The sequence below is a fragment of the Carcharhinus amblyrhynchos genome, unplaced genomic scaffold (assembly GCF_965287045.1).
Source record: "Carcharhinus amblyrhynchos unplaced genomic scaffold, sCarAmb.v2.hapA scaffold_583, whole genome shotgun sequence".
Classification (NCBI taxonomy): Eukaryota; Metazoa; Chordata; class Chondrichthyes; order Carcharhiniformes; family Carcharhinidae; genus Carcharhinus; species Carcharhinus amblyrhynchos.
Genome location: NW_027650323.1, coordinates 356 through 72,025, shown reverse-complemented (window position 1 = coordinate 72,025; position 71,670 = coordinate 356). Strand labels below are relative to the sequence as shown.

Sequence of the window (71,670 nt, the reverse complement as noted above, 5' to 3'; positions counted from 1 at the left end):
CATGTCATCAGCAAATTTTGTTAGCCTACACAACCCCCTCCAGATCATCTAGGTAAATGGTAAACAGTTGAGGCCCCAGCAGCAATCCCTGCGGCACTCCAGTAGTCAGCAACTGCCAATCAGAATAGCACCCATTGATTCCAACTCTCTGCTTCCTAATAGACAACCAATCCTCTATCCACACTAACACCTTATCCCCAACTCCATGTATCTTAACCTTCTGTAGCAATCTTTTATGAGGCACCTTATCAAACGCCTTTTGGAAATCGAGAAACACCACATTCACCGGTTCCCCTCTGTCTACTGCACTAGTCACGTCCTCATGGAAATCCAATAAATTTGTCAAACGTGACTTCCCCTTAACAAATCCGTGCTGCGTCTGCTGGATCAAACCATTCTCACTATTTCTTCTTTGACAGATTCAAGCATTTTTCTGACTACAGACGTTAAGCTAACAGGTCTATAATTCCCTGCCTTTTGTTCACTATCTTTTTTAAACAGCGGCATAACATTAGCTGTTTTCCAATGTTCCACTACTTCCCTGGAATCCAGTGAATTTTGATAAATAATTAACTAGGGCATCTGCTATTACTTTCAGAACCCTGGGATGTGTTCCAGCCGGTCCCGGGGACGTGTGTCCCTTCAGTCCCGTTAGCCTATCAAGCACTACCTCTCCAGTGACAGTAATTGCATTAAGGACCTCATCTACCATCCTTCTATCTTTAATATTAAGCAAGCTATTTGTGTCATCCTCTGTGAAGACTGACACAAAAAACTTAAAAGGCAAAGTTGTACCCACCTTTACTACTCTCTGACAGCTTGATGTGCTTTAAGACTTTCAGTACCACCTGTGTAATATGTACACTCAAGTTCCCCAGTCTAGCAGTTGTATCCTTCAGGAACTGATGAGCTCGATCAGTAGTGCTGCTGGGCCACTCTTGGTGGTGGACATTGAAATCCCCCCATCCAGAGTACATTTTGTGTCCTTGCCACCCTCTGTTTCCTTCTAAGTATTGTTCAAGATGGAGGAATACTGATTTATCAGTCAAAGGAGTTGGTGACATGGTAACCAGCAAGAGATTTCTTTGCCCATATTTAACCTGAAGTCATGAGATTGAGTCTGGAGTTGTGGACTCCTTGGAAAACTCCCTCCTGACTACCACTGTGCCAGCTCTGCTGGATCTGTCCAGGATATGTGGGATAGGACATATTCCAGAATAGCGATGGTGATGTCTGTGACATCAGTAAACTATGATTCCATGAGAATGGCTGCTCAACTCGTATGAGACAGCTCTCCCAATTCTGGCATTAATCCCCAGATAGAAACTCTACAGTGCAGAAGGAGGCTGTTTGGCCCATTGAGTTTACATGACAACAATCCTACCTAGGCTGTATCCACATCCCCCTACATATTTACCCCACTAATCCCTCAAACCTTTTCATGCCAGGACATTAAGGGGCAATTTTGCGTAGCCAATCAACCTAACCTGCACATCTTTGGAGTGGGAGGAAACCAATGCGGAGAATGTGCAAACTCCACAGAGACAGTGACCCAAGCTGGTGCGGGGAGGCAGCAGTGCTAACTGCTGTGCCACCTGTTAAACGTTAGTAAGGAGACTGTGGGTTTGACTGGGCTGTTTGTTTTGCCAGTACTGGAGTTAATGCGAGACATTCATCTGGTTTCACTCCTTTTTATTAATTTCATAGTGATTGATGCAACTGAGTGGCTTTCTAGGCCATTTCAGAGGGCAATTGAGAGTCAACCACATTACTGTGGGTGTGCAGTCAGTAAGAAGTCTCACAACACCAGGTTAAAGTCCAACCATTTATTTGATAGTAAACCCACAAGCTTTTGGGGTTTGCCCCTTTGTCAGGTGAGACCAGAACTCTCCACTCAAACAGAGCATATAAAAGGCACCTGCAGTTTACAGATTACTGATTAGAATGTGAGTCTTTACAGCTAACCTGCTGTTCAAGTCTTAAAGATGCAGACAATGTGATGGAGATAGCTCTTACTGTTTGAGACCAGAACTCTCCACTCACCTGACAAAGGGGCAAACCTCGAAAGCTTGTGGGTTTACTATCAAATAAACTGGTTGGACTTTAACTTGGTGTTGGGAGACTTCTTACTGTGTTTACCCTAGTCTAATGTTGGCATCGCCACATCATGTGCAGTCAGGCCAGACCAGGTAAGGATGTCACATTTCTTTTTCTGAAGGGTATTAGTGAATCAGATGGGTTCTTACAACAACAGTTTCATGGACATCATTACACTCTTATTCCAGATTTTTTTTTTCTGGAATTCCACAAACCACCCACACTATTTCACAGCACCAGCTGGGATGTTCTAGTTTGTGCCATCATTAGGTGCAGTCATGCCTAGTAGCCAATAACAGAATTATGGTGCAGAAGGATGCCATTCAGTACAGGTGTTTGTGCTGGCTCTCCAAATGAACAACTCTGCTAGCTCCAAACTCTTGCTTCTAGTTTGTAACCCTGCGCCTTGTTTATCTTCAGATAACAATCAAATTCCCTTTCAAATGCTTCTATTGAAACTGCTACCAGCTTGCTCAGATCCCAAACACTCTGCAAATATTTTCCTCATCACCGCTGCTTTTATTTACTTTAAATCTGTACCTCTTTCACCAGAGGGAACTGTTCCTCTCTCTCTCCATGACCTTGAATACCTCTACCAAATGACTCTGCCTTTTCTCAAAGCAGATGTGATGTGTGCAGTTCTGGTCACCTCACTATAAGGAGGATGTGGAAACATTGGAGAGAGTGCAGAGGAGATTTACCAGGATGCTGCCTGGTTTGGAGGGTAGGTCTTACGACGAAAGGTTGAGGGAGCTGGGGCTTTTCTGTTTAGAGCGGAGGAGGATGAGGGGCGACTTAATAGAGGTTTATAAGATGATGAGAAGGATAGATAGAGGGGACGTGCAGAGACTATTTCCTTGGTTGGATGTAGCTGTTATTAGAGGGCATAACTATAAGGTTCATGATGGGAGATATAGGAGAGATGTCCGAGGTAGATTCTTTACTCAGAGAGTGATTGGGGTGTGGAATACACTGCCTGCTGTGATAGTGGAGTCAGACACTTTAGAAACATTCAAGTGGTTATTGGAAAGGCACACGGAGCACACCAGAATGATAGGGAATTGGACAGCTTGATCTTAGGATTGGACATAGCTCGACGCAACATTGAGGGCCGAAGGGCCTGTGCTGTACTGTTCTATGTTCTATGAATCGGCTCAGTGATAAATCCTTTAACCTGGTCAAGACTAAGCTGTCGAACAACTCTCAATGCAGAACTTGGATTAGTACCCCCTTTGAAGGTAAATTTATTCTACTTCGCGGAGAGAGCTACATAGCATACCACACCAGTACTGACCCTCTGACAGTGCAGCACTCCCTCAGCACTGACCCTCTGACAGTGCGGCACTCCCTCAGCACTGACCCTCTGACAGTGCGGCACTCCCTCAGCACTGACCCTCTGACAGTGCGGCACTCCCTCAGCACTGACCCTCTGACAGTGCGGCACTCCCTCAGCACTGACCCTCTGACAGTGCGGCACTCCCTCAGCACTGACCCTCTGACAGTACGGCGCTCCCTCAGCACTGACCCTCTGACAGTGCGGCACTCCTTCAGCACTGACCCTCTGACATTGCGGAGTGCCCTCAGCACTGACCCTCTGACAGTGTGGCACTCCCTCAGTACTGACCCTCTGACATTGCGGAGCTCCCTCAGCACTGACCCTCTGACAGTGCGGCACTCCCTCAGCACTGACCCTCTGACAGTGCGGCACTCCCTCAGCACTGACCCTCAGACAGGGCGGCACTCCCTCAGTACTGACCCTCTGACAGTGCGGCACTCCCTCAGTACTGACCCTCTGACAGTGCAGCACTTCCTCAGCACTGACCCTCCATCAGTGCGGCACTCCCTCAGCACTGACCCTCTGACAGTGCGGCACTCCCTCAGCACTGACCCTCTGACAGTGCGGCACTCCCTCAGTAATGACCCTCTGACAGTGCGGCGCTCCCTCATCACTGACCCTCTGACAGTACGGCACTCCCTCAGTACTGACCCTCTGACAGTGCGGCACTCCCTCAGTAATGACCCTCTGACAGTGCGGCACTCCCTCAGCACTGACCCTCTGACAGTGCGGCGCTCCCTCAGTAATGACCCTCTGACAGTGCGGCACTCCCTCAGTACTGACCCTCTGACAGTGCGGCACTCCCTCAGTACTGACCCTCTGACAGTGCGGCGCTCCCTCAGCACTGACCCTCTGACAGTGCGGCGCTCCCTCAGTACTGACCCTCTGACAGTGCGGCGCTCCCTCAGCACTGACCCTCTGACAGTGCGGCGCTCCCTCAGCACTGACCCTCTGACAGTGCGGCACTCCCTCAGCACTGACCCTCTGACAGTGCGGCGCTCCCTCAGCACTGACTCTCTGACAGTGCGGCACTCCCTCAGCACTGACCCTCTGACAGTGCGGCGCTCCCTCAGTACTGACCCTCTGACAGTGCGGCACTCCCTCAGTACTGACCCTCTGACAGTGCGGCACTCCCTCAGTACTGACCCTCTGACAGTGCGGCGCTCCCTCAGCACTGACCCTCTGACAGTGCGGCGCTCCCTCAGTACTGACCCTCTGACAGTGCGGCGCTCCCTCAGCACTGACCCTCTGACAGTGCGGCGCTCCCTCAGTACTGACCCTCTGACAGTGCAGCACTCCCTCAGCACTGACCCTCTGACAGTGCGGCGCTCCCTCAGCACTGACCCTCTGACAGTGCGGCACTCCCTCAGCACTGACCCTCCATCAGTGCGGCACTCCCTCAGCACTGACCCTCTGTTAGGTGTGTTCAGGAAGGTTTCCTGACACAGTACGTGGATAAGCCTACGAGAGGAGAGACTGTACTTGACCTGGCACTGGCTAATGAACCAGGACAGGTGTCGGATCTCTCGGTAGGAGAGCATCTCGGGGATGGAGATCATAATTCTATCTCCTTCACAATAACATTGGAAAGAGATAGGATCAGACAGGCTAGGAAGGTGTTTGTCTGGAGTAAGGGGAAATATGAAAACATCAGGCAGTTAATTGGACAAATAAACTGGAAGGAGGCGTTCTTGGAGAAAAGTACAGAAGGAAGGTGGCGGATATTCAAGGAATGTTTGACTGGAGCTCTGCATGACAACGTTCCGATGAGACAAGGGCATTTTGGTAGGTCGCGGGAACCGTGGTGCACGAAGGTTGTGGTGAACCTAGTCAGGAGGAAAGGGAAGGTGTATAAAAGGTTCAGAGAGCTAGGAGATGGTAAGGATCTAGAGGAGTATAAGGCTTGTAGAAAGGAGCTTAAAAAGGAAATTAGGAGAGCCAGAAGGGGACATGAGAAGGCCTTGGCGGGTAAGATTAAGGAGAATCCCAAGGCCTTCTACAAATATGTGAAAAGTAAAAGGATGAGAAGAGAAGGGATAGGACCTATAAAAGGTGAAGGGGGAAAAGTCTGTGTGGAACCGGATGAAATGGCAGAGGTGCTTAATGAGTACTTTGCCTCAGTATTCACGGTGATCTGGGAGGTTGTACTGCAGGTTTGCGGGAGGCTGTACTACAGGTTTGCGGCAGTCTGAAAAGATTGAGTATGTGGATGTTAAGGAAGAGGACGTTAGAACTTTTAAACTCTATCAAGATAGACAAGTCGCCGGGACCGGATGGGATGTACCCCAGGTTACTGTGGGAGGTGAGGGAAGTGATCGCAGAGCCCCTGGTGATGATCTTTGCATCGTCGATGGAGACGGGAGAGGTTCCGGAGGATTGGAGGATTGTGGATGTGGTTCCTATTTTCAAGAAAGGGAACAGGGATAGCCCGGGAAATTACCGACTGGTGAGTCTGACCTCAGTGGTTGGTAAGTTGATGGAGAGGCTTCTGAGGGACAAGATTTATGAGCATTTGGAGAAGTTTAGAATGATCAGAAATAGTCAACATGGTTTTGTCAAGGGCAGGTCGTGCCTTCTGAGCCTAGTTGAGTTCTTTGAGAATGTGACTGAACACATTGACGAAGGAAGAGCGGTAGACGTGGTTTACATGGACTTCAGCAAAGGTTCCCCATTTTCTTGAGAAGGTGAGAGGGCATGGGATCCAGGGGGCTTTGGCCTTGTGGATCCAGAACTGGCTTGCCTGCAGAAGGCAGAGAGTGGTTGTGGATGGGTCTTTTTCTGAATGAAGGTCAGTCACCAGTGGAGTGCCCCAGGGATCTGTTCTAGGACCCTTGCTGTTTGTCATTTTCATAAATGACCTGGATGAGGAAGTGGAGGGATGGGTTAGCAAGTTCGCAGACGATACGAAGGTCGGTGGTGTTGTGGATAGTCTGGAGGGATGTCAGAAGTTGCAGTGGGACATAGATAGGATGCAAGACTGGGCGGAGAAGTGGCAGATGGACTTCAACGTGGATAAATGTGTAGTGATCCATTTTGGCAGGACCAATGGGATGAAGGAGTACAATATCAAGGGTAGGAGTCTTAGCAGTGTTGAGGAGCAGAAGGATCTTGAGGTCCGGGTCCATTGGACTCTTAAATCAGCCTCGCAGGTGGAGGATGTGGTCAAGAAGGCGTATGGTGTACTGGCCTTCATTAATCGAGGGATTGAGTTTAGGAGTCGGGAGGTAATGCTGCAACTTTATAAGACCCTTGTCAGACCCCACTTGGAGTACTGTGCGCAGTTCTGGTTGCCTCACTACAGGAAGGATGTGGAAGCTATTGAGATGGTGCAGAGGAGATTTACAAGGATGTTGCCTGGATTGGGAGGCATGCCTTATGAAGATAGGTTGAGGGAGCTCGATCTTTTCTCCCTGGAGAGACGAAGGTTGAGAGGTGACCTGATGGAGGTTTATAAAATGTTGAGAGGAATTTCTAGTAAAGGAGAACAAGGCAATAATGGATATGAACCATAGTCAAGTGGAGACACCAGGGCCTGAGCAGGGGGACAGGGGGGTAACCATTAGGAAGGGGAAAAAGAAGAGAAGTCATGATCCAAAGGCTACCCCAGTGGCAGTGTCCCAAGACGTCAAGGGAAGGGTATCAAATGGGAGAGGTGACCTTCCAGAGGGAAGACAGGAGGACCAGAACGCCTTACAGGGAAGGAAGGGTATTAGAAGTGAGATAGTGGTGGGGGATGGGAGGGTCAAAGGAATAGATAGGCGGTTCTGTGGGCAAAAGCGAGACTCCAGGATGGTAGTCTGCCTCCCTGGAGCAGGGGTACAGGATGTTTCTGAGGGTAGAAGGGATATTGAAGGGTGAAGAGAACCAAGCTGATGTAATTGTGCATATAGGCGAGAAGGACGTAGGAAGGAAGAGCAGGGGGGAAATACATAGGCAGTTTAGGGAGTTGGGTGCCAGGCTGAAGAGCAGGGCCTCCAGGGTGGCAATCTCTGGGCTGCTGCCAGTGCCTAGGGACGGTGGGGCTGGGAATACTGAGATCCTTCAACTAAATGCGCGGCTGAAGGATTGGTGTAAGACGGAAGGTTTTACATTTGTGAGTCACTGGGCACAAGTCCTTGAAGGTGGCAGTACAGGTGGAGAAGGTGACAAATAAGGCCTATGGTATGCTTGGGGTATAAAATATAAAAGCTGGCATCTAATGTTGCAGTTGTACAGAACGTTGGTTCGCCCACATTTGGAGTACTGCGTCCAGTTCTGGTCGCCTTACTACCGGAGAGACGTGGAGACCCTGGAGAGAGTGCAGAGGAGGTTTATCAGGATGTTGCCTGGTATGGAAGGCCTGAGCTATGAGGAAAGATTGGGCACATTGGGGCTGTTCTCCTTAGAAAGGCAGAGGATGAGGGGAGATCTAATAGAGGTGTATAAGATTATGAAGGGTATAGATAAAGTGAACAGTGGTAAGCTTTTTCCTAGGTTGGATACAATAATTACGAGGGGCCACGGGCTTAGGGTGAGTGGGGCAAGGTATAACTCGGATGTTAGAGGGAGGTGGGGGCCTGGAATGCACTGCCAAGTAGGGTGGTGGAGGCAGGCATGCTGGGGTAGTTTAAGGCTTACTTTGACAGGCACATGAGCAGACTAGAGATGGAGGGAGACTTTTCTAAATAAAGATAAAGAGCTTTGGGACGTCCCTGGGAATCAATTGATTCCTATGGACCTTCCAACATATTTCATGGCTCACTTGTTTTATTTCTGCGCTTCTGGGGATTCTGTAAATGTCTAAGTTTTGCATGTTTATTGATGTCTTTTCTTTTACTTCACAGGAGATTCGGTCCACGTTGCTGTCTAACAAGGGGCATATACACGGTGGGTCGTGCGAGGGCCGCTCTTGGATGTTGCTTCGAGAGTTGCCCAGTGCTTCACATCGTCGTGTACACTTAAACTGGACCATCTGACAGGCAACACGACAGCTCAGTGACTATCACTGTTTGCTGTGCAGATACATGGATTTGGGCCGGTGTCTGCGGGAGTTTGCACATTCTCCCCATGATTGCGTGGGTTTTCTCCGGGTGCTCCGGTTTGCTCCCACATCCCAAAAGATGTGCTCTTAGGCTGATTGGTGTAGCAAATTGTCCCTAAATTAGTCTTCCCTCAATCTTCCCCAATAGGTCTAGACAAAGGTCATGAGTAGAGGAGGGCACTCATAATGTTAAAATGGCGGCGCAGGCTTGTTTCCCGTGCTGTGTTGTTCTTTGTTCTTTGTATAGATAGGGTGGATTCTTGGAGGCCAGTTCCTCAGGCTGAAATGGTCACTACAAGAGGACACAGGACTCCTTATACACCTGTGACTGTGCAGCCAAATTCCCCTCCAATTTAATTTTCAAGTTTGCTGCTGACACCACTGTATTGGGTCAGATCTCAAACAATGTCAAGACAGAGTACAGGAACAAAGAACAAAGAACAAAGAACAACACAGCACGGGAAACAGGCCCTTCGGCCCAACGAGCCCGCGCCGCCGTCCATTAGAATGAGATAGAGAATCTGGTGAACTGGTGCAGCAACAAGTAATCTCTCCCTCAATGTCAACAAGACAAAGGAGATTGTCATCGACTTCAGGAAGTGTAAAGGAGAACATGCCCCTGTCTACATCAACAGGGACGAAGTAAAAAGGGTCGAGAGCTTCAAATTTTTAGGTGTCCAGATCACCAACAACCTGTCCTGGTCCCCCCCATGCTGACACTATAGTTAAGAAAGCCCCACCAACGCCTCTACTTTCTCAGAAGATTGAGGAAATTTGGCATGTCAGCTTCGACTCTCACCAACTTTTACAGATGCTCCATAGAAAGCATTCTTTCTGGTTGTACCACAGCTTGGTCTGGGCTCCTGCTCTGCCCAAGACCACAAGGAACTACAAAAGGTCATGAATGTAGCCCAATCCATCACACAAACCAGCCTCCCATCCATTGACTCTGTCTACACTTCCCACTGCCTCGGGAAAGCAGCCAGTATAATTAAGGACCCCACACACCCCGGACATTCTCCCTTCCACCTTCTTCCATCGGGAAAAAGATACAAAAGTCTGAGGTCTCGTACCGACCGACTCAAGAACAGCTTCTTCCCTGCTGCTGTCAGACTTTTGAATGGACTTAACTTGCATTAAGTTGATCTTTCTCTACACCCTCGCTGTGACTGTAACACTACATTCTGCACTCTCCCAGTTTCCTTCTCTATGAACGATATGCTTTGTTGGGTAGCACTCACGAAACAATATTTTTCACTGTATACTAATACATGTGAGAATAATAAATCAAATCAAATCAGTGCCATGGAGCTTCCTGGGCATTAGCACGTTACCTCCTGGGCAGTGCCAGGGGCCCAGACTGCCACTGCCAATATGCTCATGCCCAGGGAGCAATTCCCCTGCCACCCAACCTTCTGGGGATTGTGCCCCTTCCACTCCTGTGAGGTCGGGCCACTAGTTCCTGTTAGTGATGAGCTACTGCAATCCCCTTTGGAGTGAAATAAACAAAGAACAAAACAGCCCAGGAAACAGGCCCTTCGGCCCAACGAGCCCGCACTGCTATTCTAACATTACCAGTCCCCTCTCCACCCATGACCCTTATCTATTGTTCATGGCATTCCACATTGAGGGGAACTAATTTAGGGACAATTTATTACCTCCAATCAGCCTAATAGCACATCTTTGGGGTGTGGGAGGAAACTGGAGAAAACTCACGCAAGCACGGGGAGAATGCGCAAACTCCCACAGACACTGGCCCAAATCCATGTGTCTGCACAGCAATCAGCGATAGTCACTGAGCTGTCGTCTTGCCCAGTATCTGGTCCAGTTTAAGCACACACTAACGACATGAAGCACTAGGCCAATCTCGAACAACCAAGAGCAGCCCCAGTACGACCCATCGCGTGTCTGCCCCTCGTTGGACAACAAGGCAGACCGACTTAAAACCTGTGAATGAAAAGAGAAAAACATTATTATCATACCATATCCATTTACATTCCCAGGGACGCCCCAATGCTAATGACCCTTATTTAAAACAATCTCCTATATCCACCCATCTCCAACCCACTCATGTGCCTGTCTAAGTTACTCTTAAATGACTCTAGCGTGTTTGCCTCCACCACCTTACTTCGCAGGGCATTCCATACCCCCACTACCCTCTATGTGAAAAACCTCCCTCTAATATCTGTGTTATACCTCTCCCCCCTCACCCTAAGCCCGTGGCCCCTCGTACAGTGTGTCTCTAACATAGGAAATAGCTTACCTCTGTTTACTCTATCTATATTTTAATGGGATTGGGGGTTATAGATAGGTCTATGGATTGGTAGGTGTTGATGTGATCGGCGCAACTCGTGGGCCGAAGGGCCTGTTTGTGCTGTAGTGTTCTATGTTCTATGTTCTATACCCTTTATAATCTTATATACCTCTATTAGATCCCCCCTCAGTCGGTGTCTTTCAAGGGAAAAGAGCCCCAATTTCTTCAATCTTTCCTCATACCCCAGTCCTTCCATATCAGGCAACATCCTGGTAAACCTCCTCTGCACTCTCTCCAGAGTCTCCAGGTCCTTCCGGTAGTAAGGCGACCAGAACTGGACGCAGTACTCCAAATGCAGCCTAACCAACGTTCTGTACAACTGCAACATTAGACTCCAGCTCTTATATTCTATACCCCTTCCTATAAAGGCTAACATACCATAGGCTTTCTTCACCACACTCTCCACTTGCACTGCCACCTTCAAAGACTTGTGCACTTGCACCCCCAGGTCTCGCTGCGATTCTATACTCCTTACGGGCTTACCCTTTATCATATAACTCCCCCCTACATTATTCCAGCCAAAATGCATCACCTCACATTTATAAAGAACGAAGAACAAAGAACAAAATCAGCCCGGGAAACAGGCCCTTTTATCCAACGAGCCCGCGCCGCCATCTCAATACCACCAGTCCCCCTCTCCACCCACGACCCCTGTCTAATGTTTTATGGCCATCCAGATTGAGGGAAACTAATTTAGGGACAATTTATTACTGCCAATCAGCCTAATAGCACATCTTTGGGGTGTGGGAGGAAACCGGAGCACCCGGAGAAAACCCACGCAAGCACGGGGGGAATGCGCAAACTCCCACAGACACCGGCCCAAATCCATGTGTCTGCAAAGCAATCAGTGATAGTCACTGAGCTGTCGTCTTGCCCAGTATCTGGTCCAGTTTAGGCACACACTAACGACATGAAGCACTAGGCCAATCTCGAACAACCAAGAGCAGCCCCAGTACGACCCATCGTGTGTATGCCCCTCATTGGACACAAGGCAGACCGACTTAAAACCTGTGAATGAAAGGAGAAAAACATTATTATCATACCATATCCATTTACATTACCCAATGCTAATGACCCTTATTTAAAACAATATTGAACTCCATTTGCCATGTATCTGCCCAATCAACCAGCCTATCGATATCCCGTTGTATTGCCAGACACTGCTCCTCACTGCCCACCAATCCAGCCATCTTAGTGTCATCTGCAAATTTGCTGATCACACCACTTACATCATTTATATACACTACAAAGAGAAGAGGTCCCAGTACTGAGCCCTGCAGCACACCACTAGTGACAGACCTCCAGCCAGAAAAGGACCCCTCCACTACTACTCTCTGACTCCTCTTTGCAAGCCAGTTCTCAACCCATCTAGATACCTGGCCATGTATCCCATGAGCTTTAATCTTCTCTACCAACCTACCATGAGGGACTTTGTCAAACGCCTTACTGAAATCCATATAGACGACATCAACGGCTCGTCCTTCGGTGACCATTTTTGTCACCTCCTCAATGAATTCTACCAGATTCGAAAGGCAAGACCTCCCCTTGACAAAGCCATGCTGCGTATCCTTAATCAGATCGCAATGCTCTAAGTGCTCATACATCCTATCCCTAAGAATCCTCTCCATTAACTTGCCTATCACTGACGTTAAACTCACCGGCCTATAGTTACCCGGGTTATCCCTCCTACCCTTTTTAAACAACGGTACCACGTTCGCTATCCTCCAGTCCTCTGGGACCTCACCTGTGTCCAAAGAGGAGACAAAGATTCGTGTCAGAGGCCCAGCAATCTCATCCCTCGCCTCTCTAAGCAGTCTAGGATAAATGCCATCGGGCCCCGGAGATTTATCGGTTTTAATGCTACCTAAAAACCCTAACACTTCTTCCCTCGTAATCGATAGATCTTTCAATTGGTCTACCGCTCCCTCAATGACCGTAATAGACATCAAGCCCCTCTCCTTCATGAATACTGATGCAAAGTATTCATTCAGGGTCTTCCCCATTCCCTCAGACTCTAAGCACAATTCCCCTCGTCTGTCCCTGAGAGGACCGATTTTACCCCTAGCCACCCTTTTGCTCCTAAGATAGGAGTAAAACACCTTTGGATTTTCCTTAATCCTACCTGCCAAAGCTATTTCTAACCCACCATTCCTTTGCAGCCGCTCGAACCTGCTCAGTGTATAATTTCACTGTCTTTTCTATGAGGATGTGTCTAGGGCAGTGGATAGAGGAGAGCCGGTGGATGTGGTCTTTCTGGATTTTCAGAAGGCGTTTGACAAGGTACCTCACAAGAGGTTATTGCAGAAGGTCAGGGGACATGGAGTTGGGGGTAGGGTGTTAGCGTGGATAGAGGATTGGTTGTCAAATAGGAGGCAGAGAGTGGGGGTCAATGGGTGCTATTCGGATTGGTGGTTGGTGACTAGTGGAGTGCCCCAGGGGTCGGTGCTGGGGCCTCAGCTATTTACCATTTATATAGATGATCTGGAGGAGGGAACCGAGTGCAGGGTGTCGAAATTTGCTGATGACACCAAGATTGGGGGAAAGGCAAATTGTGCGGAGGGTGTGGAGAGTCTGCAGAAGGATCTAGATAGGCTGGGCGAATGGGCCAGGAAATGGCAAATGGAATTTAATGTTGGCAAGTGTGAGGTGGTCCACTTTGGTAGGAAGAATGGTAGGAAGGACTATTACTTACGTGGCGAAAAACTGCAGCAGGCGACGGTGCAGAGGGACCTCGGGGTCCTTGTGCATGAGTCGCAAAAACCCAGCTTGCAGGTGCAGCAGGTGGTCAGGAAGGCGAATGGGATGCTGGCCTTCATAGCGAGGGGGATTGAATATAAAAGTAGGGAGGTCTTGCTGCAGCTGTATAGGGCATTGGTGAGGCCGCAGCTGGAGTACTGTGTGCAGTTTTGGGCGCCGCACCTGCGCAAGGATATTTTGGCCCTGGAGGGAGTGCAGAGGAGGTTTACTAGGCTGATACCGGAGTTGAGGGGGTTGAGCTATGAGGAGAGGCTGAATAAACTAGGCTTGTACTCGTTAGAGTTTAGAAGAATGAGGGGAGATCTCATTGAGACGTATAAGATGATGAATGGGATGGATAGGATAGAGGTGGAGAGACTCTTCCCGCTCAAAAAAGACAGTAGGACTAGGGGGCACAGCCTCAAGATAAAGGGGAGGCGGTTTAGAACGGAGTTGAGGAGGAACTTCTTCACTCAAAGGGTGGTGAATCTCTGGAATTCTCTGCCCGTTGAAGTGGTGGAGGCTGCCTCGCTAAATATTTTTAAGAAGCGGGTTGATGGGTTCTTGATAAAAGAGGGGATTAAGGGTTATGGGGAGAGGGCGGGAAAGTGGAACTGAGCCACGACAGATCAGCCATGATCTTATTGAATGGCGGGGCAGGCTCGAAGGGCTAGATGGCCTACTCCTGCTCCTATTTCTTATGTTCTTATGTTCCCAGTATTCCGTTCTTTACCCTGGAAAACCACTGATTTGATATATTTTTCTCTTTTTCAAACAGCCACTCTTTTGAAATATGCCAGATATTGCCTGGAATCTCACCCTTCTCTGATCACAAGCCTCACTCCCCCTTTTTTCTTAGTGTCTTCCTGCACTGACACTTTAATCTTTAATCCTGTTCTCCCCAATCTTATAACATTCAAATCGAAAAGCCACAATCTTTCTCTTCTACTGAGGATCTTTCCTTGATGAAACAAAATCCTGCCTTGTTGCCAATTTTTCTATCTGCAATGTGCTAACTATGTTTGGGACATAGGTTTAACAGAACGAAAAGGACTTTGTTTGCCCACATAGATTCCAGCTGACACACAATAGACTTTATTGTCTTCTGCTCTGCATAAAATACAAAACAGAAAATAAAACAGCAGCCTGTCCAAATACCCTAATGACATTGCCATCAAATTATATCATTGGGTCAGTGCTGGGGCCTCAGCTATTTACCATTTATATAGATGATCTGGAGGAGGGAACCGAGTGTATGGTGTCAAAATTTGCTGATGACACCAAGATTGGTGGAACGGCAAATTGTGCGGAGGGTGTGGAGAGTCTGCAGAAGGATCTAGATAGGCTGGGCGAATGGGCCAGGAACTGGCAAATGGAATTTAATGTTGGCAAGTGTGAGGTGGTCCACTTTGGTAGGAATAATGGTAGGAAGGATTATTACTTACGTGGCGAAAAACTGCAGCAGGCGACGGTGCAGAGGGACCTGGGGGTCCTTGTGCATGAGTCGCAAAAACCCAGCCTGCAGGTGCAGCAGGTGGTCAGGAAGGCGAATGGGATGCTGGCCTTCATAGCGAGGGGGATTGAATATAAAAGTAGGGAGGTCTTGCTGCGGCTGTATAGGGCATTGGTGAGGCCGCAGCTGGAGTACTGTGTGCAGTTTTGGTCGCCACACTTACGCAAGGATATTTTGGCCTTGGAGGGAGTGCAGAGGAGGTTTACTAGGCTGATACCAGAGTTGAGGGGGTTGAACTATGAGGAGAGGCTGAATAAACTAGGCTTGTACTCGTTAGAGTTTAGAAGAACGAGGGGAGATCTCATTGAGACGTATAAGATGATGAATGGGATGGATAGGATAGAGGTGGAGAGGCTCTTCCCGCTCAAAAAGGACAGTAGGACTAGGGGGCACAGCCTCAAGATAAGGGGGGGGCGGTTTAGAATGGAGTTGAGGAGGAACTTCTTCACTCAAAGGGTGGTGAATCTCTGGAATTCTCTGCCCGTTGAAGTGGTGGAGGCTGCCTCGCTAAATATTTTTAAGACGCGGGTTGATGGGTTTTTGATAAGAGAGGGGATTAAGGGTTATGGGGAGAGGGCGGGAATGTGGAACTGAGCCACGACAGATCAGCCATGATCTTATTGAATGGCGGGGCAGGCTCGAAGGGCTAGATGGCCTACTCCTGCTCCTATTTCTTATGTTCTTATGTTATGTTCACTCAAAGGGTGGTGAACGTCTGGAATTCTCTGCCTGTTGAAGTGGTGGAGGCTGCCTCGCTAAATATATTTAAGACGCGGGTTGATAGGTTTTTGATAGGCGAGGGGATTAAGGGTTATGGGGAGAGGGCGGGAGAGTGGAACTGAGACATGACAGATCAGCCATGATCTTATTGAATGGTGGGGCACGCTCAAGAGGCTAGGTGGCCTACTCCTGCTCCTATTTCTTATGTTCTTATCAGCTCTTAAAGCAATCTGCAATCCTTTTAAATATAACTAAACTCTCGTAGTGATACAGATACAACATGTTCCCTTCGAGTCTGTGAGACAAATGGATATGGTTCAAGATAGTTCCAAGAATTCTTTGAGTACTGGCTATTGGATTCTGGATATTACCTGTACAACACAACAAATAAGCAAATGAAAATTGTGAGAGATTCTGGGCAGATCACTCATTGATGGGGGCTGATAATACAGTTTGTGTTCCAGCAAGTTTTGTAAAGAAAATTAAGGGATAATAATGGATGGAACAGACCCATTTCTTTGTGTAAAGTTGACTTAAGAAGTGACTTTGTAAATATGATGGTGGGAATGATTCTGAAGTCACCCACTGGAGGGATAGATTTTATTCTGGGTAATGATTTAGCTTGTAGAGGCAATAATGTGGAGACAGGTGTATTGTAGCAGACGGACGGTCAAATATCAGAAGTCTCTGAGTATTTGGGAAGATGCTTTGAATAAGAAAGGAGTTGTTGATATTCAGAATGCAGGATTAAAATCCAAAATGAATGAACTGTTAGAACCTCGGAGTGAAAAGAACTTGGAAACAAACCGGAGAAAGTGAAAGAGGAGAAATTGGATATGGAGTCCTCCGATTTGGAGATTGTCTTTGTGGCAATGGGAATACTGAGGCTTTTGGACACTGTTCCCACCCCCAGTCCTGTCCTTTCTGCTCTGAGGGAGAGATTCTAGTACATTCCCAGATGTCTCTCCTCACCTCAGGATGTCAGAAGTTGCAGCGGGACATAGATTGGATGCAAGACTGGGCGGAGAAGTGGCAGATGGACTTCAACCCGGATAAATGTGTAATGGTCCATTTTGGCAGGACCAATGGGATGAAGGAGTACAATATCAAGGGTAGGAGTCTTAGCTGGGTTGAGGAGCAGAAGGATCTTGGGGTCCAGGATCAGCCTCGCAGGTGGAGGATGTGGTCAAGAAGGCGTATGGTGTACTGGCCTTCATTAATCGAGGGATTGAGTTTAGGAGTCGGGAGGTAATGCTGCAACTTTATAAGACCCTTGTCAGACCCCACTTGGAGTACTGTGTGCAGTTCTGGTCGCCTCATTACAGGAAGGATGTGGAAGCTATTGAGAGGGTGCAGAGGAGATTTACAAGGATGTTGCCTGGATTGGGAGGCATGCCTTATGAAGATAGGTTGAGGGAGCTGGGACTCTTCTCCCTGGAGAGACGAAGGTTGAGAGGCGACCTGATAGAAGTTTACAAAATGTTGAGAGGAATAGATAGGGTGGATTATCAGAGGCTATTTCCCAGGGCTGAAATGGTCGCTACGAGAGGACACAGGTTTAAGGTGCTGGGGAGCAGGTACAGAGGAGATGTCAGGGGTAAGTTTTTCACTCAGAGGGTGGTGAGTGAGTGGAATCGGCTGCTGTCGGTGGTGGTGGAGGCAAACTCGCTGGGGTCTTTTAAGAGACTTCTGGATGAGTATATGGGGTTTAATGGGATTGGGAGTTACAGATGGTTCTACGGCCTGGTAGGTACGGATATGATTGGCGCAATTTGTGGGCCGAAGGGCCTGTTTGTGCTGTAGTGTTCTGTGTTCTATGTTCTATCTCTGGGGCTACTTGTCTTCCTGTCACTCTCCCACCTTGTTGGTTTTGTGGGGATGAGGGATTTAGGCTTTGAACAAGTTTAAAATGATGAACCAGCTCAGCTGCCTGTGTTCTGTTTCCCAACATGGGACTTCACTGATGGAGGTTTCTCAATTCCTCCAGAATGATCTCCCTAAGGGTCGGGCATGTGGCCTTCAGCTTTGTGCCTGTGTCTAATGGATCAAAGTTTGTTTGTTTTATCCTCCCAAATGGTGTATAAATCAGCAACAGGCTGCTTCCAGAGAGATTCCGGAATTTCTGTCTCAACTTCAGGGAGACAGAACTTCAGAATCTGCTGAGGAACTTTGCAACTTCACCTGCTTTGTTATCTTCTCAGAAGAAATACATTTCTTTCATTCACTGAATTTGTGGGGGGTTTTCAGAATTTTAGTAGCCGCACACTGGACCTTAGGTTAGAGGATCTTCCTCATCCACATCGTTCAGGAGCAGCCTTTGGAAATCTCCACTTTTACCTTTCTCATTCCCTTTCAAACCCTCTGCTGCTTCCCTGGAAACGCTTTCCTTTTCCTTCATCCAAAATTTCTTTTCCCCAAAATTCTAGTCCAACTTCTTCTGTTCTAACTATAACTGTCCCCATGGAAACTTGTCTCCTAATTCTAAAGGTTCCACTGTTTCTTTCACTTCCATGTTCAGTATTTTGAACAATAGTTTTTGAAGCCCTTTCTTAGCTCTTGTTCTAACTTCGATCCATATCTCCTCCGCCGTACTAGCCAATCGAGTGATGGTTAATACCATAGAGAACCACAGAATCCCGACAGTGCAGAAACCACAGCAGCATCCCACACACATCACCATAAACCTGAGCGTTTAGCATGGCCAATCCACCTGTCTGCACTTCTTAGGATACAAAGGGACAATTTAGCATGGTCAAGCCACCTAACCTGCACATGTTGGGAGTGTGGGAGGAAACCAGAGCACCCGGAGGAAACCCATGCAGACACGGGGAGAACTGAAGAAACTGGCTCTCGAAATAGTGGATGTATTGGTGGTCATTTTCCAGGATTCTATTGACTCTGGGACAGTCCCTGCAGATTGGAGGGTAGCAAATGTCACTCCAATATTCAAAAAGGGAGGTAGAGAGAAAACAGAGAATTATAGACCAGGAAACTTAATATCTGTGAAATTCTCAAATCCATGATCAAGGACTTTATATCAGAACATTTAAAAAACAGTGTCAGGATCAGACAGAGTCAGCATGGATTTCTGAAGTGGAAATCATGCCTGACAAATCTGTTGGAATTCTTTGAAGATGTAACTAGCAGAGCTGACATGGGGGAGCCAGTCAATGTGGTATATTTGGACTTTCAGAAAGCGTTTGACAAAGTCCCACACAAGAGATTATTGTGCAAGATTAAAGCATATGGGATTAGGGGAAATGTATTGAGATGGACAGAAAACTGGTTGGCAGAAAGAAAACAGGAATTAATGGGTGCTTTTCAAATTGGCAGGCAGTAACTAGTGAGATGCCGCAAGGATCAGTGCTGGGACCCCAGCTATTCACAATATATATTGAGTTGGATGAGGGAACAAAATGTAACATCTCAAAGTTTGTAGATGATACCAAGTTGGGTGGGGGGGGGGGGGGCGGTGAACTGTGATAAGGATGCAGAGATCCTTCAGAATGATCTGGACAGGTTGGGTGAGTGGGTAAATCAATGGCAGATGCAGCATAATTTGGATAAATGTGAGGTTATTCACTTTGGAAGCAAAAACAAGGCAGCAGATTACTACCTGAATGGGTGTAAATTGGGAGAGGGGAGTGTGCAGAGGGATCTGGGTGTCCTTGTGCACCAGTCAGTGAAGGTAAGCAGGCAGGTACAGCAGGCGGTAAAGAAGGTAAATGGTATGTTGGCCTTCATTGTGAGAGGTTTCGATTACAGGAGCAGGGATGTGTTGTTGCAATTATACAGGGGCCTTGGTGAGGCCACACCTAGAGTATTGTGTACAGTTTCAGTCTCCTTTTCTGAGGCAGGATGTTCTTGCTTTCAGAGGGAGTGCAGCGAAAGTTTACCAGGCGGATTCCAGGGATGGTGGGACTGATATATGAGGGGAGATTGACCAGGTTAGGATTGTTTTCACAGGAGTTCAGATGAACAAAAGGGGATCTCATAGAGAGTTATAAAATTCTAACAGGACTAGACAGGGGAGATGCAGGGAGGATGTTCCTGATGGTGGGGGAGTCCAGAACTGAGGATTCAGGGTAAACCATTTAGGATGGAGGTGAGGGGACATTTCTTCACCCAAAGAGTGGTGAGCCTGTGGAATTCATTACCACAGGAAGTAGTTGATGACAAAACATTGAACGTATTCAAGAGGCAGCTGGATATAGCACTTGAGGTGAATGGGGTCAAAGGTTATGGGGAAAAACAGGATGAGGGTACTGAGTTGAATGATCAGCCGTGATGGTGATGAATGCAGAACAGGCTTGAAGGGCCGAATGGCCTCCTCCTGCTCCTATCCTATGTTTCTATGTCTATGGAATGTGCAAACGCCAGACAGACAGTGACATAAGAACATAAGAACATAAGAAATAGGAGCAGGAGTAGGCCATCTAGCCCTTCGAGCCTGCCCCGCCATTCAATAAGATCATGGCTGATCTGAAGTGGATCAGTTCCACATTCCCGCCCTCTCCCCATAACCCTTAATCCCCTCTCTTATCAAAAACCCATCAACCCGCGTCTTAAAAATATTCAGCGAGGCAGCCTCCACCACTTCAACGGGCAGAGAATTCCAGAGATTCACCACCCTTTGAGTGAAGAAGTTCTTCCTCAACTCCGTTCTAAAACACCCCCCTTTATCTTGAGGCTGTGCCCCCTAGTCCTACTGTCCTTTCTGAGCGGGAAGACTCTCTCCACCTCTATCCTATCCATCCCATTCATCATCTTATACGTCTCAATGAGATCTCCCCTCATTCTTCTAAACTCTAACAAGTACAAGCCTAGTTTATTCAGCCTCTCCTCATAGCTCAACCCCTTCAACTCCGGCATCAGCCTAGTAAACCTCCTCTGCACTCCCTCCAAGGCCAAAATATCCTTGCGTAAGTATGGCGCCCAAAACTGCACACAGTACTCCAGCTGCGGCCTCACCAATGCCCTATACAGCTGCAGCAAGACCTCCCTACTTTTATATTCAATCCCCCTCGCTATGAAGGCCAGCATCCCATTCGCCTTCCTGACCACCTGCTGCACCTGCAAGCTGGGTTTTTGCGACTCATGCACAAGGACCCCGAGGTCCCTCTGCACCGTCGCCTGCTGCAGTTTTTCGCCCCGTAAGTAATAATCCTTCCTACCATTATTCCTACCAAAGTGGACCACCTCGCACTTGCCAACATTAAATTCCATTTGCCATTTCCTGGCCCATTCGCCCAGCCTATCTAGATCCTTCTGCAGACTCTCCACACCCTCCGCACAATTTGCCATTCCACCAATCTTGGTGTCATCAGCAAATTTTGACACCCTACACTCGGTTCCCTCCTCCAGATCATCTATATAAATGGTAAATAGCTGAGGCCCCAGCACCGAACCCTGGGGCACTCCACTAGTCACCAACCGCCAATCCGAATAGCACCCATTGACCCCCACTCTCTGCCTCCTATTTGACAACCAATCCTCTATCCACGCTAACACCCTACCCCCAACTCCATGTCCCTCGACCTTCTGCAATAACCTCTTGTGAGGTACTTTGTCAAACGCCTTCTGAAAATCCAGAAAGACCACATCCACCGGCTCTCCTCTATCCACTGCCCTAGACACATCCTCATAGAACTCCAGTAAATTTGTCAGACACGACTTCCCCTTAACGAAACCGTGCTGCGTCTGCTCTATCAAGCAATTCCCCTCAAGATGCCTCGCAATTTCCTCCTTGATGACGGATTCTAACATTTTACCTACCACAGACGTTAAACTAACCGGCCTATAATTCCCTGTCTTTTGCCTGGCACCCTTCTTAAACAACGGCGTAACATTAGCCGTTTTCCAATCTTCCGGCACTTCCCCGGAATCCAGCAACATTTGGAAAATAATCACCAAGGCATCCACTATCACCTCCGCCATTTCTTTCAGAACCCTCGGATGCATTCCATCCGGTCCTGGGGACTTGTCCACAATCAGCCCCTCCAGTCTGTCGAGCACCGCCTCTCTAGTAACAGTAATGTCATCGAGACCCTCCAGTCCCACCACCTTTCCATCGCTAACACCCGGCAAATTATTCACGTCCTCCTCCATGAAGACCGAAACAAAAAAGTTATTCAAGACCTTAGCCATATCCCCATCCCCTACCACTAAGTCCCCCTTCTCATCCTCTAAGGGACCAACGTTCACCCTAGCCAGCCTCTTCCTTTTTATATATTTATAAAAACTCTTGCTATCCTTTTTTATATTAAGCGCTAGCCCAGCTTCATAGTTTATCCTACCCTTTCTTTATCAACTTCTTTGTCAATCTTTGTTGACATTTAAACCTCTCCCAATCCTCTTCTCGCCCACTGCTCTTAGCTACTCTAAACGCCTCCGCTTTTAATTTAACACTTTCCTTCACCTCCTTCGTTATCCACGGCTTATTACCTCTCCTCCTACTGTCCTTTTTAACCATCGGAATAAATTTCTGCTGAGCACCAAGAAAGATCTCCTTAAAGATCCTCCACTGCTCCTCAACAGACCCTCCCTCCAACGCGCTCCCCCAGTCCACATTCGCCAATTCTTCTCTCATCCTACCGTACTCCCCTCTATTCAAACAAAGGACGTGTGTCCGGGAACCCACTTTCTCCTCCTCCATCTGCACCAGAAACTCCACCATACAATGATCACTCTCCCCAAGAGGATCCTTCACCACAAGGTCCCTAATTCTACCCGCCTCATTACATAGCACCAGATCCAAGATAGCTCGCTCCCTCGTCATCCACTTTATTCCGAATGCTTCGTGCATTCAGATAAAGTGCCTTCATCCCAGCCTTCACCTGGACCCTATTTGCCAGAACGCCACCAACCATACTCACGCCCCCTACTCCCTCTATTATTGGGACATCCTCGGCCTCTTCCCTTACCTGTACCCTCTCCTTAACTTTAGACCCCGTAATGTTACCTACCCTCCCCCCCCCCCTCCCCACCCCCCCCCCCCCCCCCCCCCCCGCCAATTAGTTTAAAGCCCTGTCTACAGTCCTATTTACTCGATTCGCCAGCACACTGGTCCCAACACGGTTCAGACCAACCCCATCCCACCCGAACAGGTCCCACCTACCCCAATACTGATGCCAATGCCCCATAAATTCAAACCCATTCCTCCCACACCAATCCCTGAGCCACCCATTCACTTCCTTAATCTTATCAACCCTACGCCCGTCTGCACTCGGTTCAGGCAGTAGCCCAGAGATGACCACCTTGTCGGTTCTACTTTTTAATTCCATTCCCAGCTTTTCAAACTCCCTCCCCAGATCCTCAGTTTGCATTTTGCCTACGTCATTGGCACCCACATGTACCACAACAACCGGATTCTCACCCTCCCAATCCAGGTTCCTCTGCAGCCCAGATGCGACATCCTGGACCCGAGCATCAGGCAGACAACACACCCTTCTGTGCACTTTGTTATTGTGACAAAGGACAGTGTCCCTTAACCACACTATCCCCAATTACTACTATGTTCCTTTTCACCTTCTCTTTGCCTATGACCTGTGTCTGCATCACTGTACTGTGTGCAGTTTACTCACCAACCTCACCACCCTCGTTCTCGTCCAGACTGGAAGCAAGAACCTCAAACCTGTTATGCAGATTGAGAGGCTGAGGCATTTGGTCCCCACCCTCCTTCCTCTCAGCAGCCCCCTCCTGTTCCTGACCCTTAGAGTTAGCCAGTCTGGGGGGGGTGGATGTCTTTTGCACCCCATTGTCAATGGCACCCTCTCTCCCCCTGATGAGCCTCAGTGTCTGTAGCTCAGAGGCCAGCTCATCTACCTTGAGCTGGAGCTCCTCCAGCAACCAGCACTTACTGCAGACATGGTCACTGGGAAGGACCCTGGGGCCCACCAGTTCCCACATCATACAGAAACAGCACATCACATGCCCCTCCATTATTCCCTGTAGTAATATTGAAAATTTCCACACAAGCCCAAGCTGGGAATTGAACCCGGGTCCCTGATGCTGTGAAGCAGCAGTGCTAACCGCTGCCACTGTGTCACCATCTCATTGTTAAAGAATCAGAATTTAACCCAGACTAATTCACAAACCCACACATCAACAGTAGCCGCACAACTAAAATAAACTTTATAAAGAACAAAGAAAATTCCAGCACAGGAACAGGCCCTTCGGCCCTCCAAGCCTGCACTGACCATACTGCCCCGACTGAACTAAAACCCCCTACCCTTCCGGGGATCATATCCCTCTATTCCCATCCTATTCATGGATTTGTCCAGAACCCCTTAAAACTCACTATCGTATCCGCTTCCACTCCCTCCCCCGGCAGCGAGTCCCAGGCACCCACCCCCCTCTGGGTAAAAACACTGCACAGAAAGTTAAAACAGAAGAAACCTGCTTGTTGCCTATTATCCTCTTATCTGAAAGATGTGCCAGTTAGGGTGAACACCCCTGGGTGTACCCAAACAGGACCCAGAGCGTGGCAACGAGGGGGCTTTCACAGTAACTTCATTGCAGTGCTAATGCCATACTTGTGACACCAACAAATAAACTATAAAATTAACAAAACTTTAAACTTTATAAGCTTTGTCTATTCTCAGTTATGTGGGTTTATTACACAGTGAATACAAACTGCAAATTAACAGAGGGGTTTATGAAATGTCTGAATTACAGAGTGGCAGTGGAATTGCAGTACCTCAGGGCAGCCAGAGGAGGGAGCAACTTTCATTGCTTGGCATTTACTGCACAATCCCCAAGTATCAAACCCCGTGCTGTACCTGTCCTGGGAGTGAGTGTTTGATGGGGGACAGTGTAGAGGGAGCTTTACTCTGTATCTAACCCCGTGCTGTACCTGTCCTGAGAGTGAGTGTTTGATGGGGGACAGTGTAGAGGGAGCTTTACTCTGTATCTAACCCCGTGCTGTACCTGTCCTGAGAGTGAGTGTTTGATGGGGGACAGTGTAGAGGGAGCTTTACTCTGTATCAAACCCCGTGCTGTACCTGTCCTGGGAGTGTTTGATGGGGGACAGTGTAGAGGGAGCTTTACTCTGTATCTAACCCCGTGCTGTACCTGTCCTGGGAGTGTTTGATGGGGACAGTGTAGAGGGAGCTTTACTCTGTATCTAACCCCGTGCTGTACCTGTCCTGGGAGTGTTTGATGGGGGACAGTGTAGAGGGAGCTTTACTCTGTATCTAACCCCGTGCTGTACCTGTCCTGAGAGTGAGTGTTTGATGGGGGACAGTGTAGAGGGAGCTTTACTCTGTATCAAACCCCGTGCTGTACCTGTCCTGGGAGTGTTTGATGGGGGACAGTGTAGAGGGAGCTTTACTCTGTATCTAACCCCGTGCTGTACCTGTCCTGGGAGTGTTTGATGGGGACAGTGTAGAGGGAGCTTTACTCTGTATCTAACCCCGTGCTGTACCTGTCCTGGGAGTGTTTGATGGGGGACAGTGTAGAGGGAGCTTTACTCTGTATCTAACCCCGTGCTGTACCTGTCCTGGGAGTGTTTGATGGGGGACAGTGTAGAGGGAGCTTTACTCTGTATCTAACCCCGTGCTGTACCTGTCCTGGGAGTGTTTGATGGGGGACAGTGTAGAGGGAGCTTTACTCTGTATCTAACCCCGTGCTGTACCTGTCCTGGGAGTGTTTGATGGGGGACAGTGTAGAGGGAGCTTTACTCTGTATCTAACCCCGTGCTGTACCTGTCCTGGGAGTGTTTGATGGGGGACAGTGTAGAGGGAGCTTTACTCTGTATCTAACCCCGTGCTGTACCTGTCCTGAGAGTGAGTGTTTGATGGGGGACAGTGTAGAGGGAGCTTTACTCTGTATCTAACCCTGTGCTGTACCTGTCCTGGGAGTGTTTGATGGGGGACAGTGTAGAGGGAGCTTTACTCTGTATCTAACCCCGTGCTGTACCTGTCCTGGGAGTGTTTGATGGGGGACAGTGTAGAGGGAGCTTTACTCTGTATCTAACCCCGTGCTGTACCTGTCCTGGGAGTGTTTGATGGGGGACAGTGTAGAGGGAGCTTTACTCTGTATCTAACCCCGTGCTGTACCTGTCCTGGGAGTGTTTGATGGGGGACAGTGTAGAGGGAGCTTTACTCTGTATCTAACCCCGTGCTGTACCTGTCCTGGGAGTGTTTGATGGGGGACAGTGTAGAGGGAGCTTTACGCTGTATCTAACCCCGTGCTGTACCTGTCCTGGGAGTGTTTGATGGGGACAGTGTAGAGGGAGCTTTACTCTGTATCTAACCCCGTGCTGTACCTGTCCTGGGAGTGTTTGATGGGGGACAGTGTAGAGGGAGCTTTACTCTGTATCTAACCCCGTGCTGTACCTGTCCTGGGAGTGTTTGATGGGGGACAGTGTAGAGGGAGCTTTACTCTGTATCTAACCCCGTGCTGTATCTGTCCTGGGAGTGTTTGATGGGGGACAGTGTAGAGGGAGCTTTACTCTGTATCTAACCCCGTGCTGTACCTGTCCTGAGAGTGAGTGTTTGATGGGGGACAGTGTAGAGGGAGCTTTACTCTGTATCTAACCCTGTGCTGTACCTGTCCTGGGAGTGTTTGATGGGGGACAGTGTAGAGGGAGCTTTACTCTGTATCTAACCCCGTGCTGTACCTGTCCTGGGAGTGTTTGATGGGGGACAGTGTAGAGGGAGCTTTACTCTGTATCTAACCCCGTTCTGTACCTGTCCTGGGAGTGTTTGATGGGGGACAGTGTAGAGGGAGCTTTACTCTGTATCTAACCCCATGCTGTACCTGCCCTGAGAGTGAGTGTTTGATGGGGGGACAGTGTAGAGGGAGCTTTACTCTGTATCTAACCCCGTGCTGTACCTGTCCTGGGAGTGTTTGATGGGGGGACAGTGTAGAGGGAGCTTTACTCTGTATCTAACCCCGTGCTGTACCTGTCCTGGGAGTGTTTGATGGGGGGACAGTGTAGAGGGAGCTTTACTCTGTATCTAACCCCGTGCTGTCCCTGTCCTGGGAGTGTTTGATGGGGGACAGTGTAGAGAGAGCTTTACTCTGTATCTAACCCCATGCTGTACCTGTCCTGGGAGTGTTTGATGGGGACTGTGTAGAGGGACCTTTACTCTGTATCTAACACTGTGCTGTACCTGTCCTGGGAGTGTTTGATGGGGACAGTGTAGAGGGAGCTTTACTCTGTATCTAACCCCGTGCTGTACCTGTCCTGGGAGTGTTTGATGGGGGACAGTGTAGAGGGAGCTTTACTCTGTATCTAACCCCGTGCTGTACCTGTCCTGGGAGTGTTTGATGGGGGACAGTGTAGAGGGAGCTTTACTCTGTATCTAACCCCGTGCTGTACCTGTCCTGGGAGTGTTTGATGGGGGACAGTGTAGAGGGAGCTTTACTCTGTATCTAACCCCGTGCTGTACCTGTCCTGGGAGTGTTTGATGGGGGACAGTGTAGAGGGAGCTTTACTCTGTATCTAACCCCGTGCTGTACCTGTCCTGGGAGTGTTTGATGGGGGACAGTGTAGAGGGAGCTTTACTCTGTATCTAACCCCGTGCTGTACCTGTCCTGGGAGTGTTTGATGGGGGACAGTGTAGAGGGAGCTTTACTCTGTATCTAACCCCGTGCTGTACCTGTCCTGGGAGTGTTTGATGGGGGACAGTGTAGAGGGAGCTTTACTCTGTATCTAACCCCGTGCTGTACCTGTCCTGGGAGTGTTTGATGGGGGACAGTGTAGAGGGAGCTTTACTCTGTATCTAACCCCGTGCTGTACCTGTCCTGGGAGTGTTTGATGGGGGACAGTGTAGAGGGAGCTTTACTCTGTATCTAACCCCGTGCTGTACCTGTCCTGAGAGTGAGTGTTTGATGGGGGACAGTGTAGAGGGAGCTTTACTCTGTATCTAACCCTGTGCTGTACCTGTCCTGGGAGTGTTTGATGGGGGACAGTGTAGAGGGAGCTTTACTCTGTATCTAACCCCGTGCTGTACCTGTCCTGGGAGTGTTTGATGGGGGACAGTGTAGAGGGAGCTTTACTCTGTATCTAACCCCGTGCTGTACCTGTCCTGGGAGTGTTTGATGGGGGACAGTGTAGAGGGAGCTTTACTCTGTATCTAACCCCGTGCTGTACCTGTCCTGGGAGTGTTTGATGGGGGACAGTGTAGAGGGAGCTTTACTCTGTATCTAACCCCGTGCTGTACCTGTCCTGGGAGTGTTTGATGGGGGACAGTGTAGAGGGAGCTTTACGCTGTATCTAACCCCGTGCTGTACCTGTCCTGGGAGTGTTTGATGGGGACAGTGTAGAGGGAGCTTTACTCTGTATCTAACCCCGTGCTGTACCTGTCCTGGGAGTGTTTGATGGGGGACAGTGTAGAGGGAGCTTTACTCTGTATCTAACCCCGTGCTGTACCTGTCCTGGGAGTGTTTGATGGGGGACAGTGTAGAGGGAGCTTTACTCTGTATCTAACCCCGTGCTGTATCTGTCCTGGGAGTGTTTGATGGGGGACAGTGTAGAGGGAGCTTTACTCTGTATCTAACCCCGTGCTGTACCTGTCCTGAGAGTGAGTGTTTGATGGGGGACAGTGTAGAGGGAGCTTTACTCTGTATCTAACCCTGTGCTGTACCTGTCCTGGGAGTGTTTGATGGGGGACAGTGTAGAGGGAGCTTTACTCTGTATCTAACCCCGTGCTGTACCTGTCCTGGGAGTGTTTGATGGGGGACAGTGTAGAGGGAGCTTTACTCTGTATCTAACCCCGTGCTGTACCTGTCCTGGGAGTGTTTGATGGGGGACAGTGTAGAGAGAGCTTTACTCTGTATCTAACCCCATGCTGTACCTGTCCTGGGAGTGTTTGATGGGGACTGTGTAGAGGGACCTTTACTCTGTATCTAACACTGTGCTGTACCTGTCCTGGGAGTGTTTGATGGGGGACAGTGTAGAGGGAGCTTTACTCTGTATCTAACCCTGTGCTGTACCTGTCCTGGGAGTGTTTGATGGGGGGACAGTGTAGAGGGAGCTTTACTCTGTATCTAACCCCGTGCTGTACCTGTCCTGGGAGTGTTTGATGGGGACACTGTAGAGGGAGCTTTACTCTGTATCTAACCCCATGCTGTACCTGTCCTGGGAGTGTTTGATGGGGGACAGTGTAGAGGGAGCTTTACTCTGTATCTAACCCCGTGCTGCCCCTGTCCTGGCAGTGTTTGATGGGGGACAGTGTAGAGGGAGCTTTACTCTGTATCTAACCCCGTGCTGTACCTGTCCTGGGAGTGTTTGATGGGGGACAGTGTAGAGGGAGCTTTACGCTGTACCTAACCCTGTGCTGTACCTGTCCTGGGAGTGTTTGATGGGGGACAGTGTAGAGGGAGCTTTACTCTGTATCTAACCCCGTGCTGTACCTGCCCTGGGAGTGTTTGATGGGGACAGTGTAGAGGGAGCTTTACTCTGTATCTAACCCCGTGCTGTACCTGTCCTGGGAGTGTTTGATGGGGAGACAGTGTAGAGGGAGCTTTACTCTGTATCTAACCCCATGCTGTACCTGTCCTGGGAGTGTTTGATGGGGGGGACAGTGTAGAGGGAGCTTTACTCTGTATCTAACCCCGTGCTGTACCTGTCCTGGGAGTGTTTGATGGGGGGACAGTGTAGAGGGAGCTTTACTCTGTATCTAACCCCATGCTGTACCTGTCCTGGGAGTGTTTGATGGGGGGGACAGTGTAGAGGGAGCTTTACTCTGTATCTAACCCCGTGCTGTACCTGTCCTGGGAGTGTTTGATGGGGGGACAGTGTAGAGGGAGCTTTACTCTGTATCTAACCCCATGCTGTACCTGTCCTGGGAGTGTTTGATGGGGGGACAGTGTAGAGGGAGCTTTACTCTGTATCTAACCCCGTGCTGTACCTGTCCTGGGAGTGTTTGATGGGGGGACAGTGTAGAGGGAGCTTTACTCTGTATCGAACCCCGTGCTGTACCTGTCCTGGGAGTGTTTGATGGGGGACAGTGTAGAGGGAGCTTTACTCTGTATCTAACCCCGTGCTGTACCTGTCCTGGGAGTGTTTGATGGGGGGACAGTGTAGAGGGAGCTTTACTCTGTATCTGACCCCGTGCTGTACCTGCCCTGAGAGTGAGTGTTTGATGGGGGGACAGTGTAGAGGGAGCTTTACTCTGTATCTAACCCCGTGCTGTCCCTGTCCTGGGAGTGTTTGATGGGGGACAGTGTAGAGAGAGCTTTACTCTGTATCTAACCCCATGCTGTACCTGTCCTGGGAGTGTTTGATGGGGACTGTGTAGAGGGACCTTTACTCTGTATCTAACACTGTGCTGTACCTGTCCTGGGAGTGTTTGATGGGGGACAGTGTAGAGGGAGCTTTACTCTGTATCTAACCCTGTGCTGTACCTGTCCTGGGAGTGTTTGATGGGGGGACAGTGTAGAGGGAGCTTTACTCTGTATCTAACCCCGTGCTGTACCTGTCCTGGGAGTGTTTGATGGGGACACTGTAGAGGGAGCTTTACTCTGTATCTAACCCCATGCTGTACCTGTCCTGGGAGTGTTTGATGGGGGACAGTGTAGAGGGAGCTTTACTCTGTATCTAACCCCGTGCTGCCCCTGTCCTGGCAGTGTTTGATGGGGACAGTGTAGAGGGAGCTTTACTCTGTATCTAACCCCGTGCTGTACCTGTCCTGGGAGTGTTTGATGGGGGACAGTGTAGAGGGAGCTTTACGCTGTACCTAACCCTGTGCTGTACCTGTCCTGGGAGTGTTTGATGGGGGACAGTGTAGAGGGAGCTTTACTCTGTATCTAACCCCGTGCTGTACCTGCCCTGGGAGTGTTTGATGGGGACAGTGTAGAGGGAGCTTTACTCTGTATCTAACCCCGTGCTGTACCTGTCCTGGGAGTGTTTGATGGGGGGACAGTGTAGAGGGAGCTTTACTCTGTATCTAACCCCGTGCTGTACCTGTCCTGGGAGTGTTTGATGGGGGACAGTGTAGAGAGAGCTTTACTCTGTATCTAACCCCGTGCTGTACCTGTCCTGGGAGTGTTTGATGGGGGACAGTGTAGAGGGAGCTTTACGCTGTATCTAACCCTGTGCTGTACCTGTCCTGGGAGTGTTTGATGAGGACTGTGTAGAGGGACCTTTACTCTGTATCTAACCCTGTGCTGTACCTGTCCTGGGAGTGTTTGATGGGGGACAGTGTAGAGGGAGCTTTACTCTGTATCTAACCCTGTGCTGTACCTGTCCTGGGAGTGTTTGATGGGGGGACAGTGTAGAGGGAGCTTTACTCTGTATCTAACCCCATGCTGTACCTGTCCTGGGAGTGTTTGATGGGGGACAGTGTAGAGGGAGCTTTACTCTGTATCTAACTCCGTGCTGTACCTGTCCTGGGAGTGTTTGATGGGGGGACAGTGTAGAGGGAGCTTTACTCTGTATCTAACCCCATGCTGTACCTGTCCTGGGAGTGTTTGATGGGGGGGACAGTGTAGAGGGAGCTTTACTCTGTATCTAACCCCGTGCTGTACCTGTCCTGGGAGTGTTTGATGGGGGGACAGTGTAGAGGGAGCTTTACTCTGTATCTAACCCCATGCTGTACCTGTCCTGGGAGTGTTTGATGGGGGGGACAGTGTAGAGGGAGCTTTACTCTGTATCTAACCCCGTGCTGTACCTGTCCTGGGAGTGTTTGATGGGGGGACAGTGTAGAGGGAGCTTTACTCTGTATCTAACCCCGTGCTGTACCTGTCCTGGGAGTGTTTGATGGGGGGACAGTGTAGAGGGAGCTTTACTCTGTATCTAACCCCGTGCTGTACCTGTCCTGGGAGTGTTTGATGGGGGGGACAGTGTAGAGGGAGCTTTACTCTGTATCTAACTCCGTGCTGTACCTGTCCTGGGAGTGTTTGATGGGGGGACAGTGTAGAGGGAGCTTTACTCTGTATCGAACCCCGTGCTGTACCTGTCCTGGGAGTGTTTGATGCGGGGACAGTGTAGAGGGAGCTTTACTCTGCCTCAATTTCTGAAGCTGATTCCCTCTGGTGGAAGGGAATGTGATAAACGAGAGTAGCCTTTCTGCTTTTGTGTATATGTTTTCATGGGACCTGGGCAGCATTCGCTGAGCCATTTGCTGCCGATTCCTAACTGCCTTTGAACTGAGTGTCCTGCTTGCCTGTGGGGGGGTTTGCAGGGAGGTGGGAGGGAAGAAGGTGGTGGCAGTGGTAAGAACTGGACTCAGACTGGGTGAGGATGGCTGATTTCCTTCCCTAAAGATGATTTTTTCCCACAATTCCTGATAGTCGCACCGTCACCATTATATTCCGGCTTCAGTAACTCCAATTCCATCAGCTGGAATTTGAACTCATTCCCCTGATGCTGGGTCTTGGCCTTCCAGATCCAGTGCTATTAACATTACACCATCACCTCCCACTGACCACAAACCTGACCACACGGCAGCCCCAAGACCAAGGACACTGAAAGAATTTCACATCGGTGAGATCCTAAATGAATATTTCTCATCAGTATTTACTGTTGAGAAAGGTCGGGGTGTTCGGGAACTTGGGGAAATAAATAGTGATGTCTTGAGGAGTGTACACATTACAGAGAAGAAGGTGCTTCAAGTCTTAAAACGCATCAAGTTAGATAAATCCCCGGGACCTGATGAGGTGTATCCCAGGACACTGTGGGAGGCTAGGGAGGAAATTGCGGGTCCCCTAGCTGAGATATTTGAATCATCGATAGTCACGGGGGAGGTGCCTGAAGATTGGAGAGTGGCAAATGTTGTGCCTTTGTTTAAAAAGGGCTGTAGGGAAAAGCCTGGGAACTACAGGCCAGTGAGCCTCACATCTGTGGTGGGTAAATTGTTGGAAGGTATTTTGAGAGACAGGATCTACAGGCATTTAGAGACACAAGGACTGATTAGGGACAGATAGCATGGCTCTGAGTGGAAAGTCATGTCTCATGAATTTGATTGAGTTTTTTGAAGGGGTAACCAAGAAGGTAGATGAGGGCAGTGCAGTTGATCTTGTCTACATGGACTTTAGCAAAGCCTTTGATAAGGTACCACATGGTAGGTTGTTGGATACATCTAATGGCATCCAGGGTGAGGTATCTAAATGGATACAAAATTGGCTTCTTGACAGAAACCAGAGGATAAGCCACGGTGATCGGATCTCCAGCATTGAGTCCATCCCTGTGGCTCAGAAGGGAAGGGAGAGAGCAGGAGAGCAATAGTTATTGGGGACGCAATGGTTCAAGGGACAGATAGGAGGTTCTGTGGCAGCAAGAGAGACTCACGGATGGTATGTTGCCTCCTGGGTATCAGGGTCCGTGATGTCTTGACTGTATTTTCAGGATCCTTAAGTGGAGGGGAACAGTCACAAGTTCTGGTATACATCAGTACCAATGACATAGGTAAGAGAAGGGATGGGGATTTAAAACAGGAATTTAGGGAGCTCTGGTGGAAGCTGAGAGCCAGGACAAAACATGTTGTCATCACTGGTTTGTTGCTGGTGCCACGTACTAGTGAGTTGAGGAACAGGGAGAGAGTGCAGATAAGCACATGGCTTCAGGGATGGTGTAGGAGGGAGGGTTTCAGTTGTATGGATAATTGGAGCACATTCTGGGGAAGGTGGGATCTGTACAAACTGGATGGTTTGCACCTGAACCAGAGGGGCACCGATATCCTGGGAGGGACATTTGATAGGATGCAGAGCTGGGCTGAAAAGCGGCAGATGGAGTTTAACCCTGGTAAGTGTGAGGTGATTCATTTTGGTGGGACAAACTTGAATGCGGATTACAGGCACAACGGCAGTGTTCTGAGGAATGTGGAGGAACAGAGAGATTTTGGGGTTCATATCTACAGATCTCTGAAGGTTGCCACTCAAGTGGATAGAGCCATGAACAAAGAACAGTACAGCACAGGAAACAGGCCCTTCAGCCCTCCAAGCCTGCGCCGCTCATGCACCCACCTAGACTATTCGTTTGTATCCCTCCATTCCCAGTCTGTTCATGTGGCTATCCAAATTAGTCTTAAACGATCCCAGCATGTCTGCCTCCACCACCTTGCTTGGCAGTGCATTCCAGGCCACCAACACCCTCTGCGTAAAATACGTCCCCCTGATATCGGAGTTATACCTCACTCCCTCACCTTGAACCCGTGACCCCTTGTGATCATCACCTCCGATCTGGGAAAAGCTTCCCACTGTTCACCCTATCTATACCCTTCATAATTTTATACACCTTTATTAGGTCTCCCCTCATCCTCTGTCTTTCTGGGGAGAACAACTGCAGTTTACTCAATCTCTCCTCATAGCTCAGACCCTCCATACCAGGCAACATCCTGGTAACCCTTTTCTGCACTCTCCAAAGCCTCCACGTCCTTCTGGTAGTGTGGAAACCAGAACTGGATGCAGTATTCCAAATGTGGCCTAACCAACATTCAATATAGCTGTACCATCATATGCCAACTTTTATACTCTATGTCCCATCCAATAAAGGCAAGCGTGCCATATGCCTTCTTCACCACCCTCTCCACCTGTGCTGCCACCTTTCAGGATCTGTGGACTCACACACTCAGGTCCCTCTGTGTCTATACTCCTGATGGTTCTGCCAATAATTGTGTAACTCCCCCCTACATTAGATCTACCGAAATGCATCATTTCGCATTTATCTGGATTAAATTCCATCTGCCATTTCTCTGCCCAAAGAAGGCTTATAGTGTGTTAGCGTTTATTAACAGAGGGTTTGAGTTTAAGAGCCGTGGGGTTATCCTGGAACTGTACCAGATGTTGGTGAGACCATATCTGGAATATTGTGTGCAGGTATGGTCACCATAAGAAGGATGTGGAAACATTGGAGAGAGTGCAGAGGAGATTTACCAGGATGCTGCCTGGTTTGGAGGGTAGGTCTTATGAGGAAAGGTTGAGGGAACTGAGGCTTTTCTCTTTAGAACAGAGGAGGATGAGAGGCAACTTCATAGAGGTTTATAAGATGATGAGAGGGATAGATAGGGTGGATATTCAGAGACTAGTTCCTCGGGTGGATGTAGCTGTTACTAGGGGGCATAACTGTAAGGTTCATGGTGGGAGATATAGGAGGGATCTCTGAGGTAGATTCGTTACTCAGAGAGTGGTTGGGGTGTGGAATGCACTGCCTGCTGTGATAGTGGAGTCGGACACTTTAGGAACTTTCAAGCGATTATTGGATAGGCACATGGAGCAAACCGGAATGATAGGGAGTGGGATAGCTTGATCTTGGGTTTAGACGTAGCTCAGCACAACATAGAGTGCCAGAGGGCCTGTACTGTGCTGTACTGTTCTATGTTCTAAATTAGAGGGTGGTTGTGGAGGGTTGGCTTTCAGACTGGAGGCCTGTGACTAGCGGTGTGCCTCAGGGATCAGTGCTGGGTCCACTGTTATTTGTCATTTATATTAATGATTTGGATGAGAATATAGGAGGCATGGTTAGTAAGTTTGAAGAGGACACCAAGATTGGGTACATGGTGGACAGTGAGGTAGGTTTTCTCCAATTGCGACAGGATCTTGATCAATTGGGCCAGTGGGCTGACGAATGGCAGATGGAGTTTAATTTAGATAAATGTGAGGTGATGCATTTTGGTAGGTTGAACCAGGGCAGGACTTACTCAGTTAATGGTAGGGCGTTGGGGAGAGTTACAGAACAAAGAGATCTAGAGGTACAGGTTCATAGCTCCTTGAAAGTGGAGTCACAGGTGGACAGAGTGGTGAAGAAGGCATTCGGCATGCTTGGTTTCATTGGTCAGAACATTGAATACAGGAGTTGGGACGTCTGGTTAAAGTTGTACAAGACATTGGTAAGGCCACACTTGCAATACTGTGTACAGTTCTGGGTCACCCTATTATAGAAAGGATATTATTAAACTAGAAAGAGTGCAGAAAAGATTTACTGGATGTACAAACCATCAACCATTTACAAACCATCAAGTCCCAGATGCTACCAGGACTTGATGGATTGAGTTATAAGGAGAGGCTGGATAGACTGGGACTTTTGTCTCTGGAGCGTAGGAGGCTGAGAGATTATCTTATAGGGATCTGTAAAATAATGAGGGGCATAGGAATAACAGATGTGTCGAGTATAGGGCTAACGGGAGGACTTTGAATAGTGTGGATGAGCAGAGGGATCTAGGTGTATGTGTACATAGATCCCTGAAAGTTGGGAGTCAAGTAGATAAGGTTGTTAAGAAGGCATATGGTGTCTTGGCGTTTATTGGTAGGGGGATTGAATTTAGGAGTCGCAGCGTCATGTTGCAACTGTACACAACTCTGGTGCGGCCGCACTTGGAGTACTGTGTGCAGTTCTGGTCCCCACATTACAGGAAGGATGTGGAGGCTTTGGAGAGGGTGCAGAGGAGGTTTACCAGGATGTTGCCTGGTATGGAGGGGAGGTCCTATGAGGAGAGGCTGAGGGATTTGGGGTTGTTTTCGCTGGAAAGAAGGCAGCTAAGAGGGGATCTTATTGAAACATATAAGATGATTAGAGGTTTAGATAGGGTGGATAGTAATAGCCTTTTTCCTCTGATGGAGAAATCTAGCACGAGGGGGCATGGCTTTAAATTAAGGGGGGGTAGTTATAGGACGGATGTCAGGGGTAGGTTCTTTACCCAGAGGGTGGTGAGGGATTGGAATGCCCTGCCTGCTGCAGTTGTAAATGCGCCTAGTTTGGGGGCGTTTAAGAGATCCGTGGATAGGTTTATGGACGAAAAGGGATTGGTTTAGGTTAGTGGGTCATTGTTTTGTAACTGGTCGGCGCAACATCGTGGGCCGAAGGGCCTGTTCTGCGCTGTAATGTTCTATGTTCTATAGACAAGGTAGATAGTCAATATCTTTTCCCAAAAGTAGGGGAGTCTAAAACTAGAGGGCATAGGTTTAAGGTGAGAGGGGAGAGATACAAAAGTGTCCAGAGGGGCAATTTTTTCACACAGAGGGTGGTGAGTGTCTGGAACGAGCTGCCAGAGGCAGTAGTAGAGGTGGGTACAATTTTATCTTTTAAAAAGCATTGAGACAGTTCAATGGGTATAAAGGGATATGGTCCAAATATGGGCAATTGGGATTAGTTTAGGGGTTTAAAAAAAAGGGCAGCATGGACAAGTTGGGCCGAAGGGCCTGTTTCCATACTGTAAACCTTTATGACTCTATAATTGCACCGCAGTTCAGGAGCGCTAAGTCTGAGCTGCTGCACTGCCCTGTGGGACCAGCTACTGGCAAAGGTTCCCACCCTGACTCAATGCTTTCCTTGTCTGCAACACTGAAGATATAATCAAACCTCTCAGTGTCTCAGACTGTGCGTTCACATTGCTTGCTCAACTTCATACAGGAAGGTGGTGACAGTACAGCTCCTATCACTATGTTCCTGTCAGCAACTTCCTGAAACTCAGGAATGAGGGCCAAGGAAAAGGTAGCAAAATAAGCAGGAAAGAGAGAGAAAACAGAGGGGGAGAAACAGGAGAGCTTGTAAGCCAGAGCAGAGAAAAATACACGAGAGAAATTTAAAAAATCAGAAAAATGACAGGAGCGAGAAACAGGAATGGGCAGGGACGACAAGCAAGAGAGAATCTGATGTGGCAACAATAATCTCTCCCTCAGTGTCCATAAAATGAAGGAGATTGTCATCGACTTCAGAAAACATAAAGGAGAACATGCTCTGGTTTGCAACAACCGGGACAAAGTGGAAAGAGCCGAGACCTCCAAGTTTTTAGGTGTCCAGATCACCAGCAACCTGTCCTGGTTCCCCCCACGCTGACACTATAGTTAAGAAAGCCCCACCAACACCTCTACTTTCTCAGAAGACTAAGGAAATTTGGCATGTCAGCTACGACTCTCACCAACTTTTACAGATGCCCCATAGAAAGCATTCTTTCGGGTTGTATCACAGCTTGGTCTGGGTTCCTGCTCTGCCCAAGACCATAAGGAACTACAAAAGGTTGTGAATGTAGCCCAATCCATCACACAAACCAGCCTCCCATCCATTGACTCTGTCTACACTTCCCACTGCCTCGGGAAAGCAGCCAGTGTAATTAAGGACCCCACACACCCCGGACATTCTCTCTTCCACCTTCTTCCATCGGGAAAAAGATACAAAAGTCTGAGGCTACGTACCGACCGACTCAAGAACAGCTTCTTCCCTGCTGCTATCAGACTTTTGAATGGACCTACCTCACATTAAGTTGATCTTGCTCTACACCCTAGCTATGGCTGTAACACTACATTCTGCACTCTCTCCTTCTCTATGAATGGTATGCTTTGTCTGTATAGTGTGCAAGGTAGGAATAATGGTAGGAAGGATTATTACGTGGCGAAAAACTGCAGCAGGCGACGGTGCAGAGGGACCTCGGGGTCCTTGTGCATGAGTCACAAAAACCCAGCTTGCAGGTGCAGCAGGTGGTCAGGAAGGCAAATGGGATGCTGGCCTTCATAGCGAGGGGGATTGAATATAAAAGTAGGGAGGTCTTGCTGCAGCTGTATAGGACATTGGTGAGGCCGCAGCTGGAGTACTGTGTGCAGTTTTGGGCGCCGTACTTACGCAAGGATATTTTGGCCTTGGAGGGAGTGCAGAGGAGGTTTACTAGGCTGATACCGGAGTTGAGGGGGTTGAGCTATGAGAGGCTGAATAAACTAGGCTTGTACTCACTAGAGTTTAGAAGAATGAGGGGAGATCTCATTGAGACGTATAAGATGATGAATGGGATGGATAGGATAGAGGTGGAGGGATTCTTCCCACTTAGAAAGGACAGGAGGACTAGGGGGCACAGCCTCAAGATAAAGGGGGGCGGTTTAGAACGGAGTTGAGGAGGAACTTCTTCACTCAAAGGGTGGTGAATCTCTGGAATTCTCTGCCCGTTGAAGTGGTGGAGGCTACCTCGCTAAATATTTTTAAGACGCGGGTTGATGGGTTTTTGATAAGAGAGGGGATTAAGGGTTATGGGGAGAGGGCGGGAATGTGGAACTGAGCCATGACAGATCAGCCATGATCTTATTGAATGGCGGGGCAGGCTCGAAGGGCTAGTTGGCCTACTCCTGCTCCTATTTCTTATGTTCTTATGAAACAATACTTTTAACAGTATGTTAATACATGTGATAATAATAAAATCAAAAAGAAAGTTAATGGATGAAAAGAGAAAAGACAACAAAAACAAACAGGAGGAGAGTGAGTGAGAAAGAGCAGCACAGTGAGAAAAACAGGACACAGCGGATAAGCAAGGGAGAATGATTGGGAAATCCAGGGAGAGGAAGAGTGAGGAACTGAGAGAGACAGACATAAGATCATAGGACATAGGAGCAAAATTAGACCATTCAGCCCATCAAGTCTGCTCCACCATTCAATCATGGCTGATATTTTTCTCATCCCCATTCTGCCTTTTCCCGTATCTATCTCTGCCTAAACAACAGAGGGAAAGCAGGGACAGATGAAAGGCTGGGGTATGAGAGCCTGGTGCTGTAGATATGTGAATGTGGGGAGTTAAGCTTCGGGGGGGGGGGGGGGGGGGGGGGCAGGGATCTCAATGCCTTTCTTCATTAAGTGTCACCCAGCTTGTGATGAGGAACACAGGAGTCAGCTCCTGGTCTCCTACATCTCGACATCACTGCCAGTGACAACCAAGAATTCCGCATAGCCAAACCTCCACCCATAACAGAGGCCCCGGGGAACCAATCCCGGCTCCGGGAGAGATTGGAGAATCATTGCCAGTGTTGGTAGATATCAGGGAAACAATCCCAGCTCCATCAGGGATTGGAGAATCGTTCCCAGCGGCGGGAGGGATCGGGGAACCAATCCTGGCTCCAACCTCAGTGAATCAACCCCGGCTCCAGGAGAGATTGGGGAACCAATCCCAGTCCCAGGAAAGCTCAGGGAACTGGGAATGTGGTTAAAAGGGAATGTTGTGTAAATGCAGTCCCAGGTTCAAGGGAAACGTTGTGTAAACGCAGTCCCAGGTTAAAAGATAATGTTGTGTAAACACAGTCCCAGGTTAAAGGGGAATGTTGTGTAAACATAGTCCCAGGTAATAGGCTGGAATAATTCCAGATTTCTAAATACCCTGTTACTTGAAGAATGCAAAAGATAAGAAATAACAAAAATGTTATAATTTTTTATTGAACAGCGCTTCCAGCTCATCCCTTCCCATATACACCTCAACAGCCCCTCCCCACACGCACCTCAACACCCCCTCCCCACACACACCTCAACAGCCCCACACCATATACATGCACAGAATCATACTCTGTACACTACCCCAGCCCATAAACAGCCACGGAATAACACACTGTATCCTCCCTGTATACTCCTGTCCATATACACACACTGAATCTCACACTGTATACTCCCTCTGTCCATATGATCAAAGAACAAAACACAGGAAAAAGGCCCTTCGGCCCCACAAGCCCACACCGCCCATTTTAACATTCAGTGAATGCCTCAGTCCAATCCTTCTACCTACGACTTTTGTCAACACCTCTTGGACTCCACAATAAAAGGGTGCATCCACAGAATAACATTATTATACTCTCCCTGTCTGTATACAGCCAGACTGACACACAGTATGCTCTCCCTGTCTGTATACACCCAGACTGACACACAGTATGCTCTCCCTGTCTGTATACTCTCCCTGTCTGTATACACCCACAGACTAACAAAGGATACTGTTCCTGCTCATATAGGTTCATATGCATCCACAGAGACTGGCACAGTGAACAGCACTGCTGCCTCACAGCGCCTGGGACCAGTATTTGATTCTGGCCTTGGGTCACTGTCTGTGTGGAGTTTGCATGTTCTCCCCGTGTCTGCGTGGGTTTCCTCCGGGTGCTCTGGTTTCCTCCTACAGTCCAAAGATGTGCGGGTTAGGTTGATTGGCCATGTTAAATTTACCTGAGTGTAGGGGATTAGCAGGGTAAATATGCAGGAATAGCATCTGGGTGGGATTGTGATCAGTACAGACTCGATGGGCTGAATGGCTTCCTTCTGTACTGTTGGGATTCTATGATATACACAGACACACACTCTGTATACTCTCCCTGTCCATGGGTACATGGATGAGAGGGGTGTGGAGGGATATGGTCCAGGTACAGGTCAGTGGGACTAGGCAGAAAAATGGTTTGGCACAGACAAGAAGGGGCAAAAGGCCTGTTTCTGAGCTGTAATTCTCTATGGTTCTATAAAGGCCCACTGAGCGTGAGCTTTGCAATGTGAAGCCAGGGTGGAGTGTCAGGACAGAACTCACTGCAGCTGACAAAACTCTACTTCAAACCGGATATGGAGAGCCACACCTTCAAATGCAAACAGGAGTCAGTGCTGATTCAGCCCAGAAAGACAGCAGTCTGTACAAACATCACATCTATCTGCATCTGACCTGCTGGGGATACTGAGAATTGTGAGGGAAATCGAATGGGCAACTAGATTTCCCCACCAGGGGGAGGTGGAAGAGAACGGAATAAAATGTTCAAATCAGAGATTTGGATAAAACGGCCCTCACACAAACGTGAAACCACTGTACCAAAGACAAGCATTGAGTGGTGTCCATATTAGAGCAGAAACATGGAGGGAGGAAATGTTCTACTACTGTGAGGGGCTTGTTTGGGTGGGGAAAGGAGTGTGGGTTCTGGCAGGGGGGAGCAGGGGCCGGGGAGGGGTGGGGGGGGGGGGGGGGGGGGGGTATAGGGGGAGTGGGGCTGGGGAGGGTTGCGCTGTAAAGGGGGGTAACGTTGCAATGGCTGCTGTCTCTATCTGCACAGACAGCCAGGCTGTTCACTCTGCAGGTTCTAATGGAGTTTCTCCGCTTCATTCCCATCAGCTCTCCCTGATCACTGCACTGCTCAGTGCTCTAACTATCCAGAAAGACGTGTGCCAATGAGCCCAGTCCCCAGTTACACCTTCTGAACTGGAGCCTGGCCCTGCGCTATCCTCTTCTTACTCTTCATCCTACTCCTGGCATAAACCCGCAGGAAGAGAGAGAAGAAAACAGTGACCAGTCCGAAAGCACCCACCACCGTGACAGAGTGACCGTAGATAAAGCAGGACAGGAGGATGGCAAATGCCTGGCGAAGGGTCATGATGATGGTGAAGACAGCAGCTCCAAACTGGCTAATGGTGTAAAAAATGAAGAGCTGTCCGCACGCTGAACAAATGGATAATAAGCCAGCGTGTACTGCAAACTCAGGGTGCTGGATCATAAAGAGCAGCGACTGGAAGAAAGCACCCTGTTCCAGGAGTGAACCAATGGTGAAAAGGCAGGAGAAGAGATTCACTCCAAACATCATCTGGATAGAGGACATCTTGTACTTGAAGAGAGCGTCCTGCCAGTTGGAGGTGAAACTGTCAAAGAGGATGTAGCCAGCGAGGATGACCACACCGGAGAAGGTAGTGACGGTGGGCGGATGTTTGTTCTGCGTGTTGGATAACAGGAACATACTGACTCCGACAGAGATGAGAATGGCTGTCAGGTACTCCCAGTATTCATAACTCTTGTGAGATACAATCTTGCCCATCAGCATTACAGGAATGACTTTGGAAGCCTTGGCCAGTACCTGGGTGGGAAAACTGATAAACTTCAAAGCTTCATACTGGCACCAGCTGCTCAGGATGTTGGAGATGGAAGCAAAGGAATATTTGTACATGGGAGCCCCGTGACGAGGCTGTTTAGTGAGAGCGCAGCACAGGCCAGCCACTGTGACAGCTAGGATACGGTTCATAAAAACCAGAAACTGGGAGTCCTGGAACTTCACACCAGGGTCAGTCTCTGTTCTCCCATACGCCCTGGTCATCACCCGTTCCTGCAGAACCCCCCACGTCAGGTAGGAAGCCTGGGGAGAAAACACACAAACCACTGATCAGGGCAAATCACAAAACGAGGTGAGAGTTTAGAGGGGGGGGGAGTGGTCACTCTGTCTCCTGGGTGAGGGGGGGGCATGGCCATCGTTAGAGTTCAGTATTATTGGCCTCTCACCTTCTGGAAGAGGATCACACAGGCATCGCTGGCAAGATCAGCATTTGCTGCCTATCCTCCATTACCCATGAAGTGAGTTACTCACTCATTCACTCAGAAAACGGTGGATCTGGAATCACAGCGAAACCAGCAGATTTCTGTCTCTAAAGGACATTAGTGGCCCAGGTGGGTTCTTATGACAATTGATGAAAATTTCATGGTCGCCATTATTGAGACTAGCTTTATATTCCAACATTTTGTTCTGAATTAAATTGAAATTCCACCACTTGCCATGGTGGGACTTGAACCCGGGTCTCTGGATAACTAACCTACTATATTACCATCTCTAAGAACCAGGGAGCTAGAGCATTGGGAAACTTTTACAAACCAAAGTGTTACTTAAAAAAGTAATAAAAGGAGCAATGGCAAATTAAAAATTAATTCTAGTGCAAAATTTAAAAACTGATAGCAAAAGATTCGATAAGTATATAAAAGGAAGAAAGTAACGGAAGTCAATGTTAGTCCCTGAGAGGAAGAGACAGGAGTGGTACAGGCTAAGTTAATATTCTGCCTGTTCCACAGAACCATCCCACTGGTAACAGGTAACTGAAAAGGAGAAATTTAAAACAATTGCCATCACTAAGGAAAAGTACTGAGCAAACTATTAGGATTAAAGGCAGACAAGTCCCCAGGGCCCGATGGCTGACATCCCAGGGTTTTAAAGGAAGTGACAGCAGAGATAGTGAATCCATTGGTTATAATATTCCAAAATTCCCAGACTGTAGGAAAGGTTCCAGTGCATTGGAAAAATGCTAATATAGCATCCTTATTCAAAAAGGGAGAAAGGCAGAAAGTAGGGAACGACAGATCGGTTGGTTTAATGTCTGTTGTTGGGAAATTTTCAGAATTCATTATAATGGAAGTAGTAATGGGACATTTGGAAAGTCAAAACACAATCCATCGGAGTCAGTGCGGTTAATGAAGGGTAACTCATGTTTGACTGGGTTTGCCAGCGTGCTTTGAAGATGTACCAAAGTGGATATTGTTGATGTTGTGTATGTGGACTTTCAGAAGGTGGCTTGATAGGGTGCTGCACAAATGGTTAATATCCAAGGTGCGACCCCATGGGGTTAGGGGCCATTTATTCATTAGGATAGAGGATTGGTCAGCCTGTAGAAAGCAGAGTCAGGATAAATGGGTCTTTGTCAGCTTGGCAAGATGTAATTAATGAGGTGTCCCAGGATTCAGACCACAGGCCCCAACTATCTACCACATGTATTAAGGACGTGGATGCAGGGATAGAGTGGACTAGAACCAGATTTACAAAACAGATGTAAATCACGATAACAAAATAACTTACAATTGGATATAGATTAAGTGAATGGGGCAGTAAACGGCAGATGGAATTTAATATGGATAAGTGTGAGGTGATCTATTCTGATCTGTGCAATAAAAAGGCAAATCATCTAAATGGAGAGAAACAACAAAATGCTTCAGTGTAGAGGGATCTGGTCTAAACATTGGCAAGTGCTGCTGCAGCTCTACTGAGCACAGTCGAGGCCAATCTGGAATCTTGCATACAGTTCTGGTCCCCTTATCTGAGGGAGGACGTAAATGCATTTGAGTCAGTTCAGAGGAGCTTCACTAGATTGATTACAGGATGAAGAACTTATCTTATGAAGAGAGATTGAGCAGTTTACACCTATTCTGGCTGGAGTTTAGAAGAATGAGGGGAGATCTAATTGATTTCAGATGCTAAAGGGGAGATGCTGAGAGGATGTTTCCACTTGCTGAAGATTTGAGAACGAGAGATATCATTTTTGGCTAAAGGAGAGGCAGATTTAGAACAGAAATGAGGAGGAAATACTTCACTCAGAGAGGTGAATCTGTGGAATTCCCTACCTGAGAGTGCAGTGAATGCTGCAATGTTAAACACATTAAAGGAGAATATAGAGAGGATTTTAATTAGTGGGATGAAGGCTTACGGACAGGCAGATCCAAGCAGGGCTCTCTGGTGGGAGAGAGAGAGATGGGGGAGGGTGCTGGGTGCTCTGGTGGGAGAGAGAGAGATGGGGGAGGGTGCTGGGTGCTCTGGTGGGAGAGAGAGAGATGGGGGAGGGTGCTGGGTGCTCTGGTGGGAGAGAGAGAGATGGGGGAGGGTGCTGGGTGCTCTGGTGGGAGAGAGAGATGGGGGAGGGTGCTGGGTGCTCTGGTGGGAGAGAGAGAGATGGGGGAGGGTGCTGGGTGCTCTGGTGGGAGAGAGAGAGATGGGGGAGGGTGCTGGGTGCTCTGGTGGGAGACAGATGGGGGAGGGTGCTGGGTGCTGTCCGAGGATCCGCAGGGCAGGACTTGCTCTCAGTGGGAGTCAGTCACCTGTAATCCAAGAACACAGGCCAGCAACTTAAAGGTCTGTCGGGTGAAGGATGTTTCTGTCGCCTCAGTTCGGGAAGTTGGGGAAGGTTCATCCTGCACTCCGGACTTCAGATCACTCCCAAACACACAGGTTTTAATCAGAGGGAAACACAGGCCTCGGCCTAAAACACAGAAGATAACATATCACAGATAAATGGAAAAGACCTCAACGATCAATATTAAAACCATCAGTCACACTAAACCCTCTCAGCAAAAACATTCCTCCTCATCTGGGCAGCACGGTGACACAGTGATTCACACTGCTGTCTCACAGCGCCAGGGACCCGGGGCAGCACGGTGACACAGTGATTCACACTGCTGTCTCACAGCGCCAGGGACCCGGGGCAGCACGGTGACACAGTGATTCACACTGCTGTCTCACAGTGCCAGGGACCCGGGGCAGCACGGTGACACAGTGATTCACACTGCTGTCTCACCCCTCACCCAGAGAAACTCTCCCCCACACACTCCGTCACCCACAGAGAGAAACTGCACCCCCAACACACCCCCACCCATGTGGGCAGGCACCCTGCCACAGACACCCCCACCCACGTGAGCAGACACCCTGCCACAGACACCCCCACCCACGTGAGCAGACACCCTGCCACACTGTTATACCTGTTTCCAGGTAGTTGCTGTGTTTGAAATATTGAACGAGAAGATATCCGGGGAGGATGATGGTGGAATAACCAGCAAGATTGATGAAGAATCTCAGAATCCAGAATTCAGACCAATCCCTATCCAGAGTGGAATCCTCGGTAGCGCTGACAGAGACACACAACATCAGAACAAGGAGGATCTTCCTGTAATACACATCAAATCCATCCACACAGAGTTAAATCACAGCCGCTGATCCCATCACTGCCCCCGTGCGCTCTCCTCCACACTAACCACCACCCCCTGTCTCACCCTCTCCTCCACACTAACCTCCACCCCCCGTCTCACCCTCTCCTCCACACTAACCTCCACCCCCGTCTCACCCTCTCCTCCACACTAACCACCACCCCCCGTCTCACCCTCTCCTCCACACTAACCACCACCCCCCGTCTCACCCTCTCCTCCACACTAACCTCCACCCCCCGTCTCACCCTCTCCTCCACACTAACCTCCACCCCCCGTCTCACCCTCTCCTCCACACTAACCTCCACCCCCCGTCTCACCCTCTCCTCCACACTAACCTCCACCCCCCGTCTCACCCTCTCCTCCACACTAACCACCACCCCCGTCTCACCCTCTCCTCCACACTAACCTCCACCCCCCGTCTCACCCTCTCCTCCACACTAACCACCACCCCCCGTCTCACCCTCTCCTCCACACTAACCACCACCCCCCGTCTCACCCTCTCCTCCACACTAACCTCCACCCCCCGTCTCACCCTCTCCTCCACACTAACCTCCACCCCCCGTCTCACCCTCTCCTCCACACTAACCACCACCCCCCGTCTCACCCTCTCCTCCACACTAACCACCACCCCCCGTCTCACCCTCTCCTCCACACTAACCACCACCCCCCGTCTCACCCTCTCCTCCACACTAACCTCCACCCCCCGTCTCACCCTCTCCTCCACACTAACCACCACCCCCCGTCTCACCCTCTCCTCCACACTAACCACCACCCCCCGTCTCACCCTCTCCTCCACACTAACCTCCACCCCCCGTCTCACCCTCTCCTCCACACTAACCACCACCCCCCGTCTCACCCTCTCCTCCACACTCCCCCCCGCCCCGTCTCACCCTCTCCTCCACACTAACCTCCACCCCCCGTCTCACCCTCTCCTCCACACTCCCCCCCGCCCCGTCTCTCCCTCCCCTCCACACTCCCCCCCGCCCCGTCTCTCTCGCTCCCCTCCACACTCACCCCCGCTCCGTCTCTCTCCCTCCCCTCCACACTCTCCCCGTCTCTCTCCCTCCCCTCCACACTCTCCCCGTCTCTCTCTCTCCCCTCCACACTCTCCCTCCCCTCCACACTCGCCCCGTCTCTCTCCCTCCCCTCGACACTCGCTCCGTCTCTCTCTCCCCTCCACATTCTCCCCGTCTCTCTCTCTCCTCCACACTCTCCCCGTCTCTCTCTCTCCTCCACACTCTCCCCGTCTCTCTCTCTCTCCTCCACACTCTCCCCGTCTCTCTCTCTCCTCCACACTCTCCCGTCTCTCTCTCTCCTCCACACTCTCCCCGTCTCTCTCTCTCCTCCACACTCTCCCCGTCTCTCTCTCTCCTCCACACTCTCCCCGTCTCTCTCTCTCCCCTCCACACTCCGTCTCTCTCTCTCCTCCACACTCTCCCCGTCTCTTCTCTCTCCTCCACACTCTCCCCGTCTCTCTCTCTCCTCCACACTCTCCCCGTCTCTCTCTCTCCCCTTCCACACTCTCCCCGTCTCTCTCTCTCCCCTCCACACTCTCCCCGTCTCTCTCTCTCCCCTCCACACTCTCCCCGTCTCTCTCTCTCCCCTCCACACTCTCCCCGTCTCTCTCTCCTCCCTCCACACTCTCCCCGTCTCTCTCTCTCCCTCCACACTCTCCCCGTCTCTCTCCTCTCCTCCACACTCTCCCCGTCTCTCTCTCTCCTCCACACTCTCCCCGTCTCTCTCTCTCTCCTCCACACTCTCCCCGTCTCTCTCTCTCCCTCCACACTCTCCCCGTCTCTCTCTCTCCTCCACACTCTCCCCGTCTCTCTCTCTCCTCCACACTCTCCCCGTCTCTCTCTCTCCTCCACACTCTCCCCGTCTCTCTCTCTCTCCTCCACACTCTCCCGTCTCTCTCTCTCCTCCACACTCTCCCTGTCTCTCTCTCTCTCCTCCACACTCTCTCCGTCTCTCTCTCTCCTCCACACTCTCCCCGTCTCTCTCTCTCCTCCACACTCTCCCCGTCTCTCTCTCTCCTCCACACTCTCCCCGTCTCTCTCTCCCTCCACACTCTCCCCGTCTCTCTCTCCTCCACACTCTCTCTCCCCGTCTCTCTCTCTCCTCCACACTCTCTCCCGTCTCTCTCTCTCCCTCCACACTCTCTCTCCCTGTCTCTCTCTCTCCCTCCACACTCTCCCCGTCTCTCTCTCTCCCCTCCACACTCTCCCTGTCTCTCTCTCCCTATCTCTCTCTCCTCCACACTCTCCCCGTCTCTCTCTCTCCTCCACACTCTCCCCGTCTCTCTCTCTCCTCCACACTCTCCCCGCCTCTCTCCCTCCCACTCTCTCTCCCGTCTCTCTCTCTCCTCCACACTCTCTCTCCCCGTCTCTCTCTCTCCCTCCACACTCTCTCTCCCCGTCTCTCTCTCTCCTCCACACTCTCTCTCCCCGTCTCTCTCTCTCCTCCACACTCTCTCTCCCCGTCTCTCTCTCTCCTCCACACTCTCTCTCCCCGTCTCTCTCTCTCCTCCACACTCTCTCTCCCCGTCTCTCTCTCTCCTCCACACTCTCTCTCCGTCTCTCTCTCTCCCTCCACACTCTCCCTGTCTCTCTCTCTCCCCGTCTCTCTCTCTCTCCACACTCTCCCCGTCTCTCTCTCTCCTCCACACTCTCCCCGTCTCTCTCTCTCCTCCACACTCTCCCCTGTCTCTCTCTCTCCCCTCCACACTCTCCCCGTCTCTCTCTCTCTCCTCCACACTCTCCCCGTCTCTCTCTCTCCTCCACACTCTCCCCGTCTCTCTCTCTCCTCCACACTCTCCCCGTCTCTCTCTCTCCTCCACACTCTCCCCGTCTCTCTCTCCCTCCACACTCTCCCCGTCTCTCTCTCCCCTCCACACTCTCTCTCCCCGTCTCTCTCTCTCCTCCACACTCTCTCTCCCCGTCTCTCTCTCTCCTCCACACTCTCTCTCCCCGTCTCTCTCTCTCTCCACACTCTCTCTCCCCGTCTCTCTCTCTCCTCCACACTCTCTCTCCCTGTCTCTCTCTCTCCCCTCCACACTCTCCCTGTCTCTCTCTCTCCCCTCCACACTCTCCCTGTCTCTCTCTCTCCCCGTCTCTCTCTCTCCTCCACACTCTCCCCTCTCTCTCCCTCTCCTCCACACTCTCCCCGTCTCTCTCTCTCCTCCACACTCTCCCTGTCTCTCTCTCCCCTCCACACTCTCCCCATCTCTCTCTCTCCTCCACACTCTCTCTCCCCGTCTCTCTCTCTCCTCCACACTCTCTCTCCCCGTCTCTCTCTCTCCTCCACACTCTCTCTCCCCGTCTCTCTCTCTCCTCCACACTCTCTCTCCCCGTCTCTCTCTCTCCTCCACACTCTCTCTCTCCTCCACACTCTCTCTCCCCGTCTCTCTCTCTCCTCCACACTCTCTCTCCCTGTCTCTCTCTCTCCCCTCCACACTCTCCCCGTCTCTCTCTCTCCCCTCCACACTCTCCCTGTCTCTCTCTCTCCCTCCACACTCTCCCTGTCTCTCTCTCTCCCCTCCACACTCTCCCCGTCTCTCTCTCCCCTCCACACTCTCCCCGTCTCTCTCTCCCCTCCACACTCTCCCCGTCTCTCTCTCCCCTCCACACTCTCCCCGTCTCTCTCTCTCCTCCACACTCTCCCTGTCTCTCTCTCTCCCTCCACACTCTCCCTGTCTCTCTCTCTCCCCTCCACACTCTCCCCGTCTCTCTCTCCCTCCACACTCTCCCCGTCTCTCTCTCCCCTCCACACTCTCCCTGTCTCTCTATTTCCCTGTCTCACTCTCACCGCTCTCCTTGCCCCTTCTTCCCCTGACACCGCACTCCTTCCTTCACTCCCCTTCCTGCCCCAGTCTCCCCTCTCGCTTCCCCTCACTCTCCCCCTCCTCCTTTCCCTACATTACTCACTCTTCCCCCTCACCCCTCCACTCTCCTCCTCCCCAATACTCCCTCTTCTTCTCTCTCCTCTTCCCCTACCCCCACCATTTACCCCCTCACCCCTTTCCCTCTCCTCTCTCTCCCCCCTCCCCTCCCCCTCTCCGCACCCCCTCCCCCCTCTCTCTCCCCCCTCTCCCCTCCCCTCTCTCCTCCCCCTCCCTCCCCTCTCCCCTCTCCCCCCTCCTCCTCTCTCCCCCCTCTCCCCTCCTCCCCTCTCCCCTCCCTCTCTCTCCCCCCTCCCTCTCCCCTCCCCTCCCCCCTCTCTCCCTCCCCTCCCCCCTCTCTCCCACCTCCTCCCGGGCTCCATGCCTCTCCACCTCTCAGTCCCGGTTCAGGCCGCCTCAATCGCCGGGGCCTCTCCCCCTGGGCCCCGCTGCAGCATCACCCGGCACCGAGCCTCGGCCTTTCGGGCTGCGCTGCCCGGGGAGGGAGCGGCTTCCAGCGGCACCGGGAGCGGCAGCGGCGATGCTGCACCTTCCCCGCCCGGGATAGCGGCTCCAGCAGCGGCCGGGAGGACCCGGAGAGGAGCGCCCCCTGCGGCCGGGAGGACCGAGCGGAGCGGCCCCTGCGGCCAGGACAACCCACAGCAGCGCCCCCTGCGGCCGGGAGGACCGAGCGGAGCGGCCCCTGCGGCCAGGACAACCCACAGCAGCGCCCCCTGCGGCCGGGAGGACCGAGCGGAGCGGCCCCTGCGGCCAGGACAACCCACAGCAGCGCCCCCTGCGGCTGGGAGGACCGAGCGGAGCGCCCCCCGCGGCTTGGAGAACCTGGGGCGGGCCGCCCCCGGCCCCCGCGCCCGGCAGGACACAGAGCAGCGCCCCTAGCGGCCCGGTGGACCGAGTGGTAATTTCCCCCCCGAGCGGGCGGGAGGACAGAACGGAGCGCCCCCAGCGGCCGGGAGGACCCATAGCAGCGCCCCCTGTGCATGGGAGGCATAACTACAGCACCCCAGAGGGCGGGAAGAATAACTGCAGCGCCGGAGTGGACAGGAGGAACAACTGCAGCGTTCCTCGTGGATGGCAGGAATAACTGCAGTGACCCGGTGGATGGGAGGAATAACTGCAGCACCCCCCCCCCCGCGGGCGGGAGGAATAATTGCAGTGCCCCCAGTGGACTGGAGGAATAACTGCAGCACCCCCCCCCCGCGGGCGGGAGGAATAACTGCAGTGCCCCCAGTGGACAGGAGGAATAACTGCAGTGCCCTGAGTGGGTTGGAGGAATAACTGCAGTGCCCCCAGTGGACAGGAGGAATAACTGCAGTGCCCCCAGTGGACAGGAGGAATAACTGCAGCCCCCGCCCCCCCAGTGGGTGGGAGGAATAACTGCAGTGCCCCCAGTGGACAGGAGGAATAACTGCAGAGCCCCCAGTGGGTGGGAGGAATAACTGCAGTGCCCCCAGTGGACAGGAGGAATAACTGCAGAGCCCCCAGTGGGTGGGAGGAATTGGGGGAATTTGTCCCACTCTCTGGGCCCTGGGTGAAGCTGGAGGAATCACCCAGCTCTCCGAACCGCTCCCTTGTTCAATAATACCATGGCTAATCTTTCATTTCTCCATCATTGTCCTGCAATGAGGTTTTAAAGAGGTTTCTGTAGAGCTGGTGGATAAACCGGTCATCATTTTCCAAATTTCTTTAGGTTCTGGACTAGTTCCTGGTGATTGGAAGGTAGTAAATGTCCCCCTGCTCTTTCAGGGTGTGAGGGACAGTTCACCTTGTATCAGTGACAGGGAAAATGTGGCATTGATTGTAAAGGATAAGTTAATGGTGATGTGATTGGGCAGAGTCAGTGTGGATTTACAAACCGGTTGGAGTTTTTTGAAGATGTTACTAACAGAATTGATAAAGGAGAGTGAGTGGACATTGTATACTTGGACTTTCAGAAAACCTTGGATAAAGTTCCCCACAGAAGATTAATTAGCAAAAGGAAAGCACATTGTGAGCAACAGGTAAAGATGCTGTTAACACATATATCTGTACACCATAGAGAAATAGCCTAAAGTCAGGTAAACTGGATATAGTCAGGCACATTGATAACCCACATTATAGAAACAACTGTGATTTTAGTCACAAACATAGGGCATAAAATTCGCTGCTGCTAACAGAGCAATAGTCAGGGACAATAAAAAGACTGCCTATGGTGTAGGAATAACACCAGATGTGTGGGTCCAAGTTTTAAAAAGCAAATGGTATACAAGATGTGTTGTTTCTACAACTAAGCATAAAAGGGGGAAAAAGGTCACTGAGATAGTCAGGACAGCAGTGATTAAGTTGGCAAAGGATTGATTACCGCCAATCTGAACTGGACATGTAACAGTGTTGGATAAGATGGATGAGTTTACTAATGCACTCTTGTGATAACAGGAGACATTGTTAGATGGGGAGTAGAGGGGATGGAAACTTGGGGCACCTCGAGCCAATAGGGGAATGATAACACATAGATGGGACAGGGACCACCAATTAGGGGAGAACAACACATTGCAAAGCCATTACAACGCTTGTAAAAAAGTATAAAATGTGCTGTAAATCGATGTAAGGTGTGCCTATTTTATTGGACACCTGGTCTTGCAAGAACGTTAAATAAAATATCTTGCTCCTTCAGAACTTGACTAAATTGTTTGACTGTGAGCTGCGTTTCTCACAACATGGAATAGGAGGCAATCTGCCTGGATTGAGGACTGGTGAACTGTTGGGGTTTTGTCAAGAGATTTCAGACCTTGTTAAGGACACAGGGTATTTATTGATAAAGAGGAACAGGAGCTCTAGGAGTTCATAATTTACCTCGCGGATGGTGGCACTTTCCAATCCATTGTTGATCCTTTTCTCTGCCCAGCAAGAAAATAAGAAGTCTCACAACACCAGCTCAAAGTCCAATGGATTTATTTGGAATCAGAAGCTTTTGGAGCAGCGCAATTCCGAATGGACTTTAACCTGGTGTTGTGAGACTTTTTACTGTATATTCCTATTTACTGTGTATTTCCTATAACTGTTCAAACTCTCTAAGTACATGATCTCACACTTCTCTATGTTAAAATCCACCTGTCACTTTACCGCCCACTCTACCAACCCATTGATATGGTTTTGGAGATTATAGCTCTCCTCTACACTATCCACCACTCGGCTAATCTCTTTGTGTCGTCTGTAAATTTCCCAATCGCACCTCCCATGTTCATGTCCAAATCATGAATATATAACACAAACAGCAAGGGTTCCGACACCAAGCCCTATGGAACACCACGTGAGACAGCTTTCCATTCACAAGGACATCCATAGATTATTGCCCTTTATTTCCTGTTACAAAGCCAGTTTGCCACATTACGCAGTATCCCATGGCCTCTTACTTTTCTGACCAATCAGCAATGTGGGACCTTGTCAAACTCCTTGTTAAAATCCATGTACACCACATTGACTGAATTCCCTTCATCAACCCTTCCTGTCACTTCCTCAAAGAATTCAATCAAATTTGTGAGGCAAGACTTTCTTTTAACAAATCCATGCTGACCATCCCTAACAAGTCCATCCACAGGTATTCCCATTCCTCAGGATTCATTCTATTAATCTGCCCACCACTGACGTAAGACTAACTGGTCTATAATTGTTTGGCATTTCCTTCAATCCCTTTTTAAACAATAGAACTACCTTTGCATTTCTCCAGTGCTCTGGTACCTCCCCTGCATCAAGCGAGGATTGGGAAATCATCCTGAGAGCAGCTGCTATCTCCTCCCTGACCTCCTTCAGGAGCCTCAGAAACAATCCACCTGGCCCTGGTGATTTATTAACCTTCAATGGTTCCAGCCTTTTGACTACTTCCTCTCTCTCTGTGACTTTCCTGTCCAATATCTCAGTGGTCCTCCTGGACTACTGAATCTGCATCTTCCCTTTATAAACACGGAGACAAAATATTCATTTAAAACTTTTTCCACAGCCACTGCATCAACACACAGCCTCACTTCTTCATCTCTGCTTTTTGTGAACTAATCTTTTACCACTAATATATTAATAAAACATCTTTGATTTTTTAAAATTTTACTTTTTCATGCCCTCTCTTTGATTCTCTTTCTGACTTTACCCTGACATTTCCAACATTTATCTGGGCTTTCTGCAGTACTTATTCCTTTGTGTCTGTCCTACACTTTCATTTTCTGTTTGATCTTCCTGTGTATTCCTCCAGACCACCAGGACAGTTGTTTGTTTTTTGAATTAATTAGGCCTCTCCTCATTTAGAGGAGGGTCAGAAATGTTGATCTTATTTTTTATTTACTGGTGAAGTTTATCCAGCTCTTTTCACTCTTCCTTCTGCTGCTGTGACTTGCTTTACTTTCTGACTGACTGCAGCTTTATTGTAATTTATTGATAAAAAGGCCTTATTATACAGAAGAATGTGACCTAACTCAGTTTTGCTTTCAACTCTTCATTCAGCCATTTCGGGTCTTCCACTGCCCTTTTGCTGGGGTCTTTTGTTGTCCTCCTTCTGCACCGCACCCCCCCCCCCGCCCCCGCCGGGACTCTTACTGTTTACTCCAAGTCTGGCATTGCTACTTGCTTGAGGGTTTATTACCTCCTCTGAGCTCCACAATTGCCTCTTTTTGAGGTTTTGATTTCCTCCACTGAGTTCTGGCATTGTTTACAGACCCCCTTTTTAGAGTTGCCCTCTTCCTGGAGTCTTCTCTGATTTTTCTGGGCCTGGTCTTTTGTTCCTTCTTGTGGTTGTATCATTAAATGTTGTGCAACTTTAAATACATTACCTCTTTAAATGCATTACTGCTTTAAGACTGTCAGCTCTTTTGAAAGCTGCCAACAGCTACTGTTTGTGGCTGTGTTTTTCGCACCTTTCTGGTGGAAGGCTACAGGTCCTCCATCCTGGATCCTTATTTAACTTCTCTTTGAGCTGCTGAAGACTCTAATTTGTGTTGTTTTCCTGTGAATTCTGGACAATCCTTGTTCTAACGTTGACCTGTCAGTTTGACCAGTGCCAGGCCGGCAGGAACCCTTTCTCACTTTCTAACAAATGGAACTCCTCTTCTGAAACCTTCTAACCCTCACTGCCTGCATCGCTGCCACAGACCCCACTCTCTCCCCATCCCTGCAAACCCCCCCAAGACCCCCACCCTTCACCACCCACCCCACTCTTCCCCCTCACTCACACCCCTCACCCTCCTCACACACCCCCCTCACCCCCACCACCCACACACCCCCTCACTCACACCCATCACCCACACACCCCCTCACTCACACCCATCACCCACACACCCCCTCACTCACACCCATCACCCACACACCCCCTCACCCCCACCACCCACTCACACCCCCTCACTCACACCCATCACCCACACACCCCCTCACCCCCACCACCCACTCACACCCCCTCACTCACCACCCTTCACCCCCCTCACACCCCCCACCCCTCCCCAGCACCCACCCCCCAACCCTTCACCCTCACTCTGCATCCCCCTCACCCAGCACCACTCATCCCCCACCCTCGTCCCACACACCCCTCAGCCCCTACGCCGCACACCTCCCACTCCCTCACCCACCACCTCTCACAACCCCCACCCAACTCTCCCCAGCACCCACCCCCAACCCTCCACCCTCACTCTGCACCCCACGCACCCCCCTCACCCAGCACCACTCATTCCCCACTCTTGCACTGCACACACCTCACCCACCACCCCTCACCCTCCCACCCCCTGCACACCCCCCACCCTCCCCAGCACCCAACCACCCCACACACCCCCTCACCTCCCACCCCTACCCCCCAAATCTCCCACCACTCTCACTCCTCACCCCGCATACTCCCCTCACTCAGCATCCCTCACCCCCACCCTTGCGCACGCCTTCACACCCCTGCCGTTACTGGTACCCCCCCCCAACCCTCCATCCTCACCCCCATCCCACCACACCTCACCCCTCCCTCACACTCCCATCCCCTGCACATCCCCCCATCACTCAGTACCCCTCCCACCAACCCCCCAACCCTCATCCTGCACACCCCCTCACACCACCAACTCCCTCACACTCACCCCACACACCCCTCTCATCCCCCACCCTCACCCCCTTACTCCTCCGCCCCGCACACCCCCACCCTCCGCCCCGCACACCCCCACCCTCCGCCCCGCACACCCCCACCCTCCGCCCCGCACACCCCCACCCTCTGCCCCGCACACCCCCACCCTCCGCCCCGCACACCCCCACCCTCTGCCCTGCACACCCCCACCCTCCGCCCCGCACACCCCCACCCTCTGCCCCGCACACCCCCACCCTCTGCCCCACACACCCCCACCCTCTCGTCCCCTCACTCCGCACACCCTGAGAGAGGACCCCACTCACTCAGTTTCCATTGGTCCCTCGAGTCAGGTCACTCTCCTCTGCTGTGCTGTTTTAAAAACAGTAAAAAGTCTGACAACACCAGGTTTTAGTCCAACCGATTTATTTGATAATATACTCACAAGCTTTCGAGGGACACCCTCTTCGTCAGGTGAATGGAGAGTTTTTAAAAAGTCAAACAGCCCAAATCACTGAACTGACAGACACAAGATAAAGGGCCATTCTCACACTGACCAGCTGTGACCAGTGGGATAACACAAAGGTCAGAACTTGGGCCCCACTAACCACAATATATAGCAATAGCTTGGATCAAATTAGAATCAAAGAATCCTCCAGTGCAGAGAGAGGCCATTCAGCCCATCGAGCCTGCACCAACCACAATCCCACCCAGATCCTATTCCCACATATTTACCCACTAATCCCTCTCTAGCCTATGCATCCCAGGACACTAAGGAGCAATTTTAGCATGGCCAACAAGCAAAGCTAGTGGCTTGGACTACCAAATAAGCCTGCTAGACTCCAGTCTGGTGTTGTGAGACCTCCTACCGTGTTTACCTCCCCTGTTGCCAGTGAGGATGTGGGAACCAAATGTCACATTTCTAAGTTTGACCATGATAAAATGCTGTATCAAAAATGGAAGTCAGAAGCTTTCTCCCAGGGTGGGAGAGTCAGTTACTAGGGGGCATGAGCTTTTCAGTGAGGGGGGGTAAGGTTTAAAGATAATTTACCAGGCAAGTTTTTACACATAGGGTGGTGGGTGCCTGGAACTCGTTGCTGAGGAACAAAGTGGAAGCAGATACAGTAGCGACTTTTACATCTTGGCAAATACATGAATACAATCAGAAGAAAGGGACGTGGTCCTCGGAAGGGTAGGAGGTTTTAGTTCAATTGGGAGAAAATTCCTCCGGGTGGAGGAAAATGACGCAGACAGCTGGTGTCAGAAGCTTGGCTCAGCGTGTGCTCCCTGGAGGAACCAGTGCCCTCATCAGCTTCCAATTGTGAGTGAGAGCCCAGGGGCACTCCTGAACTACCCGTCTCTGGACTGCCTGGTGGGCTGACACCAAAAGCAGCCTGTCTATACAGGAGGGGGGGAGGGAAGAGAGACAGGGTAATAGTCATTCTATAGTCAGGCACTACTGTGGCCATCAATGTGACTCCAGGATGGTGTGGTGCCTCCCTGGTGCTAGGGTCTGGGATGTCTCTGAACCACTGCAGGGCATTCTGAAGGGGGAGCATGATAAGGCAGAGATCATGGCGGTCCCTTGGGATCCAGGTTCGATTCTCGGCTAGGGTCACTGTATGGAGTTTCTACATTCTCCCCATGTCTGCGTAGGTTTCCTCCAGCTGACTGCATCGGTTTCCTCCGGGTGCTCCAGTTTTCTCCCACTATCCAAAAGACATACTGGTTAGGTGCATTGGCCACGCTAAATTCTCCTTCAGTGTACCCGAACAGGCGCTAGAGTGTGGCAACTAGGGGATTTTCAGAGTGACTACATTGCAGTGTAAATGTAAGCCTACTTGTGACACCAATAAACAAACTATAAACTTAAACTTCAGTGGTACATATTGGTACCAATGACATAGGTAGAAAGAGGGATCAAGAATTCAGGGAGTTGGGCAGTAGATTAAAAAGCAGGATCTCTTAGCTTGTAATTTTGGGATTACTCCCAGTGCCACACACTCACGAACAGAAATAGCAGAATAGGCAGATGAATGTGTGGCCTAACAGTTGGTGCAGGAGGGAGCGTTTGAGATTCCTGGATCACTGGGATCATTTCTGGGGAAGGTGGGACCTGTACAAACAGGATGGTCTACATGTGAACCAGAGTGGGACTAACATCCTTGCGGGACGTTTTGTTAGTGCTGTTGGGAGGAGTTTAAACTAATTTGGCAGTGGGAGGGACACTGGGGTGATTCATTTTGTAGGACAAACTTGAATGCGGATTACTGGGTGAACGGCAGGGTTCTGAGGAATGTGGAGGAACAGAGAGATCTTGGGGTTCATATCCACAGATCTCTGAAGGTTGCCACTCAAGTGGATAGAGCCGTGAAGAAGGCTTATAGTGTGTTAGTGTTTATTAACAGGGTGTTTGAGTTTAAGAGCCGTGGGGTTAAGCTGCAACTATACCGGACGTTGGTGAGACCACATTTGGAATATTGTGTTCAGTTCTGGTCACCTCACTATAAGAAGGATGTGGAAGCATTGGAGAGTGTGCAGAGGAGATTTACCAGGATGCTGCCTGGTTTGGAGGGTAGGTCTTATGAGGAAAGGTTGAGGGAGCTGAGGCTTTTCTCTTTGGAGTGGAGGAGGATGAGAGATGACTTAATAGAGGTTTATAAGATGATGAGGGGGATAGATAGAGTGGACATGCAGAGACTATTTCCTCAAGTGAATGTCGCTGTTACTAGGGGGCATAACTATAAGGTTCATGGTGGGAGATATAGGAGGGATGTCCGAGGTAGATTCTTTACTCAGAGAGTGGTTGGGGTGTGGAATACACTGCCTGCTGTGATAGTGGAGTCGGACACTTTAGGAACCTTCAGGCGGTTATTGGATAGGTACATGGAGCACACCAGAATGATAGGGAGGGGATAGTTTGATCTTGGGATTGGACATAGCTCGGCACAACATTGAGGGCCGAAGGACCTGTACTGTGCTGTAATGTTCTATGTTCTAAGACACACGCCATTAGCAGAATAAGGTCACAGAATCATACAGCAAAACAAACAAGTCAGAGGGAGTGCAGCTGTATTAAATTTCAAGGGAGTAAGGCCAGGCTGGATAGCCTCTACTTTTTAATAGACCTATTTCTGGGGAATGAGACCAGACAGGTGGTTGCGGTTGAAGTGATGATGATGGGGGAACATTTTAGTAATAGCGATCATAATATGGTGCAGTTTAAGCTTGTTATGGACTAAGACATAGGTGAGTTGCAAAAAAAGTTTTGGAATGGGGAGAGCGGATTTTAGTAAAGGCAGGATCTGGCCCAGGTGGACTGGAACACATACTAATGGGAAAGTCTACAGAAGAGCAGTGAGGAGGCATTGAAAAAGATATGGGGAGGGTGCAAGCCCAGCATGTTCCTTTGAGTGTGAAAGGAGGGAGTAAACCACAGCGAGAATATTGTGTGCAGTTCTGGTCGCCACACTATCAGAAGGATGTGATTGTACTGGAGGGGGTGCAGAGGAGGTTCACCAGGATAGAGCCATAGAGGTTTACAGCATGGAAACAGGCCCTTCGGCCCAATTTGTCCATGCTGCCCTTTCTTTTTTTAAACGCCTAAGCTAATTTCAATTGCCCGCATTTGGCCCATATCCCTTGAAACCCATCTTACCCATGTAACTACCTAAATGTTGTTTAAAAGACAAAATTGTACCCGCCTCTACTACTACCTCTGTTCCAGACACTCACCATCCTCTGTGTGAAAAAATTGCCCCTCTGGACACTTTTGTATCTCTCCCCTCTCACCTTAAACCTATGCCCTCTAGTTTCAGACACCCCTACCTTTGGGAAAAGATATTGACTATCTAGCTGATCTGTGTCCCTCATTATTTTACAGATCCCTATAAGATAATCTCTCAGCCTCCTACGCTCCAGAGAATAAAGTCCCAGTCTATCCAGCCTCTCCTTATAACTCAATCCATCAAGTCCCAGTAGCATCCTAGTAAATCAGGATGCTACCTGGGATGGAACATTTAAGAAGAGGTTGTGTAAGCTTGTGTTGTTTTCATTGGAGCAGAGAAGACTGAGGGGTGACCTGATTGAGGTGTACAAGATGATGAGAGACATGGACAGAGTGGATAAGGAGCAGCTGTTCCCCTTAGTTGAAGGGTCATTCACGAGGTGGGGTGGGGGTAACATGGTGAGGGTCATGAGGTTGAAGGGGGACGTGAGGGAAAACCTTTTTACTCAGAGGGTTATAACGGTCTGGAATGTGTTGCCTGGGAGGATGGTAGAAGCTTGTAAAAGGGTTCAGGTGAGAGGATAGGTTTTCTCATGTGCTGGTTCAGAGTCAATGGGCCTTTTCTCCGCTGAGCGATTCTGTGTCATTCTCCTGGACCCCACCCCATCTCCCTGACCCTGCCCCTCTCTGCTCCTGTTCTCTCTCTGTCTGACCCCACCCACTCAGCCTGGTCCCACCCCCTCAGTGTGGGTTAATCAGTCTTTCTGCATTTTGCTGGTTAGTTTGATTGAGTCATTATTCCACTGAGGGGTCAGGCTTGAAGGGCCGAATGGCCTGCTCCTGTTTCCAGTTTCTGTGATCCTTACTGACTTGTTTTTACCCAGGTTAAACAAGAACATAAGAAATAGGAGCAGGAGTAGGCCATCTAGCCCTTCGAGCCTGCCCCGCCATTCAATAAGATCATGGCTGATCTGTCGTGGCTCAGTTCCACTTTCCCGCCCTCTCCCCATAACCCTTAATCCCCTCTCTTATCAAAAACCCATCAACCCGCGTCTTAAAAATATTTAGCGAGGCAGCCTCCACCACTTCAACGGGCAGAGAATTCCAGACATTCACCACCCTTTGAGTCCTCAACTCCGTTCTAAACCGCCCCCCCCTTTATCTTGAGGCTGTGCCCCCTAGTCCTACTGTCCTTTCTGAGTGGGAAGAGTTTCTCCACCTCTATCCTATCCATCCCATTCATCATCTTATACGTCTCAATGAGATCTCCCCTCATTCTTCTAAACTCTAACGAGTACAAGCCTAGTTTATTCAGCCTCTCCTCATAGCTCAACCCCCTCAACTCCTGTATCAGCCTACTAAACCTCCTCTGCACTCCTTCCAAGGCCAAAATATCCTTGCGTAAGTACGGCGCCCAAAACTGCACACAGTACTCCAGCTGCGGCCTCACCAATGCCCTATACAGCTGCAGCAAGACCTCCCTACTTTTATATTCAATCCCCCTCGCTATGAAGGCCAGCATCCCATTCACCTTCCTGACCACCTGCTGCACCTGCAAGCTGGGTTTTTGCGACTCATGCACAAGGACCCCGAGGTCCCTCTGCACCGTCGCCTGCTGCAGTTTTTCGCCCCGTAAGTAATAGTCCTTCCTACCATTCTTCCTACCAAAGTGGACCACCTCGCACTTGCCAACATTAAATTCCATTTGCCATTTCCTGGCCCATTCGCCCAGCCTATCTAGATCCTTCTGCAGACTCTCCACACCCTCCGCACAATTTGCCGTTCCACCGATCTTGGTGTCATCAGCAAATTTCGACACCATACACTCGGTTCCCTCCTCCAGATCATCTATATAAATGGTAAATAGCTGAGGCCCCAGCACCGACCCCTGGGGCACTCCACTAGTCACCATCCACCAATCCAAATAGCACCCATTGACCCCCACTCTCTGCCTCTTATTCGACAGCCAATCCTCTATCCACGCTAACACCCTACCCCCAACTCCATGTCCCCTGACCTTCTGCAATAACCTCTTGTGAGGTACCTTATCAAACGCCTTCTGAAAATTGAGAAACACCACATCCATCGGCTCTCCTCTATCCACCGCCCTAGACACATCCTCATAGAACTCCAATAAATTCGTCAGACACGACTTCCCCTTAATGAAACTGTGCTGCGTCTGCTCTACCAAACAATTCTCCTCAAGATGCCTCGCTATTTTCTCCTTGATCACAGATTCTAACATTTTACCTACAACAGATGTTAAACTAACCGGCCTATAATTCCCTGCCTTTTGCCTGGCACCCTTCTTAAACAACGGCGTAACATTAGCCGTTTTCCAATCTTCCGGCACTTCCCCGGAATCCAGCAACATTTGGAAAATAATCACCAAGGCATCCACTATCACCTCCGCCATTTCTTTCAGAACCCTCGGATGCATTCCATCCGGTCCTGGGGACTTGTCCACAATCAGTCCCTCCAGTCTGTCGAGCACCGCCTCTCTAGTAACAGTAATGTCATTAAGACCCTCCATTCCTACCATCTTTCTATCGCTAACACCCGGCAAATTATTCACGTCCTCCTCCGTGAAGACCGAAACAAAAAAGTTATTCAAGACCTCAGCCATTTCCCCATCCCCTACCACTAAGTCCCCCTTCTCATCCTCTAAGGGTCCAACGTTCACCCTAGCCAGCCTCTTCCTTTTTATATATTTATAAAAACTCTTGCTATCCTTTTTTATATTAAGCGCTAGCCCAGCTTCATAGTTTCTCCTACCCTTCTTTATCAACTTCTTTGTCATTCTTTGTTGACATTTAAACCTCTCCCAATCCTCTTCTCGCCCACTACTCTTAGCTACTCTAAATTCCTCCGCTTTTAATTTAACACTTTCCTTCACCTCCTTTGTTATCCACGGCTTATTACCTCTCCTCCTACTATCCTTTTTGACCATCGGAATAAATTTCTGCTGAGCACCAAGAAAGATCTCCTTAAAGATCCTCCACTGTTCCTCAGCAGACCTACCTTCCAACGCGCTCCCCCAGTCCACATTTGCCAATTCTTCTCTCATCCTACCGTACTCCCCTCTATTCAAACAAAGGACGCGTGTCTGGGAACCCACTTTCTCCTCCTCCATCTGCACCAGAAACTCCACCATACAATGATCACTCTCCCCAAGAGGATCCTTCACCACAAGGTCCCTAATTCTACCCGCCTCATTACATAGCACCAGATCCAAGATAGCTCGCTCCCTCGTCGGCTCCAACAGACGCTGTTCGAGGAAACTATCCCGGCAGCATTCCAAGAACTCTTCCTCGAGCCCACCGCGTCCAACATGGGTCGACCAATCAATATGCAGATTGAAATCCCCCATAACTACGGCCGTCCCATTCCTGCACGCCGCACTTATTTGTGCGTTAACAGCCCGCCCCACCTCCAGATCATTATTCGGGGGCCTATAGACGACACCCACCAGCGTCTTCCTCCCTTTGCTGTTCCTAATCTCCACCCACAACAATTCCACGTTCTGCTCTTTGGTTCCTATATCATCCCTTCCTACCACCCTGATGCTATCCTTAATCAGCAGAGATCCCCCCCCCCCCCCACCTTTTTCCTCCTGCCTATCCTTCCTAAACACTTGATAGCCCTGTACATTCAGCTCCAAGTCCCTGTCACCCTGCAGCCACGTCTCTGTAATGGCCACCAGGTCATATCCATTTGTGCTGATCTGGTATATAAGTACTATGTTTTTGTGTGTAAAAAAGTAAAACGTGTCAAAATGAGCTTCAAGCTACAGATTTTATTTTGAACAGTATAAAAATAGTTTGTGTTTAATCCAAACCCGCCATTAGTATTACAACGGACTGTCAAAGCAGATTGGGAGCAGAGCAATGTGACAGATACACAGTTTCACAGAGCTCTGAAGCTGCACAAGGCCATTCGGCCCATTGTGTCTGTACTGGGATTCAGTCACTCACCAGGTAGTGGTCTGATGCAACCTCGTTTGCTTTGAGGGGTTTAGGTGGATGACAGGTTGCGTTCCTCACCCTCTCCCTGTTATTATGCAGCATCTGGTTGATGGCGTATTCATTCTCCGGGCCAATATCTGTCAACCGCAGGTCAAACTCCATCACAGTCTTGTTCATTGACATTCCCTCCTTGAGCTGCCTCCCACCTTCCTGGTAAAAAACAGGAAAACTTAGTGGAGTCGAGAGAAACAGAGAGACTCTATACAGACATGAGAGAGAGGTTGATAGAGAACTGAAGGAAAGAGACAATAGAATCATGAGAGAGGGGTTTGGGAAAGAGGGATTGGACTGAGAGTGGAAAAGAATCAATAGATGGAGAGACCTGCAGAGAACCAGGGAGCTGAGAGACAAAGACTTTCAGTAGAGAATCTCTCTGTATCAGAATCAGGAGAGACAGAAGCAGGAATGACTCCCAGGAACGCACAAGTTTTTCATTTCCTCAGTGTGGCTGAGTCAGAATCCGAGACTGTGACCTAACAGGAAAGAAAGTATCTTCAACGTGTAGACACAGTGTTTCAGAAAGACAGCTCACCACCGCCCTCACCAATCATTAATGGGCAATAAATGCTGACCTTGCCAGCAATGCCCGTAACTCCGGGATAAATAGAAACACACCCATGAGAAAGGGTGTGAACAAACGTCACGTTGCTGAAGCTGCAGTGCCTGCTGTGATACATGGCTATACAGAATTGGAAGATTCCATCAAACGACCTCTCTGTACGAGGGGAAGGGCACTGATGAAGTAACCTCTGTGTCCAGGACGGTGAGTTGCAGCCATCCAGCAGCCTGGCCTTTGTGGGGAGAACCTGGGGGTGAGATGTTCCTCACACTGTGCCCAAGTCCTGTTCAGTGTTTACTCCTTGGATATTCCTAACAAGTGGTGCAAGCAAGTGGGTGGAGTTGTATCTGGCCTGTTTTAAATTCATTCCCATAGAAACTAGAATCAGGAGTAGGCCATTCGGCCCTTCGAGTCTGCTCCACCATTCATTTTGACCATGGCTGATCATCTAATTCAATATCCTAATTCCACCTTCTCCCCATATCCCTCGATCCCTTTCGCCCCAAGAACTATATCTAATTTATTCCTGAAATCAGACAATGTTTTGGCCTCAGCTCCTTTCTGTGGGAGTGAATTCCACACATTCCCCACCCTCTGGGTGAAGAAATCTCTCCTCACCTCAGTTCTAAAAGGTTTACCCCTTATCCTCAAACTCTGACCCCTAGTTCTGGACTCTCCCCCACCATCAGGAACATTCTTTCTGAATCTCCCCTGTCTAACTCTGTTAGAATAGCCACAGGAATAGAAGCAGAAACATGGAAAGATAGAAAACAGAAGCAGGAGTAGGCAATTTAGTTCCTCGGCTATTTCTTTATTCCCTGTTATGAATTCTCCCATTTCTGACTGTGAGGGACCTACATTTGTTTTTGTCAATCTTTTTCTCTTTACATATAAGAACATAAGAACATAAGAAATAGGAGCAGGAGTAGGCCATCTAGCCCTTCGAGCCTGCCCCGCCATTCAATAAGATCATGGCTGATCTGTTGTGGCTCAGTTCCACTTTCCCGCCCTCTCCCCATAACCCTTAATCCCCTCTCTTATCAAAAACCCATCAACCCGCTTCTTAAAAATATTTAGCGAGGCAGCCTCCACCACTTCAACGGGCAGAGAGTTCCAGAATCTATAGAACCTTTCAGAGTCAAGTTTTATGTTCCCCACTAGCTTACTTTTATACTTTATTTTTCCCTTCTTAATCAATCCATTGGTCCTCCTTTGTTGAATTTTAAACTGCTGCCAATCCTCAGGCCTATTGCTTTTTCTTGCTAATTTGTGAAGCATGGTGCCTGGGAGGACTCAGCAATGTTTTGGAGAGAAGGTGGAGGGAGAATTGGGAGAGGCGCTGATAGACTTAACAGAAACATGGAGGAGTCAGTAGTTTGACTCATAACGGTCACTTTAATTGCTGTCTGTATGTTCTCCCCGTGTCTACATGGGTTTCCTCCCACACTCTGATTAGGGCGCTGGAGTGTGACGACTAGGGGATTTTCACTAACTTCATTGCAGTGACTAATAAATACATTTTAAACTTAGACACATTGTTGTACCACAAACATTTCCACACATACTGACCGGGCCAAAGTTATTACAGGAAAGATTAATGGACTTTAGGGTACGGTTCTTCATCAGGAGTTCAGAGAAGACCACGGCCGTAGGCTCCGTCAGCTCATTGCTTGACAAGTCGACGTCTTCCACTGAGGATTTGACCAGAGCTTTCCCCACGGCCTCACCCCCTTCATCACCGATTTGATTGAGGCGAAGGTTGATGGTTTTGAGGGTTGAATAACGACGGACTTTGTAGGAGATGGCCTTGGCTCCATAAGCTGAGATGCGATTATTGCACAGGTTGATATGCTCCAGGTTAGTCTTGTGGAGAAGCTTGGCCACGACCTTTGCTCCGCTGTCTTTGATCAAGTTGTGTGACAGGTCCAGCTCTTTCAGTGAGGGATGGTTTAGCATGTACTTCACCAACACTCGCAACTTCTCATCGTCAATCCTGTTCCGAGTGAGTTTCAGCACCCTCAGGCTCTTGCAAGAATTGATGGCCTTTGCGAGTGAGAAGCAGTCTCGGTATGTGAACTGGAAGATATTCCATTCAAAATTCATCCCGCAGTCTTTGACCCCGTACGTCACGTGCAGTTCTTCAAGATTGACAAGTTTGCTGAGTAAGATGCTGAAGTCAAAGTGATCAACTGAAGGTCCAGTCACATCACTATCACTACCGGCATCTGAAGAGTCATCATCGATGTTCTCAGAGCACTGTTTGACGGGAGGAAGGAGCTGGCCAATCTCTAACTTCTTCACATAGTTTTTACACAGTGGGATCAGTTCCAGGACTACTTTCATATCAGTGGTGTCTGGGACAAAGAACTCAATGATGTTCTTCAGCAGTCGTTCAAAGAACATTCTCTTCCAGCTTCCCCCATAACTGGAGGTGTCACACACTTCCCAGCACTCTAGGCAGCACCTTTTCCAATAGCCCTCATCGCTGACCAGGTTTGCTGTCACTTGCAGTGGGATACTGGTGGAGATCTTGGCCAATACCTTACGTTTATGCTTCTCGAGAAGTTGGTTCAAGATGGGGTGTTCTGTGATGTTAAAAGAGGAGATGGGGAATTAATGATTCAGCAACATTATCTCCAGTCACTGTGTACACATTAATCCTCATTCAAATCAAACCATCATTACAAAGACTCACCAAATAATAAAGCATAGAAAGTGGCAAATCGGCCCATTCTGCCTGTGCTAGCTCATTGAAAGAATTAATCCCACTCCCTACTTTTTCCATACAGCCTGGGGCTGCACTGTGGCACAGTTGTTAGCACTGCTGCCTTCATAGCGAGGGGGATTGAATATAAAAGTAGGGAGGTCTTGCTGCAGCTGTATAGGGCATTGGTGAGGCCGCAGCTGGAGTACTGTGTGCAGTTTTGGGCGCCGCACCTGCGCAAGGATATTTTGGCCCTGGAGGGAGTGCAGAGGAGGTTTACTAGGCTGATACCGGAGTTGAGGGGATTGAGCTATGAGGAGAGGCTGAATAAACTAGGCTTGTACTCGTTAGAGTTTAGAAGAATGAGGGGAGATCTCATTGAGACGTATAAGATGATGAATGGGATGGATAGGATAGAGGTGGAGAGACTCTTCCCGCTCAAAAAAGACAGTAGGACTAGGGGGCACAGCCTCAAGATAAAGGGGAGGCGGTTTAGGACGGAGTTGAGGAGGAACTTCTTCACTCAAAGGGTGGTGAATCTCTGGAATTCTCTGCCCGTTGAAGTGGTGGAGGCTGCCTCGCTAAATATTTTTAAGAAGCGGGTTGATGGGTTTTTGATAAGAGAGGGGATTAAGGGTTATGGGGAGAGGGCGGGAAAGTGGAACTGAGCCACGACAGATCAGCCATGATCTTATTGAATGGCGGGGCAGGCTCGAAGGGCTAGATGGCCTACTCCTGCTCCTATTTCTTATGTTCTTACAGTGCCAAGGACCAGGTTCAATTCCCGCCTTGGATCACTCTCTGCGTGGGTTTCCTCCGGTTCCCTCCACAATCTGAAAGATGTGCTGGTTAGGGTGCATCGACCAGAACAGGCGCCAGAGTGTGGTGACCAGGAGAATTTCACAGTAACTACATTACCTTGTTAATGTAAGCCTTACTTGTGATGAGTAAAATAAACTTTAAACTTTGTTAATAAACAAATGGGAACAGTATCTTTGTGGGAAATTCAAAATGTAGAATCAGTTTTAGTGCAGACAGAAAGAGTAAGGGAAATAAATCACTGGCCAGAGTGACTTATGTAGTTGACTCCCTCAACCACCCCCACACCCCTGCCCACCCACTGCCAACAGTCACTGTGAATCAAGAAATAACGGGGTCTTGTAAGAAAAGTGCTGCATTAACAATGGGCCAGTTTGATCTGCATATCAATCAAACTGGCAAAGATAGCTTTGAGGGTGCGTTAGTGTGTATTCAGGAGAGTTTCTTAGAGCAACCTGTTCTGGAAAGCAGTCAGGGTACAGGCTTTAGAAACCTGGAAACATGTACCAAGAGAAGATGAAATAATGATCTCATAGCAGAGGATCCTCTAAGTGACAAATAACATCATCAAATTACACCTTCATCTTAAAAAGAGCAACCTGGATCTGAAGCTAATGACTTAAATTTAAATAAAAGCAATTACAAAGTATGAAGACAGATTTGGCTAAAGTTGACGGGGAGTCTCTCACTCTCCAATCCCCGGAGTGACAAGGAGTCTCTCACTCTCCAATCCCCGGAGTGACAAGGAGTCTCTCACTCTCCAATCCCCGGAGTGACGGGGAGTCTCTCACTCTCCAATCCCCGGAGTGACGGGGAGTCTCTCACTCTCCAATCCTCGGAGTGACAGGGAGTCTCTCACTCTCCAATCCCCGGAGTGACGGGGAGTCTCTCACTCTCCAATCCCCGGAGTGACGGGGAGTCTCTCACTCTCCAATCCCCGGAGTGACAGGGAGTCTCTCACTCTCCAATCCCCGGAGTGACGGGGAGTCTCTCACTCTCCAATCCCCGGAGTGACAGGGAGTCTCTCACTCTCCAATCCTCGGAGTGACGGGGAGTCTCTCACTCTCCAATCCCCGGAGTGACAGGGAGTCTCTCACTCTCCAATCCCCGGAGTGACAGGGAGTCTCTCAGTCTCCAATCCCCGGAGTGACGGGGAGTCTCTCACTCTCCAATCCCCGGAGTGACGGGGAGTCTCTCACTCTCCAATCCCCGGAGTGACGGGGAGTCTCTCACTCTCCAATCCCCGGAGTGACAGGGAGTGTCTCACTCTCCAATCCTCGGAGTGACAGTGAGTCTCTCACTCTCCAATCCTCGGAGTGACAGGGAGTCTCACACTCTCCAATCCTCGGAGTGACAGGGAGTCTCTCGCTCTCCAATCCCCGGAGTGACAGGGAGTCTCACACTCTCCAATCCCCGGAGTGACAGGGAGTCTCTCGCTCTCCAATCCTCGGAGTGACGGGGAGTCTCTCGCTCTCCAATCCTCGGAGTGACAGGGAGTCTCTCACTCTCCAATCCTCGGAGTGACAGTGAGTCTCTCACTCTCCAATCCTCAGAGTGACAGGGAGTCTCTCGCTCTCCAATCCCCGGAGTGACAGGGAGTCTCTCACTCTCCAATCCCCGGAGTGACAGGGAGTCTCTCACTCTCCAATCCTCGGAGTGACAGTGAGTCTCTCACTCTCCAATCCTCGGAGTGACAGGGAGTCTCTCACTCTCCAATCCCCGGAGTGACAGGGAGTCTCTCACTCTCCAATCCCCGGAGTGACAGGGAGTCTCTCACTCTCCAATCCCCGGAGTGACGGGGAGTCTCTCACTCCCCAATCCTCGGAGTGACAGGGAGTCTCTCACTCTCCAATCCCCGGAGTGACAGGGAGTCTCTCACTCTCCAATCCCCGGAGTGACAGGGAGTCTCTCACTCTCCAATCCCCGGAGTGACGGGGAGTCTCTCACTCTCCAATCCCCGGAGTGACGGGGAGTCTCTCACTCTCCAATCCCCGGAGTGACAGGGAGTCTCTCGCTCTCCAATCCTCGGAGTGACGGGGAGTCTCTCGCTCTCCAATCCTCGGAGTGACGGGGAGTCTCTCGCTCTCCAATCCCCGGAGTGACAGGGAGTCTCTCACTCTCCAATCCTCGGAGTGACAGGGAGTCTCTCACTCTCCAATCCCTGGAGTGACGGAGAGTCTCTCACTCTCCAATCCTCGGAGTGACAGGGAGTCTCTCACTCTCCAATCCTCGGAGTGACAGGGAGTCTCTCACTCTCCAATCCTCGGAGTGACAGGGAGTCTCTCACTCTCCAATCCTCGGAGTGACAGGGAGTCTCTCACTCTCCAATCCCCGGAGTGACGGGGAGTCTCTCGCTCTCCAATCCCCGGAGTGACGGGGAGTCTCTCGCTCTCCAATCCCCGGAGTGACGGGGAGTCTCTCGCTCTCCAATCCCCGGAGTGACAGGGAGTCTCTCGCTCTCCAATCCTCGGAGTGACAGGGAGTCTCTCACTCTCCAATCCCCGGAGTGACGGGGAGTCTCTCGCTCTCCAATCCCCGGAGTGACGGGGAGTCTCTCACTCTCCAATCCCCGGAGTGACAGGGAGTCTCTCACTCTCCAATCCCCGGAGTGACAGTGAGTCTCTCACTCTCCAATCCCCGGAGTGACAGTGAGTCTCACACTCTCCAATCCCCGGAGTGACAGGGAGTCTCTCACTCTCCAATCCTCGGAGTGACAGTGAGTCTCACACTCTCCAATCCTCGGAGTGACAGGGAGTCTCTCACTCTCCAATCCCCGGAGTGACGGGGAGTCTCTCGCTCTCCAATCCTCGGAGTGACGGGGAGTCTCTCGCTCTCCAATCCTCGGAGTGACAGGGAGTCTCTCACTCTCCAATCCTCGGAGTGACAGTGAGTCTCTTACTCTCCAATCCCCGGAGTGACGGGGAGTCTCTCACTCTCCAATCCCCGGAGTGACAGGGAGTCTCTCACTCTCCAATCCCCGGAGTGACGGGGAGTCTCTCACTCTCCAATCCCCGGAGTGACGGGGAGTCTCTCACTCTCCAATCCTCGGAGTGACGGGGAGTCTCTCACTCTCCAATCCCCGGAGTGACGGGGAGTCTCTCACTCTCCAATCCCCGGAGTGACAGGGAGTCTCTCACTCTCCAATCCCCGGAGTGACAGGGAGTCTCTCACTCTCCAATCCTCGGAGTGACAGGGAGTCTCTCACTCTCCAATCCCCGGAGTGACAGGGAGTCTCTCACTCTCCAATCCTCGGAGTGACAGGGAGTCTCTCACTCTCCAATCCCCGGAGTGACAGGGAGTCTCACACTCTCCAATCCTCGGAGTGACAGTGAGTCTCTCACTCTCCAATCCCCGGAGTGACGGGGAGTCTCTCACTCTCCAATCCCCGGAGTGACGGGGAGTCTCTCACTCTCCAATCCCCGGAGTGACAGGGAGTCTCTCACTCTCCAATCCCCGGAGTGACAGGGAGTCTCTCACTCTCCAATCCTCGGAGTGACAGGGAGTCTCTCACTCTCCAATCCCCGGAGTGACAGGGAGTCTCTCACTCTCCAATCCTCGGAGTGACAGGGAGTCTCTCACTCTCCAATCCCCGGAGTGACAGGGAGTCTGTCGCTCTCCAATCCCCGGAGTGACAGGGAGTCTCTCACTCTCCAATCCCCGGAGTGACAGGGAGTCTCTCACTCTCCAATCCCCGGAGTGACAGGGAGTCTCTCACTCTCCAATCCTCGGAGTGACAGGGAGTCTCTCACTCTCCAATCCCCGGAGTGACGGGGAGTCTCTCACTCTCCAATCCCCGGAGTGACGGGGAGTCTCTCACTCTCCAATCCTCGGAGTGACAGGGAGTCTCTCGCTCTCCAATCCTCGGAGTGACGGGGAGTCTCTCACTCTCCAATCCTCGGAGTGACAGTGAGTCTCTCACTCTCCAATCCTCGGAGTGACAGTGAGTCTCTCACTCTCCAATCCCCGGAGTGACAGGGAGTCTCTCACTCTCCAATCCCCGG

General features: G+C 50.0%; 2 protein-coding genes across 2 annotated transcripts; both read right to left on the bottom strand.

Moving 5' to 3' along the window:
* Positions 1-41,371: 41,371 nt before the first annotated feature.
* Positions 41,372-50,361, bottom strand: slc35b2 (solute carrier family 35 member B2). The gene is made up of 4 exons (XM_080184159.1): positions 50,129-50,361; positions 45,661-45,845; positions 45,004-45,164; positions 41,372-42,508 (listed from the first exon to the last, which is right to left on the bottom strand). The coding sequence occupies exons 1-4, from the start codon at positions 50,143-50,145 to the stop codon at positions 41,573-41,575; spliced, it is 1,299 nt and encodes a 432-aa protein (XP_080040285.1). The 5' UTR covers positions 50,146-50,361; the 3' UTR covers positions 41,372-41,572.
* Positions 50,362-63,343: 12,982 nt separating this feature from the next.
* Positions 63,344-66,744, bottom strand: drc5 (dynein regulatory complex subunit 5; the record flags this gene model as incomplete). Its single annotated transcript, XM_080184160.1, has 2 exons — positions 63,344-63,737; positions 65,716-66,744. Coding segments are annotated over 2 exons (1,242 nt in total), but the record flags the coding sequence as incomplete, so codon positions are not given.
* Between the last annotated feature and the right edge of the window lie 4,926 nt (positions 66,745-71,670).

Bases quoted from the DNA above. Each gene is read 5' to 3' on its own strand.
- slc35b2 (XM_080184159.1), bottom strand. The intron at 45,165-45,660 runs GTATAACAGTGT...TCTGTGTTTTAG, and splicing joins CAGCAACTACCTGGAAACAG to GCCGAGGCCTGTGTTTCCCT. The intron at 42,509-45,003 runs GTGACTGACTCC...TTTTCTCCCCAG, and splicing joins CCTGTGTTCTTGGATTACAG to GCTTCCTACCTGACGTGGGG.